General features: G+C 43.7%; 3 protein-coding genes across 7 annotated transcripts; 1 reads left to right on the forward strand and 2 right to left on the reverse strand.

Moving 5' to 3' along the window:
* Window positions 1-2,966: 2,966 nt before the first annotated feature.
* Window positions 2,967-21,021, reverse strand: PSMB1 (proteasome 20S subunit beta 1). 2 transcript variants are annotated; one of them, XM_079716107.1, is made up of 6 exons: window positions 20,875-21,021; window positions 17,096-17,203; window positions 13,845-13,926; window positions 11,319-11,448; window positions 4,297-4,403; window positions 2,967-3,254 (listed from the first exon to the last, which is right to left on the reverse strand). In XM_079716107.1, the coding sequence occupies exons 1-6, from the start codon at window positions 20,985-20,987 to the stop codon at window positions 3,069-3,071; spliced, it is 726 nt and encodes a 241-aa protein (XP_079572233.1). In that variant the 5' UTR covers window positions 20,988-21,021; the 3' UTR covers window positions 2,967-3,068. The 2 variants fall into 2 exon arrangements, with proteins under 2 accessions (XP_079572233.1, XP_079572234.1); XM_079716108.1 differs by lacking the exon at window positions 17,096-17,203.
* Window positions 21,022-26,284: 5,263 nt separating this feature from the next.
* TBP (TATA-box binding protein) lies at window positions 26,285-37,010 on the forward strand (the record flags this gene model as incomplete). Its single annotated transcript, XM_079716253.1, has 7 exons — window positions 26,285-26,338; window positions 28,530-28,924; window positions 31,814-31,901; window positions 33,653-33,744; window positions 34,785-34,952; window positions 36,153-36,247; window positions 36,931-37,010. The coding sequence occupies 7 exons, from the start codon at window positions 26,285-26,287 to the stop codon at window positions 37,008-37,010; spliced, it is 972 nt and encodes a 323-aa protein (XP_079572379.1).
* A 4,161-nt stretch (window positions 37,011-41,171) lies between these two features.
* On the reverse strand, window positions 41,172-47,993 carry PDCD2 (programmed cell death 2; the record flags this gene model as incomplete). Of its 4 annotated transcripts, XM_079716408.1 has the most annotated exons (7): window positions 41,172-41,707; window positions 42,972-43,085; window positions 44,306-44,409; window positions 46,368-46,499; window positions 46,868-47,110; window positions 47,681-47,774; window positions 47,874-47,963. In XM_079716408.1, 7 exons carry the CDS (start codon window positions 47,961-47,963, stop codon window positions 41,549-41,551), a joined length of 936 nt encoding a protein of 311 aa, XP_079572534.1. In that variant the 3' UTR covers window positions 41,172-41,548. The 4 variants fall into 4 exon arrangements, with proteins under 4 accessions (XP_079572534.1, XP_079572533.1, XP_079572532.1 ...); XM_079716407.1 differs by having other exon boundaries at window positions 41,172-41,695; window positions 47,681-47,993; XM_079716406.1 differs by having other exon boundaries at window positions 47,681-47,993.
* Window positions 47,994-71,292: the final 23,299 nt, after the last annotated feature.

The raw sequence follows: 71,292 nt of genomic DNA on the forward strand, positions 1-71,292 counted from the left end.
GACGTGCCCAGAGTCACTACAGACACACCGTGAGCCCCTCCCCAGACGTTAACAGACAACTCTCTCATACCCTCTGGCCTAACCAGCAGAACGGTAGGAGGAGGCTCTTGTACCCCAGCTCTCCATGCCCTCAGTCCAAATTGCCCATGGACATAGTTGCCGCCTCCGCTGTGGGGTGGGAACCTGAATGTACTTCCTGCGTTTAGGTGTGGCCTGCTGCTGCCGACCAAGGAGGAGGGCTGGCCGGCAAGGTGAGGCAGCATCCGTCTTCCTTTCGTGCCCATCTGGTGGGCGTGGTGGTGCCTTCAGCTCCTGCCAGCGTCCCTCTAGCTTCTCCCGACTGCTGTGCCGGGTGTTTAGTTCAGCCCCTTGTAGCCATCTCTGGGGGTAGTGGGGCTGCTGAGAATGTCCTCACGCCCCAGTTCATAGTTTCCAGACTGGCCGTGTGTTCCCTTCACACCCACTGTCCCTTCCCAACAGCCTAGACTGCACTGTGGACTAGGCTCCGGCACCAAGCACACACACATCTAACCGGCCCCTCTTAATGGCACAAGGTCAAACCTGTAATCAGTCCTTCATTATATGTCTCCTAAGGGTTGTTCCTCTGATGGGGCCTGCCTGAAGAGTTAAGGGAGTTTTCAGATTGGGTATTTGTTTCCTAATGCAAATTTTCATGGCCTAGTCCAGAAACCAGGAAAATACGTCCGGGGTGGGCCCAGGAATTCATTTTTAACAAGCGCTCTACATAATTCTGATAGAGGGGACCCACTAGTCACACCTTGAAAGTCACAAACAGAGGGAATGGTAGACCCTGGAGTCAGAAAACTGAAGGGCTCTCCTAGGTAACAGGTACAGAAAAGCAGTGGGAAAACCCATCAGGGTAATCATTGAGACATTTTAGTAATAAAGACGATTTTCCTACTAAGTGGTTCATGTTCCTCTCAAGTAGGCTTGCAAAATCACTGTCTCACAGCCTGATTTGTCTTTGCAATTAGAGCAGGCAATGTGGCTGCGTGTGAAACTCAGAGGCACAAGAGTAGCCCCTGCCCGTCACAGGCTCGGCTCTGAGCCAGCGCTACCCCATTGGGCAGCCCTGCCGAGCAGACTACAAAAAAGCATTTCTGCTCTGATAATTAAAGAAAAAACAAACATCTACACAGCATTCCAATTCAGTGTGTGTGTAAATCAAAGCCATGGCTAATACCTCCAAAGAGTAAGTGCTCCTTTCCAACAATTTCTAATATTATCAGATTCTTTCAATTCTGTGCTATAGGCGGGAATGTAACTCATCTATAAAGCAAAGTCACAACATAATGGCAGCTTTCTAATCAGGACCTTAAAGGCTGGCACGTCCAATCTAGCAAAGTGCTAAAAGGCTCCTTTTTAAGGTGAGCACTTGTGACTGAATGACCTATAAAAGCCACTCAAACAACTGGAGTCAGAGGGAGCTCCAGAAGGGTCCATATCTAGCACATTCTGGACTAGGCCTTCAAATGAGACCACGTTCACGGTCTAGAGGAATATTATGCTAAAATAATTTGCACCTGAGGGTGGGGGAAAAAATGGTCCTAGAAACCTTGGGAGGTGAGGACCCTATAGAAACATTTTAGGCACAATATATATAGTTTTAAGCAGTGAAAAACTGAATCCCAAATCAACAGAAAACCTTTGAAACAAAAAGTAAAATACACTTGTAGCTTATATAATGGTTAATTTAATGTCAACTTGACTGGATGACAGGGTACTGAGATATTTGGCTAAATATTATTTCTGGGCGTCTGTGAGGGTTTCTGGGTGAGATTAGCATTTGAACTTGACTGAGTAAGGAGGTTGTTGCCCTCCCCAGTTGGGGTGGGCGTCATCCAATTGTTCTCGCTCCCTGTTGAGCTGGGACTGCCGTCTTCCCTCGTCCTTGGGGACAGGATCTCACCCCGTCAGCTCTGCTGGTCTCAGGCCTTCAGACTCGAACTGGAACCCATGCCCCCCGCCCTGCTCCCGGGTCTCAAGGCTGCAGCCACAGGAAACGGGACTCCTCAGCCTCCATAACCGTGTGAGCCAGTTACCAATAATAAATCTCCGTCTGTATCCTACTGATTCTGTGTCTCTGGATAACTGGTATAATAAAGATGACAAATGTGTACTTGGAATGGGATAGTCTAGTTTCCAGTTGTGATGTTGTAAGAGAAACGAATGAGATGCCACCATTGCATCCTTGGTGCCTGTGACAGAGTATTCGACAAATACTTCCCGAGCAAATTTTAAAATATGTATCCTCTACGGGGTTTTGATCATTTAAATTCTTCATGGAAGGTCAACAGTAAAAGTGGCCGCGAGGCAAATCACACCGCTACGTTGCACAGAATTTGACTTGTTCGACATCAAGAAAATTACTCCAACATCCAATGTTGACTCCATCCCATTTTGATGAAGTCAAAATGCACTTAATAGTTCTAAAACAAAAACTCTATCAAAATTTAGATATCAATTTTAACATTTCCAAAGTGTTTATAAAAATTATTCCAGATTTCTGGTTAAAGTCTGTTTAAAGGGCTATTTGCTTTTACAATTTTCTTCTATTCTGGTTGATTTAAAGATTTTCCTCCAAAACAGCCATTCCAGACTGTTTAACAATCCCAGGGATGATAAATCTTAACATATTCTATTTATATCCATTAATGTCTTAATAAAATTGAGATGGTTTAAAGGTAATCTGCCCTTCAAAGCAAGCTGGGTGGACTAAATAAATTCCAAACACTCTCTTCATAAGATGGGCTGACTACCATAAGACGATAAGCTGATCAAAACAGTGCACTTTTCCAGACAGATGAAAGCTAAAAGATTTTGTATCCTTAAAATACAAAAATAGCTCTGGATGACAGAAAAATACAGGAAGAATGAAGAAAACGAAAGGAAAAAGAAATTCTACTTCCTAGTTCTGTCCTGGAAGAAAACAAGTCATAACAAAATAAGTGCTTGGGGTTTTATTCTTTAATAAAACAGATCAGTCCAACAGTTCCAAGGTACAAACCTAACCAGTTCTGAACTGATCAAGGACAGCGGCACAGAACTCAGTCCTTCCGCAGAGGCACAGTCTCCTCCCTGATGCCCTCCTTGGTCACGACACAGATCCTGAGCGCGTCCCCAGTGTACACGTCCCTCTCAGCAGCAGAAATGAAGACATCTTTCACGAGCCGCATGGCTCTGTCCAAGGACAGTGGGACGTGCTCCACATTCTGCATGTTCTTAAAACCAACCTGATGGGACAGAAAACTTGGATGAGGCATCACGTGACCATACAAAGGCAGTCCAGTCTCCCCCAAAGCTTTCACACGTCTCAGGGTTCAAAATGAATACATCACACAACCTTCAAATGTCCCTCAACTGAAATATTTCCAGCCCTGGCTGAATTACACATACCTAACACCTGGCAAATATCCACGGAGACAAAGCCCCTGCTCTTGAGAAGCACACAGTAGAGGGGTGAACATAGGTAAGCAAACTATCGTTACAGAATCTGCTGAAACTAAGAAGAAAATAGAGCCAGGAGAGCCCCAAGCTGTCATAACTAAATCTCCTGGGAGAAGGAAAGAAAGGCTTCAGCAGAAAAGACATCTGAGTAGAGGAGTGCTAAAGGATAAACGAGTTAAAGGATGGAGTAACATTCCAGACGGAGGCTGTGGTATCTCCAAAGGGATGGAGATGGGAAGGCACGTCATTTCAAGGATCTGAGTGGAATATGGAGTGACAGGAGATGAGGCAGATAAGCAATAAGCAGAAGTAACTACATAACACATTTTAGACAAGCAAGGATGAAACAGGGAAGTAAGCTTGGAGGCAAAAAGGATGTTGGGAAATAAATACAATGATCCAGGCAAGACGCCAGGCAAGCCTGAACGTAGCCGGCAGTAACAGAAAAGGGGGCAAATTAAAAATATACTTGGAAATTAGAATACAAAATGAGGTGACACAGGAACGGTGAGATTGGGGGAGAAATGCATTTTCATGATTTCAGGTAAAAATGGCAAGAGGAGAACCAAAAACATGGACCAACCATTGTAGACAGAAGCGCCTTCAAAGCCGTGAGAACAGGGAAGAAGCTGGAGCCATGGAAGTGAGCGGCAGCAGGAGAACCAGTAGAACAGAGACAAGAAGGCTGGGTGGGGCAAATCAGCCCAGCAAGCTCAGCAGCGAATTACAAAAAAGCGTTGATTTCTGCACTCCCCTAAGCTAATGAAGAGAATGCAGAGAAAGGCACTTCGTGTGAATGCCACCACCCCCTGGACGCAGTCTTATTACCTGGTTGTCAAGCAGGGGCTGCAGCATGGCACTGGCTGAGCCTCCAGCCTTGAAGGAGTCTCTCTGGTAGGACCCCACCGGATCAAAGCTGTACACAGCTCCCTTCCCTTAAAGAAGAAAACAGTCTCCATAAGGATGCATCTTGACCACATTCCCAAATTGTGGTAAAAAAAAATCTAATCAAAATGTGATACAAAATGGACTATCAACTTGGCTAAAATTTCAGAAGAAGTGCAGCCTGCCCTTCCCCTCCCCTCCCCTCAGAATACAATCGAGGCCCACCTGCCCACTCCTGTCCACTATGGCGTCTGCCACCAGGAGCTTCATGCTCTCTTCAAGCTACCATCACCGATTACCATGCCGTGGCTCCCACTATGTATGTGGTCTCACAGGTTCACTAGTTAACAATCACAGGTCCTGCTCTAAGTTCTGCACCAAACTCCTCACAACATTCCTAAAAAACTAACTGGTGTAGTTGCAGTATAGACACAAGTGTAAGATTTTCCTGGTGCTAAATGTGAGAAGCATGAAAAACTTACTGTGTATTTTTAAACTAATAGTAAGCACACTCTTTAGCATCAGCACCATAAAAAAATCAATTTAATTAAGAAGAAATTCCAGGGACTTCCCTGGAATTCTCTGGCGCAATGGTTAAGAATCCACCTGCCAATGCAGGGGACATGGGTTCAATCCCTGCTCCGGGAAGATCCTACATGCCGCGGAGCAACTAAGTCCGAGCACCATAACTACTGAGCCTGCACTCTAGAGCCCGCGAGCCACAATTACTGAAGCCCACGCGCCTAGAGCCCGTGCTCCGCAACAAGAGAAGCCACCGCAATGAGAAGCCCGCGCACCGCAACGAAGAGTAGCCCCTACTCGCCGCAACTAGAGAAAAAGTACATACCCTATGACCTAGTAATAATTTCACTTACAGAATTAAGATTTACCTACAAGTAATGCTTACATAAACACACAAAGCAATATGTACAAGATCATTTCTGTATCTCTTACAGAGCAAAAATTTACAAGCAACCAAATCCATTAGCAGAAAATGGTATGTCAACATAGCAATGTGCAGACTGGGAAGAGGAAGACAGGTCTGTGGGACACATCCATAGGACAATGTAAAATAAAGAGCTCTGTGCTATGTAGAGTACAGTCCTATTTTTGTTTAAAGGCATTAAGTAAACTGTACACACATTTATATATATACACAAAACGTATGGAAAGATTAATAAGCAAACTGTAGTTATTCATCTTTGTGGGATTACAGACAAGAAAAGAAGGGAATCACTTTATATGCTTTGGTATTGAGTTTATTACAAAGAACACATGTCACTAATTTTTAAAAAGGCCTTTTAAAGCAACTGTGTTCTGAGTGTGAGAAATTACAGATCATTTATCATTTATGACTGATTTTTTTTTTTTTTTTTTTTGCGGTACGCGGGCCTCTCACTGTTGTGGCCTCTCCCGTTGTGGAGCAAAGGCTCCGGACGCACAGGCTCAGCGGCCATGGCTCACGGGCCCAGCCGCTCCGCGGCATGTGGGATCTTCCCAGACCGGGGCACGAACCCGTGTCCCCTGCATCGGCAGGCAGACTCTCAACCACTGTGCCACCAGAGAAGCCCGACACAACTGATTTTTAAAACACATTATGCCATAACTGAAACACTCCAGTAGTTACCCTCGGAGATGCGAGATAAGGACAATCTTCTTACTACCATGGACAACCGCCAACGTTAGGTGTGTGTATTTTTCCCACCGCAGAATTACGGAGATATAACCGTAACCCTAACCCGGCTGAGGAGGCTGCACCTGAAAGAACCTGGAGAAGTGCTCTGCTGGGAGCGAGCTTAGAACAAGAAACAAGGTCACAGCGAGCAATGCCACTAACTTCAACACTTAAAGAAGCGCTATGAGGTATAAAGCCAAAAGAACAGCTGTATCGCTCATGAGGCCAATAGGCCACAGGTAAAATGAGGCTCAAAAGATTTACCCAAGGGTAAACCAATCTCAGAAAACCACACACAACAGCTTTGAGGAAAACAGAAGAGTGGAATATACCCAAGACCACAGCTTCAAAGACTCCCTTAGAAAAAGCAAGAGACATCTGTAACATGAGTGCAGAAGGCATGAAGCTTGACTGTAAGTATAAAGTGATTTTCCTCATCAAAATAATTCTTAAAAAGTGCGATGATTTCAAAGTAAAAAATAAAATAAAACCAGACAAGTCCTAGAAAAAAACACAGGTAAGTCTTTGATGGGGAAGGCGTTTCTAACAAAGTTAAGACACTCAATACCATAAAGAAAAGATTGACAGATTTGTATGAAACTCAGAAACTTCTGTGTAGCTAAAGACACATCCCAAAAGGTCAGAGGCCAAGAACACTCTTGCACGGTATCTACCACATACATTACACAGGGTTAACACAGCTGTTCTTATAAATCAGTAAGAAAAAGACTAACCTGCGAATAAGGGAATAAGCAAAGATTAACACATGGGTCAGTCTCCAAAGAAGAAATGAAAAGGGCAATAAACACGAAGACACCCAACCTCTATAAACAAAAAATACATATAAATTAAAACAACAAAGTATTTACTAGGAAAGACGTAGAATGTGTTAAAATTCTGATACTGGTTAGGATGCAAAAACAGAACCAAAAAAACCCAAAGCCAAAGAAGGTACTCACACCCCTGCTGGTGGAGTGCAGGAGGCCTCTTTCTGAAGGGCAAGCCCATGGTGTCAGCAGGATGCAAAACATAGAGATATCCTCTGACCCAGAAGCTTGACTTCTAGGAATTTTTTCCAGGGAGATAAGCTGGGTCGGAGAAATACACAAAATTGTATGTACAGGAGTTGTCATATTGTTTATATTAAGAAAACTGGAAACAACCTAAATAACCCTCAGAGGACTGGTGGGGAAACTATGGTGCCACTCTATCCCATATGTCAGCCTGAAATCATTATGCATGTCTTTATCCACCAGCATAAAACTACCTCAGTGATAATACATCCACTGTATAGTCCCAGAAAAACGTATAAACTACATCCTACTTATGTAACGTACAAGCACGTATGCACACCAAGATATCTAAAAGCACGTTCGCTAGAAGTTGAATAGTAATTCTCTCTCGGGACAGGCTTTGGGGGATTACTACTTTTACCTTTGTATCTTCCAGTACTATTTGACTTCTATAAGCATTATTGTTTTCATTACAGAAAAACTAAAGCCCTCATTAACTTAGGGAAAATTTTTTAAAAGAGGGCATGATTGCAACTGGAGAGGTAAGGGCATAGAGGTCAAAGTAGATAGCTGTTGACTGTGTGCTAAAGTCAGCTGTTGACCCAGTGTCCTGAGGGTCTCCATAGGAACAGAGCCTCACTTCCACCAACACAAAAGACAGGAAATAAAATCTCAAAACAGGGACTTCCCTGGTGGCTCAGTGGTTAAGAATCTGCCTGCCAATGAAGGGGACACGGGTTCAAGCCCTGGTCCAGGAAGATCCCACATGCCGTGGAGCAACTAAGCCCGTGCGCCACAACTACTGAACCTGCGCTCTAGAGCCCACAAGCCACAGCTACTGAAGCCCACGCACCTAGAGCCCATGCTCCGCCACAAGAGATGACAACGCGATGAGAAGCCCGCACACCGCAACAAAGAATAGCCCCTGCTCGCCGCAACTAGAGAAAGCCTGCGCACAACAACAAAGACCCAACACAGCCAAAAATAAAAAAAATTTAAAAAATTAAAAATCTCAAAACTTCAGCAGAGGCTCTGGACTTGGAGGCACCAGGCTTAAGCATGGACAGGGTAAAAGGCAGGTACAAAAACAGAAGTGTTAAATGGAGAGCTGATGTGCTCCTTCAGTGCAGACCTTTATGACCAGATTTTGATTATCAATCTTCAGTACAAATGGACAGCCAAAATTCAAAAGATATTTGAAGGAAACCTCCAATGTAGAAGGCAGCAGCCAAAAATAAACAAGATGAAGAAAGCCATCTGAGGGATTCTCTGGTGGCACAGTAGTTAAGAATCTGCCTGCCAATGAAGGGGACAGGGGTTCATCCCTGGCCCGGGAAGATCTCTTCCCACATGCCGTGGAGCAACTAAGCCTGTGCACCACAACTACTGAGCCTGCGCTCTAGAGCCCACGAGCCACAACTACTGAGCCCGAGTGCTACAGCTACTGAAGCCTGTGAGCCTGGAGCCCGTGCTCCACAACAAGAGAAGCCACAACGAGAAGCCCACGCACTGCAATGAAGAGTAGCCCCCATTCACCGCAACTAGAGGAAGCCCGCGCACAGCAAAGAAGACCCAACATGGCCAAAAATAAAAACAAATAAATAAATTTTTAAAAAAGGAATAAATTGTCTCAGTGGGTATACACATATTCCAAACTTATCAAATTATGCATTAAAAAAAAGCAATTGAGGCTTCCCTCGTGGCGCAGTGGTTGAGAGTCTGCCTGCCGATGCAGGGGACACGGGTTCATGCCCCGGTCCGGGAAGATCCCACATGCTGCGGAGTGGCTAGGCCCGTGAGCCATGGCCGCTGAGCCTGCGCGTCCAGAGCCTGTGCTCTGCAATGGAAGAGGCCTCAACAGTGAGAGGCCCACGTACTGCAAAAAAAAAAAAAAAAAAAAGCGATTGGATGAAATGCAGAGAACACAAGAAAACTTCAAATAAGTACAAAAAAAATCTAGCAGTAACAGGATACTTAAAAATAAAGGAGCTAACAAATAAGAAAAAGCTCTTGGAAATTAATGATGGCAAAAACAGAAAGCTCAGTAAAGAATGAGGCACTGAAGTTGAGGAAATCTTCAGAGCAGAACAAAAAAATAAACAGGTGGACAACATGCAGGGGAAAAAATGAGAAACTATGGGATCATAACCCAGGTGGCTGTGGAGAAGGCAGGGTTGGAAGAGGAGGAGGAGAGGCAAGAGGAAGGTAGAGGAGACAAAATAAACGAGAAAAGATTCTGGACGAGGAGCCTCGCTGTAACCTTTCAGAACACCAGGATAAAGAAAAGACTCAAAAAACGAAGACTCAGGGCTTCCCTGGTGGCGCAGAGGTTGAGAGTCCGCCTGCCGATGCAGGGGACGCGGGTTCGTGCCCCGGTCTGGGAGGATCCCACGTGCCGCGGAGCGGCTGGGCCCGTGAGCTATGGCCGCTGAGCCTGCGCGTCCGGAGCCTGTGCTCCGCAACGGGAAAGGCCACAACAGTGAGAGGCCCACATACCACAAAAAAAAAAAGAAGACTCAAAAAGGTCTCCTGATTCCTTTCTTCAGAAATTTCTCTAGAGATGCACACCACCAAACAAGGAAATAAACCAAGAAAGAGGAAAGCACGGGTGAAAGAGCTGAAGACTGTCCTGGGAAACACAAAAAGAAGGCAAAGGACTGCTTTACTACACACATAAATTCCTCTAAGGAATAAAAATCAAATCAAACCAGACAAGATTAGAGGGGGGAAAAAAAGGTTAGAAATGCCTGAGAATACCACCAAAACAAGCAAGAGTGTAATCACGTGGAAATCAAAGAATAGGGCTCTGAAGTCAAACAGATCCAAGCCTTAGCTCTGCCATTCAGTACACATGAGGTTTCTCCAATCAGTCTGATGCTCAGAAAAACTCAAAGGACATTGTCTGGCCTGCTGAAATTCAATGGTAGCTATTAATACTGCTAAAATCAGAATTTATTAACCTGACATTCAAGTCAGACATAACTGAAGTCAAAAAAGGCACCAGAAGTGTCTAGCATGCTGGGTAAGGCAAGCTAACCTGTAGCTAGAATTTAATTACCCAGGTTAAGTGTAATTAATTTCTATGTACCATTTCTGTGCTTTATATTTTCTCTTAGTTTTCAAGCAAGTTTGAAAGCCTGAAAAAAACTGTTGTCAACCTAATTTGTCTACATATAAACCATGGTAGGTAAAATGATCAGAATGCTCCCAGAGGTCACATAGAGGGGCAGAGGTGAGAGTGAGTGAGTGAGTGAGAGAGAGAGAGAGAGAGAGAACAAAGAAAAAACCCATGGAACAGAAACGGACAGGAGTAAAAACTAGAAAGGAGATGAGAAGAACCTGACTCCATCCTACCCAGAAACCTTCCCTCTCAGAAAGACAGACTTGTTTCAATGATACCCAAGACATTTCTGTAACTTCTTTGTACAATGGACTACTCTAAAAGGCAGCACAGATCTGTCCTGGGAGATTGTATTTGATTTCTGGAAGCAACTAAAAGTCAATTCAAATCAGACCTGGTGAAAAACACTGCTGTCCTTTGATCCATGCTTTGGATCAAAAACAGCATGGAAATGTCAAGTAACAATGCTGATTTTCCCTGGCCCTCATGGTACTACTCTGACAGAAAATCCAAGAGGGATTTTAAAAATGATCCAAAAACACTGGTGGAAATGCACTTCTTTAACACATTACTTTCAAAAAAACCTTTTGAAGTCACGTATGTTTGTCTTACTTAGAATCATACTTAGGTCAAGCTTCTCCAAGTCAGGTTTCTTTCTGTAAGATTAAAATGCTAAATATACTATCAAATTCATGCAAGATCTTGAGAAAATAGTGAACCAACTGACTGCCCAACATTCACTTAATACACCACTTGCTGTGTGTCTCTGGATAATCATTTATTTCCCTTTTAGCTTCAGTTTCTTTTTTTTTTTTTTTTTTGCGGTACGCGGGCCTCTCACTGTTGCGGCCTCTCCCGTTGTGGAGCACAGGCTCCGGACGCGCAGGCTCAGCGGCCATGGCTCATGGGTCCAACCGCTCCGCTGCATGTGGGATCTTCCCAGACCGGGGCACGAACCCGTGTCCCCTGCATCGGCAGGCAGACTCTCAACCACTGCGCCACCAGGGAAGCCCTAGCTTCAGTTTCTTCACTGCTTTAATTATGAGAAAATGAAGTTGCTGGGCAACAGGGTATCCGGTTCTTTTCAACTCTGGTTGGAAACACACACATCTAAGAAATGCCACCCTATTCATCATCCAGAAAGAAAACATCCTACCTTCTTCATCGAGTCCCCCGATGATGTTGTACACATAGTAGGGAAAAAAGCGCCTAGAATACAGGATTGTAGACAGCATTGCAGCAATCGCCCCTGTCGTCATGGTCTTATTATTGGAATGTTTATACATCTGCAATTATTAACAAAAATAACAGGCATGTAGAGGCAGAATATATGAAAGCCTAGAACAATGAACAGTAAATTGAAAAGAATGAAAGCCTATCTTGGTGAAATGGGAAAGGATGTCTGTTTCTTTCATGATCAAACAACACAATACTACTAAAATAAAATAATACTTTATTATGTCCTATCATTTTTGGGGGCTACAAACACTCCTATCAGAAAGATTGCTAAGTTTGCCCTCAGCTCTTTGGTTTGAAGACTACTTTCCATGCCATCCTTATCCCAGGCACTGCTAACTCAAGAGCAAATATACACAAACAGAGCATATGAGGCGACCTGGAGAGGATGTTCCAAATCCAGCTCTCCACTCTGCAAACAGACAGTGGTCAGGAAAGTCCATGGGCCAAATTCAGCACACCACTTGTTCCTATAAAGTTTTACTGGAACACAGTCTCGTTCATTCATTACATATTGTCTATGTCTGCTTTTGCACAAGGGCAGGGTTGAACAGTTGCCACAGAAACCAAATGGCTCATAAAGTTGAAGATATCTGCTATGCTAACTCCTGATCAGACTCAGATATAAGTCCCTCCCTTTGCAGAGTAGATACCTGTGAGATCTGAGGGCAGCACCCTTACTGTGTGTGAATACAGTACAGTGGTCTTGATCCTTAGAGCATCTACCATGGAGAACAGAAGTATCCAAAAGAGCATCTTATACAGTGATTTCCAATCTTAGATTTACTACATCCTTAGGAATCCCAAATTATCCAATAAAATAAATTTAAGTTCACCAATTTGTCAGCTACATCTCTAAAGAGAAACCTAAGAAGTACGATAAAATCAAACAATGACAAATACTGAAGAAAGATGAGAAATGAGCTACTTGGATAAATCAGTGTATAGAAACATTTTTCCCACAGTTATAAAGAAAATTCTTAATTTCATTTCAAAACCAAGCACCAACATTTATTCACCTCACCATTTACACAATAATATATGAAAGAAAAATTTCAAGGACTGTACATTGAGTTGAACTCACTGTTGCTTGTTTTATTTTATTAACAAAACACTACTCTCCATGTCATGTTTATTTTTGTCCTCTAAATGCCATTTATAAAATATGCATTAGGAGTCATACAAATACATCAATAAATATAAGTCACTAAAGCTTTCAATATAAATAGGTTTTAAGTAAATGTTAATAATTGATAAATAGTGAATGAAATCATTTCTACACATTCAAAAAGCAAGTATCAGTTAAACAAATTCATTACATACTCCAGTGACACCACTCATAATCTTAAGGGTTATTCACAAATAGGCAAAACAGAACGCGACCAACCCGGCTCATTTCTTCATGTACCAGCTGGACTTACCAACTACTAATTAAAAAATTATGACACGTAGCCCACAAAATTAAATAAGAAAATTAACAGCATATAATATTGACACTGTAAATATCAGCAGTTTAAAAAATGTCAGCAGGCTATAACTGATTAAGAAACAGAGCTACATTTCTGAATATTGACATATGGTGACTGAGAACCCTACTCCAACCCTATACTGTTACCAACTAAGAAAAGAGTAGTTACTGGTTATTATTACAGATAAAGTCCATTTTAGTACAGTCCAAATTACACCTATCCTATTCCCCCTGAAACTACCTGCAGCAAACACTGCTAATGCACACGGGCGATAATCAGAATCCAGACGGGCCTCTGCTTTCCTCAGATCAGCACTCCTTTGTTCTTTATGCCTCCCCAGCTCCCACAAAAGACATGCAGGCAATGTCAGCCTTTAAAAACTGTACAACAGCTTAGTCTGTCGCGTTCTTACTTCTTCCGAATACCACCCTTTTTGTCTCTTCCACCCTCATCCACCTTGCGTCAAATCTCCTTCCTCAGCTAGCTATCAACTAAAGCCTGTTGAGGGGCAGGTGACAATGGCGCAGGTTGTGCCTCTGGCCCAAACAGCTGGTTTGTTCCTTCTTCGCCTGCTCTTGCTAACAGTGCAGTGCTATTAAAGAGAGCATGTCAGCTGGCGGGGCTCCAGACCAAGCTTCGGCCTAAAAGCTTGCCTCCTCTGCAGAAATCGATTTGTTTCATTTCTGAGGGAAGAGTATCTTCAGAAGAAACCCCTCCCCGTCTGCCTCAAAAAAGGCAGATAATCTTTTACTTTATACTGTACATATATTTTAACAGGAGGAACTTGCTGTAGTTTCACATTATGCTACTTTGATGATGCTGCATTACCACTATCATTTCATTTCCAGGATAGGTTAGTTTCACCTGCTAAACTGGCTCTTCTCCAGCTATTCTGAGCAAGTCATGATGTATGCTTAAAAGAATCTAAAGAACTGTTATTAGCTTTCAATAGTGTAGACATATACAAAAGCATCTACCTTTAGTCTTGCTTCAATAATCTTTGTCAGGGTAAGACAGTCTCCATGAAAACCGCTACATCCAATGACTGTTTTGTCTGTTCTGTAAAAAAAAAACAAAAACACATTTCAGGAAACAGAGTTGGTTTGACAGTAAAGGAAAACATGTCTTGGTTAATTTTAAATTGAAAACTCCCGTTCCCATTATTCACCAAATGGTAACGGGACAACTACTATTTAGTTAGCTCTTTTTGGGGGGAGGCGGGGGGTGGGGAGGTCCTGTATCCCAACATGTCACTCAAAAGAATAAATGAAACTATGAATGGGCTAAGGAAAATATGACTGAATTTTTTTTACAACCTTAGGTTGAGGGCAGCCAATTTACATATGATACAACCCAATGTCCACACAGAAAAGCTTTATAAATTTTATTACATAAAAAATTAAAACTTCTATAAAAATACAATGAACAAAGTTTAAAAAAAAAAAAAAAAAAAAAAAAGAACCAAGAGCGCTGTTGCCCAGGTTCAATCCCTGGTCGGGGAACTGAGATCCCATAACCCACTCGGCATAGCCAAAAAGAAAAAGAAAAAGAACTAAGGAAATATATTTGTAGTACATACAACCAAAGTCTAATTTTAATTTCCTTATTCTACAAAGGGTTCCTAAAAATATGAAAAGCATTAACAGCACAATGGCTCACGGGGATGCAATACACAGCACGGTGACTACAGTTAATAAGCCTGTGTTGCGTATTTAAAAGTTGCTAAGAGAGTAGATCTTAGAAGTTCTCATCACAAGGAAACAAATGCCATACCTATGTGTGGTAAAAGACATTAACCAGACTAATTGTGATCATTTTGTAATATATACAAATACAGAATCATTATGTTGTATACCTGAAACTATTATATGTCAATTATACCTCAATTTAAAAAAAAACACAATGGAACGATGGGTAACTTATATGAAAGTCACATAAAAAGAGACACAAGTCACCGTAAACATATAAAAGAACCTTCGTGCCAATCAGAAATTCATATCTAAATAAGAGACGATTTCAACCTATTAGACTAATAATGCCTAATGCTGGTGACGTTGTGGGAAATGTGTACCCTCAGATACTGGTAAAGAGTATACACTGATGCAAGTTTTTAGAAGGCTCGTTTGACAGTATCTAGTAGAAATTTAACTGCACACCATTTTCACTCAATAATTCCACTGCTAGAAATTCATCCAGTCAACATACTTATGCAAGTTTGCAAAGATATACTCTAGGTTCACTTGTAAGTATACATATTATTTTAATGGCTCTCCAAAACAAAACAAACAAAAACAACCCAAATGCCCACCAGAGGGAAACTGATAAAATTTTGGTACATCTATGTCTCAAAAATTAATTCCCGGGCTTCCCTGGTGGCGCAGTGGTTGAGAATCTGCCTGCCAATGCAGGGGACACGGGTTCGAGCCCTGGTCTGGGAAGATCCCACATGCCGCGGAGCAGCTGGCCCCGTGAGCCACAAATACTGAGCCTGCGCGTCTGGAGCCTGTGCTCCGCAAAGAGAGGCCGCGATAGTGAGAGGCCTGCGCACCGCGATGAGGAGTGGCCCCCACTTGCCGCAACTAGAGAAAGCCCTTACACAGAAAAACGAAGAGCCAACACAGCCATAAATAAATGAATAAATAAATAAATAAATAAAATTAAAAAAAAAAAAAAAAAATTAATTCCCAAGTCTTGACATGTATAAGGAAACACAAACCAATCTCATCAAGAGATAATCAGCAGAGGCCACATGATACCCTTCCTCTCAGAAATTTAAGAATGACTCATACAAAACATACTTGTCCAGCTGGGGAGACCACTGGCACGTCCAGGGGCATCACCAGCATTTCCTGATCTACCCCCATAACCAACTGCACTGCACTGAGCCTAAGACCCCCGATACACACAAGGCTTCATTGCCTATACTACTAAGAAGAGTTGACAGTACCAAGAGGGTAGGACAAAATCTGAGCTTAAAAATGCTTTCGCCAAATAGCCAGGTACATAGAGGCGTTTTTATGCAAAGAATAAAGAGGAAATGTAAGTCTCAAACAGGTGGGCAAGAGGCAGACTTGGCTCTAGGTCAGCCCCAAAGGGCATGGGATCAGAGGCACGCAGGCAATTCAACTGCATGTATGGTCTAGTACAAAAGATGCGTGACAGGAACACAGGAAGTCATTAATGTTCTGTCTCTATATACCTGAAGAATTTCATTAAAAAAAAAAAAAGGGCATTCACTTAGGCAGCACACAAACTAAAACAGAACATTACAAAGATGAGCAGAATCTTGCACAAGGATAATATATATCAAATTACGTATTTAAATTTTATTTATGACGTTACTACTTTCAAATCATAAAAGTTACAACTTAGAAGAAAAAATTATAGCATGGGTACACTACCAATCGGAGAAGAGAAAGGGGTATCAAAAGACAGAAGTGGACAGAAAGGGAACTGGGAAGATGAAGACAAGTTTACTGTTCTTGAGGTTAAGATGTGGGCTAGCTCATGCCCTGCAGCACCGCAAGGCCCACCCAAAGGACCCGAACCTCATCAGTCCACTCCTGCTACAATTCAAGGTTAAGACGATCTTGTGGACTAACGTAGGCATAACCACCACATTTAACTGTGTCTAAAAATGTTAAATACAAACCACTGCTAACATGCAAGATGCATTTAGGTAATTTATGCAGGCTTTCTTCCCCTGTACACATGACTTTATATTCTTATGTTTTAGAAAAAATATAAGCACCCCATTAAAACTGTGAACCATGGATATAACTGCTTACGATATGGTTAAATTGAATGTTTCAGGTTATTTTCTTTTTTAACGTGATTAAAAAAAAATTCAACATATTACTGGATGCATAGAAAGATGAAAGTATGTATAATAAAGTAATAATAATAAAATACTGATAAGATCTAGGTGATAGTATATGAGTGTTCACTACAAAATTATCCTACCTTTGTCGTATATTTGAAATTTTTCATAAGATGCTGAGGTAAAAAATATTTAAGTTACCAAAAGCACTGTTGGTACCTAGATATGGCAAATATCATGAAGACAACATACTGAATTATTAGAAAACAATTTCCTAACAAAAATGCAAGCTAAGCTCCAAACAGGCAATTTAAAAATTCATGAAACAAGTCATTTAGAAGCGAAATCTCCTGCAGTATTAAATCATCACAAGATGCTGAGAATGTGTCCTTAGAAATATTTACTTACAATCTGTAGCATTTGGGGCTGTCCCGTGTGTGAATTGAAAACCCCTCACTCAATCGGGTGTCAGAAGCAACAATTGAAAAATCTTCTCCAGCAATTGCCAATACAGTACTGAGGGGAAAAGAAAGACAAAAAAGAAAATTCATGAATTCTTCTGAATGGTAATAACACCTTTCCCAAAATGAGAATGCTCCACAGCATATATTGGGATAAAATATACTAGATGTAAGCAAGTGCAGGATTCAGATGGAAGAGGAAAGATCGGGGAGAGGATCCCTGGCTACAGGTCATCTGGGAAAAAATATGAAGTACTCCGTAAAAGACACAAGCCTAAATCAGAGCAAAGGTTCCTTAGCAGAAGGTAACAGAAAGAAATCACTAAGTTATCACTATCATCAAAAAGTTAATATCTACCGATACTATAAAACAGCCAAAGGCCATGGCCCTGCCCGCCGTGGGGTGGGAGGGCAGTTAGGTGTAGATAGTGGTGCTACAACACAAACTATCTGAGCTCAGGGAAGAGAGGCTTAGTGTTTTTCTTTTCTTTTTAAAAATTTATTTATTTTTCTGTTTTTAAAAAATTTATATTCTCTTGCACATAAAAGTCATAAGCACGTATGTATAAATATATATATATTTTTGCTCATTTTAAGAAACTATCCCACTTTTTATTTTTTAATTTATTTTTTTATACAGCAGGTTCTTATTAGTCAACCATTTTATACACATCAGTATATACATGTCAATCCCAATCTCCCAATTCATCACACACACCCCCACCCCCGTAAGATTATTTTTGTATTTTTTATTTTTTGGCCACGCCAAGCGGCATGTGGTATCTTAGTTCCCTCACCAGGGATGGAAGCCCTGCCTCCTGCATTGGAAGTGCAGTCTTAACCACTGGACCTCCAGGGAAGTCCAAAAGGCTTAATGTTTTTCATTTCTTTATATCCAAGTCTTTATATTATGTCTTGCACTCAGGAAGACAGCCAAATATCTGTTGGAAAATGGACCAACAAAGAACAAACTTTTCCCTTTGTGGCTGTGTGGTTCATGATAGCAGTTTAGTGGAGGCCTAGAGCATGAGCTCTAAAAGCAGACTGTCTGGGTTCTAAGTCTGGCTCTCCTGCTTAGCAGGTAATGAGATGGTGGGTAAGTTGCTTAACTTCTCAAGGCCTCAATGTCCTCATATGCGTATCAGAGATCATAACAGTAGCTATCTTATTTGGGCGTTAGAGGATAAAATGAGTTAATAATTGTTAAGCCCTCATACCAGTGCCTGACACATAACTGGTCCTCCAGTAAGTGTTAGCTATGATCCTTGTGGCATAAGCATGAGGCAGCAGAGTATGATCACTGAGAACCTGGGCTCTGGAGTTGCCCGAAACCCGTCCCTGCCACTTAACAGCTCTGTGACCTTGGACAAATCATCCAAGTTCAAGCTGATGATATCAGCAGCTGCTGTGTTAAAGGGTGGCTGTGAGAATTAGACGGCATGACCCACATAAAACACCTGTGCTGTGCCTCACAGAACATAAGCGCTCAGAAAACTTAGGCCATTATTCTTACCGAGGTGGGATGGCACTAAAACTCTCAAGTAGAAAAGGATGGTATTGCACATAACATGAACACTGAATAAAGGAAAACCGGTATAATTCAAATAAAACATTCAAACAACTTATTCAGGTGTCCCTTTTTGTGTATACAAGTGGAGTGGCATAAGGCTTATGTGATGGACAGATCCAACAGCAGAAAATCTCACATGGAAAAGCACAGATCTAGGAATTTTTGTGAGGAACCAAAGGTTATACAAGCAGAATGAGAAAAGTTCCTTCTGCAAAGTGGAGTTTTAAGAAGACTACTGTGACGATAACACTATATGTGAAATAGGATGGAAACTCTTTCAATAAGACTAATGCAGGAAGGTAGCAACGTGAACAGGAAGAAACAGGTAATATAAACACACGAACTGTACAGGTTTTTGTAACTACCAAAATGTGTTAGAAGCTGGAAGAGCCAATTTTGACATCCAAGATTTTAAACTCTGACAAGCAGCATGATGGCCTAATTATAAGCAGTGTAAATAAGAAGTGATTGAGAGGAATAATTTGTTTGCTTTTTGTTTTAATATCTTAAGTTATGGTGAGGGCAGAAAATCCAGGTGGAAAGTTGTATTTAAGAAGCCAGAATCGAGGGGCTCATAAAAGGTAAAACTGAAGAAACAGATCTGGGAATATCTTCCCATAAATGAAACACGTGAGAGTACTCAGTGACAAATGTGAAGGCTCATCAGTTGGAGTTTAACCACATTTAGTCAGAATAGAAAAAGACATAGGACTAAGTCTTATTTTGTAGAAGCAAAGGCTGCCCAAGAGCCAGCAGGAGTAAGTATTAAAGAAAAAGAAGGAAGACTGAGAAAAGGTAATTCAATAATGAGAAAGCCATAGCAACTAACTTTAGGGCAGTAATTGGATTACAAAGGTTAAAAAGTGAGTAATGAACACTGAATACCTTATAAGTCTTATATAGAATCTGCAACTGCCTCATGAAATGGGTCTATTAACGCATTTTGTGGTATAACTACTTCATTAGTTGTCATAGGAAATATTTAGAAGTGCAATAATAAAAGCATACATAAACTCCATGGCAACACAGCTATGGATTCAAATCCTGGGGCTCAACTTCACACCAGCTCTGTGACTTAAAAAATTTAACTTCTAAGAGCCCAGGCTCATTTGTAAAATTGAGGCATATACCATCTAACACTCAGTCATCATGAGGATTAAAAAAGATAACTGCTTTCAATTTACAAAATGCTTCTCTTTTGATTCTCCCCTCGCCAAAATATGAGTAGCTAAGAAAGACAAGGAAATCTGGGTTCAAGAAGTTCAGGGGTACCCAAAGACCACAATGCTCTTCAGTGGCAGAAACAAGGCTAAATTCATAGCCTTCCACCCTGTTTGCAACATACCGCAAAAATCTGCATTAAAATTTCAAATCCATAAGGACCTGATTAATTAACCTGGTTGCCTTAAAGGACCCTCTGTTTGTTCCAGTTGGGTGGGGATATTTTAAAGTACAAAGTTTGGTCGGTAAACTATAATCAGTGCTTAAATATACAGCTTTTCATTGTTAGGAGTCCTAAACAGAGTGTTTTTCCACAACCCCGATTCTTTTAGTGTACTATCAAGGAAAAGTATTATTTAAGATAAAGATGGTAACTATAAAAAAAAAGACAACTTGAATGCAACACGCAAGAATACAATATTCAAAGGTCCCCCTTCTGAGTATTTTTTTTCCTTAACTTACGCTAACCCTTAAAAATAAACACTTATCTATGAAACTAAGTCTGGCCGACTAATCCTACCCGCTATTTAAAATAACAGAAAATGATGAAGTAGTTTGATTTAGCTACAGACACAACTACACCTAACGACACGGCCAATCAATCCTAACTCTTTCATCTCAGATGCTCAACCTGCCCCTTGCCTGCTGGCGCGAGAAACACGTTCAGATAGTAAGGAAAGGTTAGGTCCATTTTTAAAGCTCTTCCAGAGCAGAGCCCAGATATCAATTTCTACCTCCTGTCCATGCAAACCTGCCCGTCCACATCGAGACCCAGTGACCAGACTGTAAGGTGAAGCCCTGAGGAACAAGATCGAACCGAGAAACCACGGAGAGGGAGGCCTGCGGCTGGCGGGGCAAAGCCGGGTAGCCATACCGACAGCCTTAGGCAGGGACATGGGGGGAGAAAGAGGAAGCGGCGGCTCTGCGGGCTTTACCCTCCGTTGAAAGCGTAGGGCGAAAAGCGCAGCTGCAAAGGGCCCGCGGCGCTGTGAGGCTCCATGGCCGGGTCTCTGCCCGGACCCGAGTACGCGGCTACCGAGGACAACATCCCGCTGCTCCGCTCCTGCTGTCTCACGGCAAGATGGCGGCCCCTACCGGAAATGGCGCCACTTCCGGCTTCGCGGCGCTGCCTCCGGCCGCTCGGTATCACGCCGGTCGGTCATTGGTCCCAGAGGCAAGCGCCGTAGCCTTTCAGAGAGTAGTCGGCGCCCGCTCTTCCAAGAGAGCTGACAGCGAGGTAAAGGCTTTCTCTCCCAAGGAAACATTCGAAATCACTCTTTTTTTTTTTAAACTAATGTGCAATTAAATGTTAGTAGAGTTTTAATTTTATTTATTTATTTATGGCTGTGTTGGGTCTTCGTTTCTGTGCGAGGGCTTTCTCTAGTTGCGGCAAGTGGGGGCCACTCCTCATCCCGATGCGCAGGCCTCTCACCATCGCGGCCTCTCTTGTTGCGGAGCACAGGCTCCAGACGCGCAGGCTCAGTAATTGTGGCTCACGGGGCCAGCTGCTCCGCGGCATGTGGGATCTTCCCAGACCAGGGCTTGAACCCATGTCCCCTGCATTGGCAGGCAGACTCTCAACCACTGCACCACCAGGGAAGCCCCGAAATCACTCTTGATGGATAAAAATTTTAAAGTCTGACCTTACAAAGAAATTGGCAAAACTATGGAGCAACGGAAGCTCGAAGACTCTATTGGAGCGTAAATTGGTACAGCAATATTTCGAACAGGGATTGGCATTACTCGGCATAGTTGAAAATACACACGCATCATGACCCAGCAGTTTCACGCCGAGGTATGTACCCTAGCCAGAAAGACGTGTAACAATGTTCATAAAACATTGTTCTTAATGGCCCCAAAGTGGAAATGAGCTAAATGTCCATAAACTGCAGAATAGATAAAGCAACTGAGGGATGTGTCACAGCAAAAAAATTAACCTACTTCAGCTAGAGCGAAGGCACATCAATCAACATGGATGAGTCTTCTAACGTTGAGCAAAAGAATACATACTATATACTTTAGGAGTACACAGTGAGTAGGAAGGGCCTGTGTGGCTGGGGACGGGTTGTGGTGCTGGCAGTACTGGTTGTCTTTACTTGATTTAATACCGTCTGTTAATCTGTACATGGGTTTATGTACTTCTTTATATGAATATTATATTTTACAATTTAAAAATGTTATGTAAAAAAGCAAGCAAGCAGCTGGGTAATATAGAATGGACTGTCTGATATATACATGCAATTCTGGAAGCAGAGAGGATTTTTGAAAAGTACTTTTTTAATTAAAACTTTCCCCATACTTTACTGTAAACAAAGGATTTTCTTTGATGGTTATGGACAGAGAAGTATTGTACTTATTCAAGTACTGGCCTGGATACAAAAATTCTGTAAAACATTTCCTATCCTTAAGGAGCTCACAACCTCATTGATTATATGAAGTACAAAGGAAGCAAATTAACAAGCACTACAACATGTAATTATGCCTAAATGAGCCATAGGAGAGGTACTCTGGGGTCCAACTACCTATAGTCTTTTTGTGACCAATGTGAAAATACTGCATAAGATGGTAGCAGCAGAATTAAAATATAATCGAATTTGTAAACCAGGTGTTTTTTTGTTTGTTTGTTTTTTATCATTCTACATGTTTGAGAATAGCTAACATGCTTACCATGTACCAGGCACTGTTCATGCATTTCCTTAATCCATCTCACAATCCTTAGAGTACACGTGCTATTATTACTTCATCCTACAGACGAAGAAACTGAGGCGGAGAGGTCTGGTAACTTGCTAAATGTAACACCGCTAGTCGGTTTAAACAGTCAATATTTAAAAATCAATGTCTTGTCTACTACATCCAGCAACAACCAATCGTAGAATACTCTGGCAGGGTGGCCTCGCCCGGCAGGCAGAAGAGCTCCGCCCCGCCCCTTGTTTCCCTTAAGCCGAATACCCAGCAAATCACAGGAAGTGACGCAACGCCCACACTTCCCATGGCCCGCGCTCCACGGGGGGCAGACGGCCGAAGCCGAGGGCGGAACTGGCGGAAGTGACGTTAACAAAGCGAGCCAGGAGTTCTGTAGGGTCGGGAAGGGTCGCGAAGGGTCGCCGTAGCGGGCGCCTCGGCCGTTTGCGACTTAACTTCGTTTTTGCCGGCCGGTAGTTGTCTCTGCAGTGACTCCAGGTAACAGCCCTTTTAGCTTTTCTCTGAGGTTTCGTGTAGAGGTGACCACTGCAGCGGGGCCCTGGGGTGATGGTGGGAGGAGGCGCGGAATGGACGGGGAGACCGCGCGGGGGCTGTTCCTCCCGCTCGTGCTGCCGCAGCTTCGGCCTGTACCGGCTGCCGACCCCAACGGGTGCCTTCCTCTGCCGTGGTTCGAAAGCGGCTTCCCATTGTACGAGCGTGGGGTGCAGGGTGCTGGGAGGGGCCTGGGACAGGACAGTCCCGCGCATCCAAGACGCGGAGTCTTTATGTCCTGCCATCCGTTAATTCTCCTCGATATTGAAAGGCAGATTCGCCCTGGCCTGTGCCCACCTGTTTTGCTACCAGCAGTGGTGGTTTTGTAATAAAGTTGCGCTTGAGACTTTCTAACGTTTTGTCAGAGGTCGGAGAGTTCAGGCACGCTAGAGCGTTAAGATACAAATACACACCACTTTCCTTACGAGGTCTCCCTCCCTAGGGCCTGGACTGTGTGGTTTTCTCGTTTAAAACTCCAGGTAGGCGTCTCTGAAAAGATTATGCTTGATTGACATATGCAGTCACTAGAAGGCTATGCAGAATTAATTGAGTCTTTTCCCTTATCAGTGATTATCTCCAAAAAATACCGAATTTGACCAAAAAATGAGGAGATTCTGCAAACAACTCTCTTTTGTGAGGATAAAGTAGTGCGGTAATAGTTGTGCGGTTTTAATGACACAGGGGAGGAAAGATGGTCAGTTCCACCACTGGGAGTGAGAGATGAGCTCTGAAAATGGTAACATGAGGCCTCAACCTAGTTCCACAGATTTCTTCTCTAGACTTAGTTTGTAAAAAGGGGTCTGGGAGCCACCAGTTTCTGGATAATCTGTGGTCATATTAATGAGTGGTTTAAATCCTGCCCTCATTAGCTCTTGCCTGAACCACAGCAGTGAGTCTTAAACCGAACTTCCAGCCTCCAGTTTTATCTCTTGGAATTCATCCACACTCTTTCCAAAGTAGATCTACTCATGGTGCACTTCAGAACCTTGTCACTGCCCATATTGCTTATGTAATAATGACTTAAAATTCTGATAATGTGACCCCACTTATATTTGCTGTCTCATCCCCTGCAGGAACGTTCCATGCAGTCATGCTAAATTTGTTGCTTGCATACTGCATGCTCTTTCAGCGTTTGTCTCTTTCTGCTTGATCTTTCTTCTGCCTGAAATGCTGAATGTAAATTCCTTCTCACCTTGCTAGACCCAAGTCATATGGTCCCTGCTTTATGAAACATACTCTTCAGAACACTTAGCAGTTATATTGTCTTCTTTTGTGTAGCATGTATGCATTCATTCGTGATCACATACTATATGCCAGGCCCTGTACTAAGTACAGAGATTACAAAGACATATATTGCTGATTTCTTCACTCAAGGGGCTTAGCATAGTGCATATCTGCTATTATAGCACTTAAGTTTTGCAGTGATTATTTACAAACCCTTCAAATTGAACTCTTTGATGCCAGGGATCGAATGCCTCTTCATTTTTATATTTGCAGCACTTCTGTTGTTGTAAGAGGGTAACAGTGTCTGAAAGAGCATAATTTTCTTATATGTCTGATGTTTTCTGAAGCAGAGTTTTCTCTTTTTTTTGGTCTGTTTTCCATTGATGAATATGTAGGATATATAGTCTTTGGAGTCCTTTGTCCTTTCAAAGTCATTATCAGATTCTTTCTAAGTGCTTATTTTGTACCAGTACATGCTTGAGTTACATGTGTGTCTTTGACGTATAACTTGTAACTTTAAGATCTGTAAGTTCTGTGTGAGACTATCTTATTAGATGGTAATGTTTAAACTGAAATCTAATAATAGCTAACATTTATCCTGTACTTACTGTGTGATAATTAGATGCTGTTCTTGAGGTGTTAATCAGTCCTGTTTGAATCGGTCAGTTCTCACAGCAACCCTGAGCACGGTAGGAGTCCATCTGAACTAAACAATAAAAGGTAGTTCATCAGTCACTCGGTTCTTTTGACTAGAAGAAATTTCAAACGTGTAGCCAGTAAAGACATGATTTAAGGAAAGCCAGATACAGGCATAGTTTGTATTTATGTGTTCTGAAGAAGTAAAATTATTACATATATAAAAACATGATGTTTATTTTTATGTCTGTACGGTTTCTATCACAGTGTTTTATTTAAAGTAGTTGCTCAATAAATGAGCACACTAAAGTGTATTGGATCCAATTCAAAATTTATTAAACTTAATGCCCAAGACATTGTAGAGGATAGAATGCTGAATGGAATATTTTAAAACTTGAATTTAGCCTAATAGCACTGTGTATACAATGCATAATAAATATTTCTACTCAGATATGACAGGTTCCTTAGGAATTTGTTTGCCCTGGGTGTTTTTCCCCAAAAGTTTTTAATGCTGATTATGTACCTTAATTTTTAACATTATAAGACTATAAATTAAAGAGGGAGGGGATATGGGAACATATATATATGTATAACTGATTCATTTTGTTATAAAGCAGAAACTAACACACCATTGTTAAGCAATTATACTCCAATAAAGATGTAAAAAAATAATATATATGCTATTTATTATATATTGTATTATGTTTACTAATTACATTTATTATATTATAATTACATTATAATTAAGGTAGCATTTTGTTTTAGATAGACAAAACAACCAGTGGAATAGGAAGCATCTTAAAATTAGATTCAAGAGCTTAAGGGAATTGAGATTAAAATAAAATTCAAGAAAAAAAAAGACTATAAATTAAACACATAAAAAAACAATTTTTGTCCTGTTGGCAGTTTTGCATGCAGTCACAGAAAATGTGGAAGGAATAAGATTTCAGCTTTGTAAGGTAAAAAGAAATATATTCCAAAATAGTTTCGTTGGTTTTTTTCATTCTTTGTTTGTTTGTTTTTTGTTTAACCATGAAACTGGTTTATAAGACTGTATAGCTTACCTGTATTCTTACATTAAACTTCAAACTTTTTTCAAAGCAGCATCACTGTTTCTTGGTGTGCATGAAGATAACCCAGAGAGCTGAGGAAGTCGCTAAGAGTGTGCTGGGGATGCTCTAGGAAAAGACTGAATGCTGAGGTGATTCCCAGTCCAAAGGTTTTTGATTTGCCAAGAAGAAAGTGAACCTCATGGATCAGAACAACAGCCTCCCACCTTATGCCCAGGGCCTGGCCTCCCCTCAGGTAATACAACTGGATGGAGGGTACACGTAGGACAGAATCTGCATTGTTAGAGACAGTGTAAAAGGGAAGCAAGGGAATTTAACCATCTGTTGTTGAAAATGGATTTATATTTTTTAAGCCTCCTTTATTTCATTGAGAAGTTCTGTTAGGCTTTGAATAAGCATGATAGTGTTTGATTTGGGGAGTTTGTTTGGAAGCTAAAATGTGTATTTGTAAAACTTAATCTTTTGATAAGCACTTATGAAAGTGGTCTGAGTGATTATAGGGTGTTTGACTTTGGAGATAACTCTAACCAAATTATTTTCTAGTTTTATCTTTTCATTTTTATGTTTAAGGTTCCAAATAATGTAGCTACTTTTAAATTTTTTAAATAACTTCTGTTGAAGTGTAGTTTACATACTTAAATAAAAACGCTCTTTTTTCTTTAAGATTTAATTTTATTTATTTTTGGCTGCGTTGGGTCTTCGTTGCTGCGCGCGGGCTTTGTCTAGTTGCGGCGAGCGGGGGCTACTCTTCTTGTGGTGGCTTCTCTTGTTGCAGAGCACGGGCTCTAGGTGTGTGGGCTTCAGTAGTTGTGGCACGCGGGCCCTAGAGCGCAGGCTCAGTAGTTGTGGCGCACGGGCTTCGCTACTCCGCGGCGTGTAGGATCTTCCCAGACCAGGGATCGAACCCGTTTCCCCTGCATTGGCAGGTGGATTCTTATCCACTGTGCCACCAGGACGTCCAAAAACACCCATTTTAAGTATGTGTTTTGATAAGTGTATGCACCTGTGAAAGTTATAGAACATTTCAATCACCCTAAAAATTCCTTCCTGCCCCTTTGCAGTCACTCCCCTAGCTCCAGGCAGCTACTGATCTGCTTTGCAGAGTTAGAGATAGTTTTGCCTACTCTGGAATATCATGCAAATGGCATCATACCAGTATATGCTTTTTTTGTGTCTGTCTTCTTTGTACATCAGCAAGTTCCTTTTTATCACCAAGTAGCACTCTGTTGTATGGGTGTACGACAGTTTGTCCATTTCCCAGTTGCTGACATTAGGGTTGTTTCCAGGTTGGGGCCATTGTGAATAAAGGTGCTGTACGTTTGTGTACATTTCTCCGTGTCTGCTATGTTTTTGTTTCTCTTGGGTGAGTACTCAGGAGTGGGATTGCTGGGTCATTGTGTAAGTGCATGTTTAACTTTATAAGAAAGCATGTTCTGAAGTTCTGCCAGCGACATGTGGGAGTTCTAGTTGCTCCACATCCTCACCAGCCCTTGGGTTTTTACTTCAGCCATTCTAGCAGTACAAGCATTTTCCTGTCGACTTATGATCTTGAACATCTTGTCAAGTGCTTATTAGCTATTTATAGATCTTCATTTGTAAAATGTCCATCTTTTGCCCATTCTTTATTGGTCTATTTTTTCATCTTTTATTGAGTTTTGATTGTTCTTTATGTAGTCTGGATATGAGTTCTTTCTCAGATATATGTATGGTAGATGTTTTCTCGTAGTCTGTGGCTTAATTTTTAATTTCCTTTTTAAAAAATATTTATTTATTTATTTTTTTGGCTGCGTAGGGTCTTAGTTGTGCCACATGGGATCTTTCATTGCGGCACATGGGCTTCTCTCTACTTGTGGCGCACGGACTTCTCTCTAATTGTGGTGCACAGTATCCAGAGCGCATGGGCTCTGTAGTTGGGGCACTCGGGCTCTCCAGTTGTGGCACATGGGCTTAGTTGCCCTGCAGCCTGTGGGATCTTAGTTCCCTGACCAGGGATTGAACCGGCGTCCCCTGTATTGCAAGACAGGTTCTTAACCACTGGACCACCAGGGAAGTCCCAAATTTTAATTTTCTTAATGGTATCTTTCAAAGAGTAGAAGTTCTCGATTTTTTCTAAGTCTTAGAGCATTGTTATCCTCTAGAGCCTGAAGGGTTAAGGAGCTTCCTTAAATTCTCACGTGTTGTAAGTAGCAGAGTTGGATTTCACACCCAGGTCTGCTTCCATACCCTAAGCTCTTACCTACTGTGTTATGCTGAAGAAGAAGGTGATGTGTGTAAGAAGAGCAAGTTCCTCCCCGTTACTGCTAAATTACCCCATTTGTGCTCGGAAGGTGCCTGTCTTTGCAAATCTCACCTGCTGTTCTAACAGCCAAGTCCTACAGACACTCACACCAGCCAGCCTAACCCATTGTTCTCCTAACTTCCCGCAGGGTGCCATGACTCCTGGAATCCCTATCTTTAGTCCGATGATGCCGTATGGCACAGGACTGACTCCACAGCCTATTCAGAGCACCAACAGTCTGTCTATTTTGGAAGAACAGCAAAGGCAGCAGCAGCAACAGCAGCAGCAGCAGCAGCAGCAGCAGCAGCAGCAGCAGCAGCAGCAGCAGCAGCAGGCTGCAGTGGCAGCCGTTCAGCAGTCGACCTCCCAGCAGGCAACCCAGGGGGCCTCCGGCCAGACACCACAGCTTTTCCACTCACAGACTCTTACGACCGCACCCTTGCCGGGCACCACTCCCCTGTATCCCTCCCCCATGACTCCCATGACCCCCATTACCCCTGCCACGCCAGCCTCGGAGAGCTCTGGGATTGTGCCGCAGCTGCAGTGAGTACTTGTTGTATGTCCTTTCCCTGCCCTGGAGGCGTCTCCTGGAACTGTGCTGCTGTTCTTTGTTCTCAGATGGATTGATTTCTTTGTGTGGCACTAATGGTGATCATGCATCAAAACTCGCTTTAAAAAGAAAAGGAAAGCTGTCTTAGTGAGTCAGTGCCCCCAATAAAAGGCTCTCATAACATCTTCAGAAATTTAGTAGCTGTGCTTATATGTTTGGGCCAATGAAGTCCAATTTAGATTGCATTATTGTTATTATAGACATTTTGCTGTAGCTGATTTACCAAATGAAGCTTTATGTAGTCTTCTTCCCTTGTGATATTTTTAGTCTTTGGGAAGATTAATTACTTAGTCACGGAATCATTATAGTTCATAGTGGTCCTTGTTTTCCTTCATTGGTTATTGTAAGGGCTGCATGTAAATTTTTGAAGAACTGTGCCCTTCCCACAAGCTGAGGATGGCTGTTCTTGTCCTAAATGTATTTTTCTATCTAATTGAATTAGGTCCTGTATGTAACAGAACTGGGGGGTAGGGGACGGGTAGGGAAAATTTCTCCTGCCTGAAAAACAAACAAATATTCTTAAATATCTGTCACCGAGAAGTATATAGCTTTTGCCTTTAGGAAGTTTATGGCCATATCGGGTTATCTGTAACAACTACGTTACCCAGTTTTCTTGTAAGTCATTCCTGATCATTTTTAGAACTAAGTAATGTTTAACCATGGATCCTGACTGTTATCCAGTGACCTAAATCTTGCCTTGGGTGTTTGTTTGATATGAAACAATTTAAAAAACAAAATAATTTAAAACTTAATGATTTTAGAAGGATAAGCACTTGTTAGTTCACCTCTATAAACACCATACCCTATTGTCTTGCACACTTACCTGGCTCTTATGTGCATTTAAGTTTGCACCTTTGGTTTAAATCGTAAATTCTACCCAGTTCAGATGGGGTGTTTGTTTCTTGCCAACACCATAATATTTCTGATATTCCACAAAGCGTCCCAGAAAATTCACAAGATTGTAGAAATTAAACAACATACTTTTATTTTCTTAATTTCTTTTTGTTATGAACTTATTTATTTATTTATTTATTTATATTTTTGGCTGCATTGGGTCTTCGTTGCTGCGTGCGGCAAGCGGGGGCTACTCTTCTTTGCAGTGCATGGGCTCAGTAGTTGTGGCTCCTGGGCTCTAGAGCGCAGGCTCAGTAGTTGTGGTGCATGGGCTTAGTTGCTCCATGGCATGTGGGATCTTCCTGAACCAGGGCTCGAACCCGTGTCCCTTGCCTTGGCAGGCGGATTCTTAACCTCTGCGCCACCAGGGAAGTCCAAATAACACACTTTTAAACAGCCAATGGATTGAAGATCACAGGGGCAGTTAGAAAATACTTAGAGACAAATAAAAACAAAAATACAGCATACTAAAACGTGGGATGCAGCAAATGTGGTGCTATAGGTGAAATTTATACCTATAAATGATCACATTATAAAACAAGAGGGCTTCCCTGGTGGCGCAGTGGTTGAGAATCTGCCTGCCAATGCAGGGGGCACGGGTTCGAGCCCTGGTCTGGGAAGATCCTACATGCCACGGAGCAACTAGGCCCGTGAGCCACAACTACTGAGCCTGCGCGTCTGGAGCTTGTACTTCACAACGAGAGGCCGCGACAGTGTGAGGCCCACGCACCGCAATGAAGAGTGGCCCCCGCTCACCGCAACAAGAGAAAGCCCACGCACAGAAATGAAGACCCAACACAGCCAAAAATAAATAAAACAAACAAACAAAAATATTTCAGATCAATGACTTAACATTACAACTGAAAAAAGAACAAACTAATCCCAAAGCTAGCAGAAGGAAGGAAATAGTAAAGATTAGGGCAGAGATAAATGAAATAGAGAAAAGAAAAACAGTAGAGAAAATCAATGAAACAAAAGGTTGGTTCTTTGAAAAAAATCAACACATGTTTAGTTAGACTAACAAAAAAAGGGAAGACTCAAATTAACTAAAATCAGAAAAGGAAGTAGGGATGTTACTACCGATTCTACAGAAATAAAATAGATTATAAGAAAGTTCTGTGAACTTGTGTATGTAAAATTGATTGGAAGGAAATAGGTGATGTAGAAATGCGAACGTTGAGCTGATCATCCTAACTGGCGTTACAACTGTATTAAAGAAGACACCCACCCTCTTTTCAACCTAATTATGAGCCATCAAGTTTTCAAAGGTATTGCATTTTGACAGTGCAAAAAAAAGACCCAGAAGCAGCCATGAGCTGGAACAGTTGGAGATGTATTTGCAATCTGGGATCAGTATTCACAAGAGAGTGATGTTACAACTCATTTATAAGTTATTTATACAATTATATAAGGATATTAAAAAATGAAATGTGTTCATTGGACCCAGGTAATAAATGGTGATGTTTGTTTTTCTTGACTTACTGAGGGTTAATCAGAGGAAAAAGCTGGTTTTCTTCCTTTGTCAAAGATAATTGAACTCTTGTTCTTCCAAAAGATACTTATTTTGAGAGAAGTGAGAAAGTCATACCTCACTTAGGAGCCATGTGTATACAGAGCAAGTTACCCCCATTTAAGCCTCAGCTTCTTCATCTGAAAATGGCAGTATTAATAGTTATTACTTCATAGTGCATTGTAAGTATTAAGTGAGATTATCTTTGTAAAATGTTGGCATGGTGTTTGGTACTTGTTTAAACACTTAATAAATGTCAGCAATTTTTTAAAATTTTAATTTAAAAAATTAAGATAGTTTAAGTTAATTTAATCTCATTAAATTTCATTAAATTAGTTCTAATGAAAGAATACGACTTCTAAGTAATCATCTAACACTAACAGTAAATAATCATGTTTTCTTTTCTAATTTCTTACAGAAATATTGTATCCACAGTGAATCTTGGCTGTAAACTTGACCTAAAGACCATTGCACTTCGTGCCCGGAATGCTGAATATAATCCCAAGGTCAGAACAATTTTAATATATTTCAGACTATAATAATACAGAATTTTCTTCCAAAGGTCTCTAGATCAAAAACAATATGTTGTGTTTAAGTTTGGTGACACCAGCAAAACAAGGATTTAAAGCAAAATATGCAGCATTTTTATTGAAGAGCTGCCAAGTAAGAGACTCTAGGAATACAGCAGTCCACAAGATAAAGTTTGACATATCCATTGTGAGGGGATCATGTGAAGTTACAGAAGAAAATATATAGTATGATCCCATTTATGTTTTGAAAACTATATAGAACAGAATGCCATGCTACCTGGAATTTACTTCAGAATAGTCCAGTTGGAGAATTGGGAAAGGGGCATATGGATGAAACAAGATTAGCCAAAAGTTAATAATTGTTAAAGTTGGATAATAAGTACAAGAAGTTTATTATATTTTCTACCTTTGTATAACTGCCGATTTTTTTTATAATAAAAAGATTAAGGGAAAAATACCTACAAGTTTTCTGATTTTAAGATATCAGCCTAGGGCTTCCTTGGTGGCGCAGTGGTTAAGCATCCCCCTGCCAGTGCAGGGGACATGGGTTCGATCCCTGCTCTGGGAAGATCCCACATGCCGCGGAGCAACTAAGCCCGTGCACCACAGCTACTGAGCCTGCGCTCTAGAGCCCATGAGCCACAACTACTGAGGCCTGCACGCCTAGAGCCCGTGCTGTGCAACAAGAGAAGCCACCGCAATGAGAAGCCCGTGCACCGCAACGAAGAGTAGCCCCCGCTCGCCGCAACTAGAGAAAGCCCATGCACAGCAATGAAGACCCAATGCAGCCAAAAATAAATAAATAAAATAAATAAATTTATTTAAAAAAAAAACAGCCTAATGCATATGGCAAGTCCATATGAATATAGCATTATAAGAATTAATCTTTTGTCATAATTTTATTAAGTTGAATACATGATTTTACATAATTTTTTCTAATGAAATTATATTAGTTATCCAAGCAATAAAACCAGTAGAGGGAATTCAGGAAATGCAAAATAATTAGGGATTTCCTGGGACTTGTATAAACTAGAATATAATGCTAGCATTTTTACATGGTGGTAAGATCAGAAGACATATAGTAGTTTTTAAACTAAAATTGTGAAAGCAATCTAATCTGTCAAAGAGTGATCTTGATTAGAAATAATACGAATTTTTTCATGTGTAATTAGATAGTAGATATTAAAATTGCAGTTATTTTGAAACTAATTTTTTGCTTTATATCATGTAACCTAGTCACTGAGGCCATTACATTTATATAAATGCCGATCCACCAATTCAGTTTCTAAAAGTCTATTGGAAACAGGAGGTAACATCACTATGCGTTGATATGCTTGTAATCTGATTTATTAATTCCTTCTGGAGGTGGAAAAGGTTTATCAGTAGATTTGCCTAAAAAAAATTTAATAAAACAAAATTTATAGTTAAAGATATTTTTGCAAATATTCCTTGTCTTCACTTGTTGGGATGTGTATGACAGAACACAGAGATCTTGGTCCAACCGCCTTAGCAGTCACAACTTGTGTGTTTGCTCCGTTTGCAAAAGACGTGTGGCACGTGGTGATGTAAGGGAGCCCTGTACGGAAACACATGACAGATATCTTGATAACTTTCTAAGTACCAGGTCCTTCTTACTATTTGGGGTGTTTTTTCTCATTGTCTAGTTCTCCTGGCAGAAGTCAGCAGTCTGGTATGACATCATTAACTATTGTCTCTGGCTGTTTTAGCGGTTTGCTGCTGTAATCATGAGAATAAGAGAGCCCCGGACCACTGCACTGATATTCAGTTCTGGGAAGATGGTGTGCACAGGAGCCAAGAGGTGGGTTTAAAGGAGTTCATTGTCCTGGTCTGTATGTTATGAAAGAAATGGCTGTGTCATGGTTTCTAGGTGTTAGGCTAATACTTTAATAAAATGTTATTGTTGCTTTCTTATTAAAATAGTTGATTCTCATCACTTTTAGACAGCAGTAACTTCATTTTCTTAAAATCAGGCATTAGTTTAGGGTGTATGCTATCACCTTATTTCCATACAGTTCAGCATGTATGCATGCCTCATTTTTGTCATTCATGACCCTGCACTTGAGAGCCTCTTGTCGACGATGATACTGCTTTCATTATGCTTTTGTTACATGAGCCCTGCCCTGCTAAGTCATAGTTTTGTCCAAGAGATGACTTCTAGGAATGGATAAAGAAAGACTTGACATAAAAGAGGAATTAGTGTATGCATTCTTTGAGTATAAGTCTCATCATTGTTTTCCTATCCAAATGAAGCTTGTTAGTTTTCATCTCAGTAGAAATTTGTGAGCTAAAATACAATAATATTAATGATAATGGTGATGATGATATTATGTTTCACATGTATAAAATCTAGGGCTGTCGGGACTTCTCTGGTAGTCCAGTGGCTTAAGACTCTGTGCTCCCAATGCAGGCGGCCCGGGTTCGATCCCTGGTCAGGGAATTAAGTCCCACACGCGGCAACTAAGAGTTTGCATGCCACAAAGATTCCACATGCTGCAACTAAAGATCCCGCGTGCTGCAATGAGGATCCCGTGTGCTGCAACTAAGACCCGGCAAAGCCAAATAAATAAATAACTTTTTTTTTTTTTTTTAAATCTAGGGCTATCAGTAATTTGGTGAATTGAAGAGGGATTCATTTTGGTAGGCCTAAGCTTTCTGTCAAGGACACAGGAATACTTTGTACATAAAACTCTTAATGTCTGTTGAGCTTTTCTTTATTGGAAGGGGTGACCACTTTATACTTTATAAAATATCTTTCCTAATTTGGACTTCTTATAAGTTTTTCATCTAAATAATTTTAGCTGTCTTTGAGTATGAATATTTCACTTTTTCTTTCCCTAGTGAAGAACAGTCCAGACTAGCAGCAAGAAAATATGCCAGGGTTGTACAGAAGTTGGGTTTTCCAGCTAAGTTCTTGGACTTCAAGATTCAGAACATGGTGGGGAGCTGTGACGTGAAGTTCCCTATAAGGTTAGAAGGCCTTGTGCTTACCCACCAACAGTTCAGTAGGTGAGTCTGAAATGGATTGTGATTGCTTTTGGCAACAGTTAATTTATAATCTATTTAAACATTGTTCATGATAAAACGTGCAATCTAATTAGTATGTAAGAACAAATGATATAGGTATATTTATCGTTGAAGTTTCTTCCTGATGTCTTTCGTAACACCTATTCTCACCAGCCTCCTACTTCCCTGTCATTTCGCTTAACGACACCCAAAACTCCCCTTTACTGGGATGAAATTGATTCCCTTCTGTATGTTTTATCATTTTATTGCTCACTAAATACATTTTAAATACATGAACAAAGTCCACAACCTCTTGTATCAATTTTTTCCCCAGTTGTTTGAATCTTTTGTGCTAGTCAACACTTATTTTCCCTGCTACTTCCTGATGAAGACTTACAAGGCAGGTGGTCCCTGCCCACCTCTCCAGCCTCTCTGCTCATAGCACCCCCAAGGCTTATCATGCCCTTACTGCATGAGGGCCCTTGCATATCCCACTTTTATACCTGGCACACTCTTATTTCACTTTTCACCTAGAAAAGTCCCACTGGCATTTCACATATCCACCCCAGCATCTCTTCCTCAGAGAAGCCTATCTTGAATTTTCCACTAGGTTAAACACAGTCACACATGCTAACTGTTTTCAATCTCTCTAACTAAGAAAATGAGATTACTAGGATTAGAATAAAACATACCAACAGTGCATTTAGTCAGACGACATAGTCAGGGAAAGATTCAGTCTCCAACTAGTATCTTTTCAGTCACTTTGGTTAAATTGCCTGAACAAAGTTAACAGCTAGAGATATTTCAGTTTAAGGAGATGAGATGTGAATGATTAGAAGGTAAACTGTGTGACTGTCAGATCTTATAAATAAATGATTATTGGGCTCTTGTAAGTCGGTGTAAACTTGTCCAGAATGAAACTTGATAAAGGTCAGAGACTATAGAACATATTTATAAAGCTCTTGTTCTTATGTTAGGAAATCCAGATTCATTAGAAATAGAGTTAGTTGGTCTTCATGTGCCAGTTACAAGTTGGCCTCCCTGGCCTTGAGCACTGTCCCCTGTGATGCTCCTTAAGAACTGGGCTTCACCTCCTCATCAGTTTGCTGCTTACCCAGTACTTTCCCTTGTTCAGGTCCCCGTTTTCTCTAAAGGCATGAGTAGCTGTTAATTTCTAAACTGTTTTTGCCATTTTCCTTCTAGTTATGAGCCAGAGTTATTTCCTGGCTTAATCTACAGAATGATCAAACCAAGAATTGTTCTCCTTATTTTTGTTTCTGGAAAAGTTGTATTAACAGGTAAGTTGCAACAGGAAGTAGTGTTCTAAGTTTTGAAAGTGTGAAGAATGGCATTTTCTCAGTGCTGAGAAGTAATATCGCAGTGTCGGGACAGTTGACTGGTGACTTGTAAAGCAGCTTTGCCCCTTTTTTCTCTTCCCCTGACCCTGACACTCTGATGGGGAACACACCCACCAGAGGGAGTGAGCCGAGGGAAGTCAGAGCGCAGCCCGGCTGCTTCTCCAGCTGAAGCATGACCTTGGTGGGGGAGGGGGAGGGGGGCATTACATTGCATAACAGGTGGCGTTTTAAGTTGGGTACCATTGTCTAAAACTTTGGGGTTCATCACCATTATCATTTTGCGACAACAAAGGAAGATTCAAAAGAACTTGTTTGAAGGCAGCAATTGGGAGAATAAGATTCAGCCACTCTCACTGCTGCCCTGCTGGGTTCTGACCCAGTCCAGAGACCAGCACCAGTCACGTGGGCAGACTGCGGAAGGAGGCTGGAGTCACCTGGGGCGCTACTTTTGTAATTTTTTTAAAAAATACCACCTTAAAAACAAAAATAGGATTATGACAAGGGTCCATCGTTAATGTTTTAATGCATCTGTCTTACTAGGTGTGGAGAGAATTGTGCTTGTGGTTTTATGTTAAGAAATGCCGTTTTTTCAGACTCTTCTCTACTCCAACTTGTCTTCATAGGTGCTAAAGTCAGAGCAGAAATTTATGAAGCCTTTGAGAACATCTACCCTATTCTAAAGGGTTTCAGGAAGACAACGTAATGGCTGTCATGTACTCCTGCCTCCCCCACCCACTTGTTTTATTAAAACAAATCAGTTCTGGTACATTTAGTGGTGTTGTGGATGGCCCCATGTAATGAGAGGATGGATGTCTGGTTGTAGGTTGCAGCACGAGGTGAAGCTCTCCTGCATGTGTACCCCGTAGGGATACCAGGGAGGGGGTATTATTTCTGCACAGAGAACACCGAAGTGTTACTGTAAGTTGCTCAAACTGTGCTGCTATTTGGGCAGTGCTGCCCATTTATTTATATTTAGATTTTAAACACTTACTGCTGTTGACAAGTTGGTTTAAGGGACAAAACTTTTAAGTGTTAAAGCCACCTCAACAATCCATTGGACTTTATTTTGTTTAATTTCTTCCCCATAAACCACAGTTTTTATATTTCTACCAGAAAAGTAAAAATCTTTTTTAAAAGTGTTGTTTTCTAATTTGTAACTCCTATGGGTTATTTTTGTGCCACATTCCACCTTTTCAGTATTGCAGGACAGAATAGAAATGTATTAATGAAAACAAATGGCTGTACATATTTTTCTTCCTTCAGAGTACTCTGTACATTAAATGCTGTTTATAAAAGTGTTAGATTGATGTTATAAATGAAACTTTGTAAGATTCATGTGATCATACTGTTTAAAAAGTTGTATTTTAGATATAATGCCTGAAACCATTTCAGTGTGTTTGCTTGCTTGTTGTTTGTTTCAATCAACATTTCATTGTATGTTACAGTGAAAATGGAAGAATTGTCTGAAAATTTTAAGTTGCTCACAAAACGTGTTTATTATGTCCCATACATTGAGCACCTCCCGTTTCCCAGATACGTTGCCTTCTCACAAAAGCTGCAGTTAGGTTTTGTTCCTCTTTCACAAGTAGGGCAAGGTAGGCCCCAGCTGAGGGTCTGCCCAAGGTTACAGAGCCCGTAAGTGGCAAACACGGGCTCTAAGCCAAAGGCCTTCAGTGTTAGAGCTGGGGTCGTCCACCGACTGGTGAGGTGTGTTTTTCTCATGAACATCAGGTGAGCATGTGTAAGTTTTTGGGGTTCATTGTTCGGGTGTGTGTGTTTCTTTTTAATTGTAAAAATATTTTTTCAGATGGCTCAGAGGTATATAACCAGAAAGTTTCTTCCTTCCTCTCCCATCTGTCTGTTTCCCCAGGTTAACTACCAGATTGGTGGGTACCTCCCCAGCCCTCTTCTGTTCAGATTTTTTCTTTTTGGGGTGCTTTTGTTATCCTATTGAAAAAATTGTAAAGCATATGTTTGATTTTATAGCTTCCTTTCTTTTTCTTTTTTTTTTTTTTTTTTTTTTTTGCAGTATGCGGGCCTCTCACTGTTGTGGCCTCTCCCGTTGCGGAGCACAGGCTCCGGACATGCAGGCTCAGCGGCCATGGCTTACGGGCCCAGCTGCTCCGTGGCATGTGGGATCCTCCCGGACCGGGGCACGAACCCGTGTCCCCTGCATTGGCAGGCGGACCCCCAACCACTGCGCCACCAGGGAAGCCTCTATAGCTTCCTTTTTTTAGTCACTATATCATACACATTTTTCCATGACAAACATACTGCCATGAAATGGAATCTGATGGTGCCACATGATGTAGTCTGATGGTGTAATCTGATGGTTACACAAGTTTATGTATTTAACCATTTCCATAATTATGGTCATTTACGTTATCTGTAGTGTTTTACTATTATAAACAGGTGCTGCAGGGAACATCCTTTTATGTGTATTTGTGGATAACTACAGGTATTTCTATAGTAACATGCCTAGAAGAGGAGTCACTGTATTAAGAGCATTTATACATTCTAGGTTTTGATAGATCCATACCAGATTACAGTCCAGAGAGAACATGGTGTATTAAGTGCCCTTTTCTTGCATTTTCCAATCATCAGTGATGTCAGTAATGTATGGATGAATTGGAAAGACATCAGTCCAATATGATCTCCTTCTATTCAAGAAAGAATTGTTTCCCCACGTGTGAGTCTTAGGTTCTTCAGTAAAGTTTCATAATTTTTTTCTATAGGGCTTTACATTACATAAAAGTTAATTCCTAAGTATTTTAGTTTGTTATTAATGGCATTTTTAATAAGACTTTAAAATTCTTGCTGATAGATTTATTTCCAGTCACTCTACTGAATTATTCTTACTCCTTATGCACCAGTCCAGCCACACCACCCACCCAAATAACCATTATCCTTTTACAGTAATTACCTAAACACCAATATAGGTTAGTCTTCCATTTTAATAAATTGATATGTTTTTATGTCTGTTTTATTCCTTAAGTTCCCCTGCCATCTCATTTAAGGAAATTTATAGGCTGTTTGGGTAGTAGTTTCTTACAGTCTGTCGTGCTATTTGCAAACTCAGGATGGTGCAGCCAGCATATCCCTCTGTTCTCTGCATTTCCTGCCGGTGGGTGACTGCATCTAAAGGCTTGATCCCTTTGTAAAGACTGTAAGTAGTGTTTGTTAGGAATTTAATGTCTTATTGTCGTCTTCTGATTGATCCACTAATTCATTAGTGGGTTGCAAAAGATAAAATTCTAATTATTCTTTTCATGATTTGTTAGAATACTTATTTTTATAGTGATATACTTCTTTCACACAGCAGGATAAGTGCTTGCTTCTTTCCCTTTAAAAGTTTTCAAGATAAAATACCTCATGAGTTCATACTAGTATATCCAATCCAGATTCAGACTACAGAGTTTTTATTTGATCAGTTCTATAGTAAGTATTTTACGCTGAGAACCCTTAATTTTTAAAAACACGTGGGATGATGAGTTAGTTAGAATAACAGAACACTACCACTAATATGAATATCAAAAGCACTGAAACATTTTTTCTTTGCTGTGATCTCTGAATTGTCAAACGATGATGTGACCAGCATTCAGTATATCAAATAAAAAAGGACAGGTGAATGCATTGCTCTCTCCAGTAGGGTGAGCTGCCTGGTCAGGCAGTATCTGGGCCAAGCAGAGGTTTGAGGGACAGCATGCATGGGTTGGCAGTAGTGATTGATGTCCTCCGCAGGAGCAGTTGCTGGGTGAGATGTGTCGATCATTTCATGGTTGGTAGGAAGGTTTTTAAATGTCTTGACATATCTAGAGGCAACTGAGTTGTTTTTATTTATCTAAATTTTCTTATTTTTTAGTTATTTTCAACTAGTTGCTTTTTTTGGACATGGTTGCCAAGTCAGTGCTGGAAGTCTGTCTCCAAATGGAAATGCCCGGTGAACTTGCTGTCATCTCCAGACCTTGGCAGGGATACACACCTAAAGGATAGCTTGGCGGGTTACCAACATGCCTGCAAGAATGTCTACATAATCTGGGGATCTCTCCAAATAGACAGACCCTAATCAATTTGCTTAAAAAGTCCTTAGCAGTCAGGATGCTGTCCTACTGGGGCAAACTTCTGATTTATAGTTTGGGCTATGAAGGCCCCACTAGTCCAGTATTTTCTGTATCTTTATATAAATTACATACATATTCACACACATGTGATATGGACTAAAAGGCCAGGATTTCCTGATATAAAACTGGTGAAATAGCCAAGTCAGTGATATTAGCAAGTGATATTACCTCCAAAAAGATGTGTTTATGGTAGCAGTGCATTTCAGGGTTAGCAGGGATGTTACCAGAACTAGCTGCTGGTCTTCAAGCAGTGATCAACAGCAATGTCTCTAGGTTTGCCTTCGCAGCAGTGAAGCCTGCCCAGCTCTAAGAGAACTGGGAATTATTACAAGGTAAGTATAAATCACTTGGGGCTGAAAGGAGCCTTAGCATGGTTGATGGCACTGATTTAGGAACCGCTTGTGTAAAGAGAGGCATCGGAAACAATATCCCTCACTTGAAAGCTACCTCAGAGCCTTCCCTCAGGCTGACCCAGGGAAATTCCAGTGGCTGATTCCCTGTCGCTATTTGGGTTTACTTGCCATGTGGACAGTGCTATGAGATGGGGAGATGGAGAGAGAAGACCTTTCAGTCTCTGGTCTATAAGCAGTCCCACTGGCTGACCAAAGTCAGTCTTGAAGTAGAGCTTCTCTTTGAACTCAGGAAGACTCTTGGGGTTTTACCCAAATATTTTTCTCCTTGTTTTAACTTTGCAAATTTTAGGGGAGAAATGCTCTGAGTGATGGTTTGACTTAATCGGGCACATAACCCATTTTTATTATAGAAATAAATTACATATAAGTAAAAAGATCATGTCACTTAGTCCCACTGTTAACCGGTTCACATCTAGTGCATATCATTCCAGGTATTTTTGGTGTACATACACATGTATAAATATTTTTACAAAAACAGCATACTATGAGTACCATCTACAGTGGTACCTTGGCATCTTTATCTTACTTGATGTGCATATAAGTCTGTATCATTAAGACTGTGTAGCCTCCTGCTGGACAGATACACAACACCTAAAACAACATCTTTGTGTATCTCTGGTATAATTATTTCCTTAGGATGAAGTCCTAGAAATGGAATTGGAAAGTCTAAGAGATGATGAATATTTTAAGGCTTTACACCATTGTCTTTAGGGGGCATCTGTCAGATCTTGCTTCCAAACAAATTCCTCTGTGTAGCCAGTGCCCAGGCCACAGCTTTCAGCACAGGTGAAGATGGCCAGGACGCCCCAGTCGACACTCCTGCCCAGACTGTCAGCCTTCAGGTAGTTGAGCAGATGAGGCATGACCTGGGGAAAGGATGGCACAGTCAGAGCGCTCCTTGGCAGTGAGGAGCACAGTCCGCTTTCAACAGACCAGACCTTCCTGGGGATCCTGTTCTCTCCACCTCCATCTCCACAGCGAGATTACAGACATTACGGCGTTAATATTAACATATTTAACAATCTAAAAATACTCTGCAACTCTACGTTTCTTTCAAGTCCCTCTCTATTTGGTGTCTTTCTTCTTCATTTAAGAAAGAAGTTCCTAAGTATAATAAGATCAGCTGACCTATTTGACCTGGCTGTTAACCTAATTATATTTTATTAATAATGTGCCACAAAATAGGGATGAGGCTTCTATTTGGGCAACTTTTATTTTGGGTTATTTACAACCTGAATAGCAGATGCTGTTACTATGACTCTGAAGAAACACTAACCTAGTAGAACACAAAAAGGAAATCTATTGATGTATTTGTATAGACTAGAAATGGGTCTTAGGAGTCAGTGGTCTCCTGGGAAGAGTAAGAGGCGGCACTGCCACTACTGTTATCAAATTGCTTCATACAACCACCGTCAGCTCATCTTGGGCGTCAGTCAGAGCTCTGGCAGTAAGAACCAATTAGTTTTGGATCAGTCCACAAAAGTCCTTTTTATCCTAAGAAATAAATATCACTTTATAAGGTTAGTGAATCCACAATTCAAGAGCATTTCCGCCCAACCCAAATGGATTTTGATGCTAACAACTTCTTTGGGGGGGGTAAAAAATTTTACTTTAATGATTACGTTAATTTGTTCTCCTAACAAATCTACAAACCAAGACTAGACAGAGTAAGCGTTCTGAAACACTCTCACAAAGGAGAGAGTCAAAGATTGTAAAAAAGGTATATTATTTTCAATTATAAAGGTAACAATAGAGGCACTAAAATAATATTGACCCTAACCACACTGGGAGGTGGGCGATGGTCTAGATGGTGTGAGTGACTACATGTAAATCCTCACGACTGCAGAAGTCAGTCAGCAGGTAATGTCTAAAAAACTAGTAAACTGATAAATCTCAGAAAAAGCATGTTATTTAAAGACAGAAATAACTACCAGATGACCAGTAAGAGATACCTCCCTCCTCGCAACAAGCCCTAAGGTGGGGCAGGAAACTACTGGTTTTCATCACAGGGAACCTTCCGTGATACCACAGGGATCCATACACGTATGTTACTTTGGCGAAGTGTTTTAATGCTTAAAATTATAAATCGGGGTAATTACATACTAAAATAGTACTTATTTAAGGTCATACCTGGAATTCAAATATTCTCTTGGCACCACAGGGGCAATCTGGAATATCCTTTTCTTGAGGGCTATTTTCACCAGAGATCCAGATGGGGGCAAGCCCTCTGCCATATCTGAGAATCTAAAATCAATCAGGATCAGTTTAAATCACCAACATCTCATGTGATCTGAGGATCATCTAGAGAAGCTTTGTACATACTCTTAAAATTGATGATACGCTCATCTGAAAACCACTTTACTGTCTGTCCCCCTGCGCCCCTCCACTGGGCACAATTAATACCGTTCTCAGTGTCATCAAAGGCAGCGGTGCCCAACCTTTCTGGCACCAGGGACCGGTTTCGTTTCGTGGAAGACAATTCTTCCACGGACAGGGAGGGGGAAGGGGGGTGGTTCTGGCGTTAATGCGAGCGACGGGGAGCGGCAGGTGAAGCTTCACGGCACCAGTCCTCGGCCCAGGACATGGGGACCCCTGATCAAAGGGACTGTTTCAGCTTATCTGATTCAGGATATCCAGATGATTTTTCTTAGATGTCAGTATGGTTAGAATCTGAATCCTATGACTATTTTGTGAAAAGACTAACAATAAACCTATTTCCCCATTATCAGGTTGTCAATCTAACATGCAGCCCAGGGTTTGTGCTTACCTTCACACAGATATAAGGAACCTAAGTTAACAATTTTTAAAGGAACAAATACCAAGTGAGCCACAGTGTTTAGATAAATAAAACAAGTAAATTTTGTTATAATAACATCTTATATAACAAATGAGTGACTTTCCTCAATATTTCTTGTTAAAAGCATATGCGTTGCTAAAAACTACCTTCTCAGTATTTAGGACCTAGACCTACTCTTCCTATAAGCCCCTGGATATTTATTTGCTCTAGCGACTGGCTTATGGGAATTTAGCTGTCTTCTTTAGTGATTTATGTTTACGGTGAGGGAAGTTAAGGGGAATAAAGTTAATGGAAGAAAAGAGGCAAAGGGAAACATTTCCTGAATACTTACTGTGAGTCTACAATCTACCTTAATCCTCAAAACCACTCTTTTTTTTCCCCCACACTGTAGATACAATTACATCAGAAGGTCAATACGTACTTCAAGAAGCCAGAATTCTTCATAACAGCAAAACCCATTATTCTTTTCACAAAACCCCAGTGGTCTTTGTGCTAATGTGGCAGGCTGGTTTCTTAGTTCCCCAACCAGGGATCGAACCTGGGCCCCTAGCAATGGAAGTGCAGAATCCTAACCACTGGACTGCCAGGGAATTCCCTACTCAGGGTTTATACCCCTAAAACACCACCTGAAAAGAACAGAAGGAGCTGTATATGAACTCTATTTTACCTGTTCTGGTTCAAGGGATATTTTGGTTTTAAACTTCCGGAAAATTCTATCTTCCCTAGATTCATGTTTTGCCATGGAATCCAATTCTTCCTCAGGTGCTTCACCTAAAAAATTATCAACATAACTATTATGCAACAGGAATAATCTCCATGTCTTGACAATAAACACATGCTGAGGGAGGCCAGTTTTAAACAACCAACTTAGTGTTAAATCAGACAGTGAAGGCCAGATGTTTCCACAGCCTTTCCTATTTTAATTCATTAATGTTTGTGCTTTAAGACCATCTGACTTTGCAGGTACTCCGTGAAGCATTATTACTATGCCGGCTCCTAGTAAGAGCTTCTCTTTAAAACTCCAAATTAAAAGAACAGACCCCAAGTCCCAGTCTGAGGACTGCTGTGCCCAGCACACAAAAGGGCACCCCAAAAATATGAGCCCTGCTTATCACTAGTGTCCTTCACCCATCTGGACTCTTATTTCCAATCTCTTCATGTTTCATCTCTCCTTTCCCTTACACTCATTCAGTTATCACACGCCCTAACCCTACCAGCTCACTCCTTCACAGTCACCTCTGGAATCTCAGCCACCTGAAACACCGCCATCCCCAACAGGATCGAGTCTTTGTAACTCAGAAGATACTTCTGATACCCTGAATGTGAAATGTAAGCCAGTAAGCTGACATTCTAATCTAAAATTTAATGTAGATTCTGAAATCTACATTTTGTGGTGGTTAAGAGCTCAAGTTTTGGAGTCAATAAGACGGGAGCTCAAACTTCAGTTCTAGAACTTAACAACTTTAGTCAGTTATACGACCAAACAAGTTATACCCAGAACCTCAAATTCCTCACTGCAAAATGGGGCAGAGTTTCTAACATATTGTTCTGATGTCAAGATTTTAGTAAGATCATGCCCAAAAGGCCCGTGGTACAGAGTAAGTGTTGGATAAATTTTGGCTACTGCTCAGTCTCAGCACAGGCACTGCTCCAGAGCATGATAACCTTGAGGTAACTGACAAAATCAAGTATCTGAAACTTGCCAGATAAAAGGGCCCCTGCTGCCCACCAAACACTTCTAGGCACTCTCATGTCCACCATCTCAATCAGAGAAACAAATCCTGGAGCCAGATAAACTTTCCAAGTTTCCAGCATCCTGTGCAGCCCCACCCAACTGACCACCTGGATACTTCCTCTGACATCTTTACGGGAACCAGAACGTACCTTATGTATGCCAAGGAGGGAAGTACAGAAAGGATATCTTCAAATGAGGCAATATTTGAAAAGTATAGGTTGCAGCCTCCCAAGTGAGTTGCCTTTTCCTATCAGTGCTTCTCTTCTTGGCATTTTGAGCCCCTCCTTTCAAGCATTATATTTAATCACTTAATGAAAGAGGTTTTTTTTCTTTTTTTTTTACATTTCTATTGCTTATTACTTTATCGGCCCCATGTCTGAGGAGTAGAGACAGTGTGGATCAATGGCATGCACTGTCCAGATTAGATACAGCATGGTTTCATTTCACTGGACACTCAATACAGGGAGTTCTCTCTCACCTGTTATTGGAAATTTTCTATCAGACTCCTTCATCAGTGAATTCTTCCCCAAAGCACACTCTCTAACACTACTACCCACCAACAAACATAGCATCCCTCTCCCTAGGTGCTTTTGGACATCTGGCACTGAATCTTCTCATATGTTAGTTAAAAAGAAAAACGTTTTTTGTCTTAGCAATGATCTAAGACAGGTGTCTCCAAATTGGTTCTCTAATCCCTAGGTTTCCATGGCAGGTCCTCAGTGTCCCCTGAAATGGGTGAGAACATGTCCCTTGAGGCTGGAATGTTGGGACACTTGACCCTCTACTTTCTCTCTGCTTCAACTAGATTCACTATTCTTCCCCCCACCTTTTTCCTTTTTTTCTTATACATATATCCCCTTTTATAGATTTCTTTCCTATTTAGTTCACCACAGAGCACTGAGTTCCCTATGCTATACAGTAGGTTCTCATTAGTTATCTATTTTATACATAGTAGTGTATATTTAATGAATGAGTTTTGAAACTGATTCCTTACCCATGCTACCTATAATCTCTGATTCATCATCTTTTTCCACAAATTCAGGCATAATCTCATCTTCTGTTTCTATTACAATTTCAAATTCTGGAAAAAGGAAGCTGTGGTCTGGAACTGTACTGTCCAAATCACCTGAAACAAAGTAAGGTAACTAGCATCATTAGTAATCATTTAGTTTGGAAGGTCAAATAATTTCCTATATCTGAAGTGTATTTATTCCATGTCATAACAGTTTTCCTTAGTAAGTAACATATGTAGCTCCAGCATTTTAGATTATAGCTCATAAATTAAATGACTACACTAAAGCTAGGCTGGGACGCGAGTGGGCAAGACCTCACAGTTCCTTCTTCATAAAGGTGTTTAAGTCACTAGTTAACCAAAGCTTTGAAAAGTATTACACCTTTCCTTTTCTAATGTTAACGTTTATCCTCAAAATGAAAGATTTGGCCTGACAGACACTATGAAACTGAGGTTTAAAAATAAAAACAGAATTGACTGACCTGCTTGTGGACAAGCCTGCTTATGTCCCAATCTCCAGTCCAGAGTCTGATGCTCCTTGCTGCAGTAATGTGCCTTGTGACATCTGGAGCATGTTTTGGGGCCTAAACAGCCACAAACTCTGCAGAGATGAGCACCAGACTCGAGCTGGAGGCACACGGATTCTCCTGTCTCTGGCGGAGGATCCTCAGAAGGTGGCTCATAGGCGTAGAAGTCATTTCTCCTGGGCAACTGATTTCTAAAAACTAAGGAGAGAGGAGAAACGTTATACATGTTTTAAATAAAACAACATAGCAATTCAAATATTTGAGCCTTCACTCCACACAGGACTGAAAAGACAGTCATTTTTTAAAAAGAAAAATAGAAGAAAGTTTTTGCTTACAAAAAGCTTATTTTCTGGAAAGGAAGAAAAAAATAAGAGTGAAAACGATAAACTTTTTAAAGTCCATACAACTAAGTAGGCTCTTTGAGCTTGTTCAAATTAGTAACAAAAGTAACATTAAGTCAGACTACATACATATGAGCAACGTGTTGGAACCGAGGTTTCCGAAAAATTACAGGTTCTATTATCTGAACACCTACTACCGACTGATTAACAACAACAAAAAACTGGGGGCGAAGAAGGCGCGAGCCCTTGGAACGCCCCCCCCCCCACCCCCGGAAACGCTCGCGGGGTACAGGGGAGAGGCCCGCGGTGGGGTCGCAGAGGAGGCTGCACGGTTCCTGGACCCTGACCGCGAGCAAGGCCGCGCACGCGCGACCGGGGCTGCAGGCCGCTCACCGCGCACGCGCTACCCGGGCCCCGGGCCGCTCACCGCGTAGGCCGGCGCAGCACGGTGGCGTTCGGCAGCAGAAAAGGAAGAGACCGCGGTGGAAGGCGTCGGCGCGGCCCGGAAGCGGTGCGTACAGCTGCAGCAGGAAGGCCAGTGGGCGACCGCACAGCGCGCAGGCCAGCCTCGCGGGCCCCGGCAGCCCGGCTGCGCCGAGCCACGCCGGCCGGCCGCCCACCTTGCTGGGGAACTGCTCGCTGCGCAGCCGCCACGCCGGCGCCGCCTCTACAAAACCCAGTTCAGCCAGCCCGACGCTCGCGGCTGCCATGGGCGCAGACATCAGGCCCCTCGAACTGCCGCCCCGCCGCCGACAGCGGAAGTCGGCGCGGAAGCGCGGAGGACGGCGGGCCAGAAGCGATTGGACGGCAGTGGAGAGGGGGCGGGGCCATGGGGGAGGCCTGGCGTGGGCCCGCTTCGTTGTCCCTGACTTCCGATTGGTTCCTGGGGCAGGGGCACGAAGCCGCTTGAGCCCCCGGGGGTCACGTGGAGGTCTTGGAGGGCGTTTAGGTGAGCTAAGTGCAGCGGAGCGCGGGTTCTCTGACTTCCTGACGGCCTGGGCACGTCCTGCAGACACTGTTGAGCGCTCTAGGTCTGGGAGTACATATCCGCTCACCTAGGGGCGGATGACCCCAGTCGCCTCCTGAGCCCTGGAGGCGGGGCTGTAGGGTGGCGGGGAGAGGCAGGGTGGAGATGCTGAAGGATTCAGAAATGTCATTGGCCCAGTTGGTCCAGGAAAGTGGCATGAAGGGTGCAGTTAGGGAGAGGGTTTAGGACGGTGGGGAAGGGATAAGCTTAGGGGTTAGGGCCTAGAGTTAAGGGTTAGGAGTTAGGTTTGGGTTTAGGGATTGGGCCGAGGGCTAAGAGTTAGGGGTTAGTGTTGTAAAAATTAATAAGCAGAAACCTCAGTTAAATAGGACTGGGAGACCAGAACGGAGAGCTCTCATGCGTTACCACAATTGCGGAGCCCCACAGTGAAAAGAAAGACTCTCATTTCCTGGCCTCAGGAAAGGACTGAGCCAGGACTCAAGGACTCAGCCAATAAAAAGTTGTGTACTCTGTTTGCTATAGCCTTTCCAGGGTCCTCTTCCTTTCTACAGAGGTGTTTTCCTTCCCTTGACTCATGGGGATGCTCATGTGCCTTGCTGTGGTTGAGACCTCCAAGTTGTGATTTTCTCCCGATCCTGAGAATAAACCCATATTTGCTGGAGAAATATCTGGCCGTCTGTTTGTTTCAGGTCAACACCAGGAAAACTAACTCAGGAAATGACCTGATCTCCCTTATATACCATCTTCAGTTAAAACACAAAAGGTGTTGGGGGAGGGGGGAGGCCAGTTAAAGGAGGTCATCAGGCAGTGCATAGTAAACAAGGGTATGTTTGTTACGCAGATTTAAGTCCAGGCCTTCTCCATAGGTAAAAGTTTCTTGAGCTTCAGGTACCCTATTCCCGGTACAGAGAGGGAGACACCCTTTCAAATGGAGATTTACCTCATAAATTCCCCTCACAGAGGGAAACACTACTTGGTTTTCTGAGATCTTGTGTGCTTTTTTTAACCCTAACCCTAACCGTAACCCTAACCCTAACCCTACCCTAACCCTAACCCTAACCCTAACCCTAACCCTAACCCTAACCCCACGGTGATCAGGGTCTAGGACAGGTAGAGGGAGAATTTAAAAGGTAGAAGGCAGAGCGTTATGTTGGGGTGGGTTCAACATCCACCCCAGTAAATCAGAAGCAGGAGGTTAACATATCCTGGGGGGAGAGAGACCCTGTGGAGAGAGGTCCTGGGGGTGCACTGGTCATAACCCCCTGAGGTCATATGTGCCTGTCTGACAGGAGGTCCTATATGTGGGCCACCTGTGCGTGAGGGGGGTCGAAGTTGGGTTTGGACACAGGGTTGATGAAATGTGCTGGTACCTCCCTTTGTGGAAATGTTTTCAAATCACAGGGAAGCTGAGAGTCTTCTGGATGTTCTCTTTGTCAAGAAAAATAAATAAGATATAGGAACTTGACAGACAGATCCCTAGTGACTGATGATTTCCCATCTGCAAATAGACAATGTAACTTTCTTATTTGTTGGCTGCACTGAGAATACGAGAATTCAGAGACAGAAAAAACATGAAATGTCCCTTGGGGCAGCTGAATGTTGTGGAGAGGTAATTCTCGATCCCAACCGAAAGCACCTTCCCTGCCACCTGCTGCACTGGCTCCTGGGCCTAGTCTCTGAGCTCCCCCTACAGCCCAGCCCCTCCTGTCTCCCTGCAGAGAGGTTTGTGTCTGGGCTCACACTGACTTCCTCTCACTTTCTCTTGCACAGTAATACATGGCTGTGTCCTCGGTGGTCACAGAACTCAGCTGCAGGGAGAACTGGTTCTTGGACGTGTCAGCAGTGATGGAGATTCGGCCTTGGAAAGCAGGTTGTAGCTTGTACTCCCTGTCCAGTACCCCATCCACTCCAACCCTTTCCCAGGGCGTGGGCAGATCCAATTCCAGTAGTAACTGCTGGTTACAGAGCCCCTGGAGACGGCACAGGTGAGGGACAGGGTCTGTGAGGATTTCACCAGTCCTGGGCCAGACTCTGCAGTGTCAGATCAGACAGGACACCTGAGAACAAGGAGAATAAGTCCCTCTTAGTCACCTGCAGCCACAGTCATCCCCATAGACCCGCCCTGAACCTGAGACAGTTACCTTGGGGACCTGTCACCAGACAGAGGAAAAGACCCCACAGCTGCATCTTCTAGACCACAGCTCTGCCTTCCCCAGAGACCTCAGCCCTGCCTGAGGAGAGAGCTTTGAGCTCGCACTACCCAAGGGTTAGGGTACAGGTTAGCGTATGGGTTAGGGTATGGGTTAGGGTACAGGTTAGTGTTAGGGTACGGGTTAGGGTTGGGGTACGGGTTAGAGTACAGGTTAGGGTACAGGTTAGGGTTAGTGTACGGTTTAGGGTTCAGGTTAGGGTACGGCTACGGGTTAGGGTTAGGGTTAGGGTTAGGGTTAGAGTTAGAGTTAGGGAACGGGTATGGTTAGGGTTAGGGAATGGGTACGGTTTAGGGTACAGGTTAGGGTACGACAATGGGTTAGGGTTAGGGTACGGGTTAGTGTTAGTGTACATGTTAGGGTTAGGGTTAGGGTCACCCTGCGTCGCCAACCACTGGGCAGGAGCCAGGACCCCCGAGACAGGTACGTGGGCCTGAGGACCCTGCCTCACCTGCACTCCCTGGGATCTGGGAGGGAGCCCCTTGCCGTCCTGGTTCCTAGGCCCAAGCCTGTGCTCCTCACTTCCCCGGGCCCGTCCGTCCCGCCGGGCGGAGCCCTGGCCCTCCCGCTGTCCGGTCCCTTCTTTGCTTTCCTTCTGACAGAGGTGGGCTGGGCTGTGGTCTCCTGGTCCCTGGCCCTGTGCCTATCCCTTGCTGTCACCACCATCCCCAGACTGCCATCCCACCCTCCTGGGGCCGCCCCGGGTCCATCGCAGCTGCCCGCCCCCGCCCCCCGCCATGGCTCTCCCCTGTGCCGTGCTCTGTTCGCCCTGTCCTTTGACTGGCGTTTGCTGTGTTCCCGTTTCCTGCAGGGCAGTGCTTCAGCGAACGGGAGCCCCCTGCTGCCAACATCTGGTGCTAGCACCCCTGGCCGCGGCGGGCGGAGGCAGCTGCCCCAGACCCCGCTGACCCCCCGTCCCAGCATCACCTATAAGACGGCCAACTCCTCGCCCGTCCACTTTGCTGGGGCTCAGACCAGCCTCCCTGCCTTCTCCCCCGGCCGGCTTAGCCGTGGCCTTTCAGAACACAACGCCCTGCTCCAGAGAGACCCCCTCAGCCAGCCCCTGGCCCCCAGCTCTCGGATCGGCTCCGACCCGTACCTGGGGCAGCGTCTGGACAGCGAGGCTGCTGCCCGCACGCAGCCTGAGGACACCCTCACCTTCGAGGAGGCCGTGGCCACCAACTCGGGCCGCTCGTCTCGGACTTCCTACGTGTCCTCCCTGACCTCCCAGTCGCACCCCCTCCGCCGGGTGCCCAACGGCTACCACTGCACTCTGGGGCTCAGCTCAGGCGGGGGCGGCCGCGGGAGGCACAGCTACCACCACCCCGACCAAGACCACTGGTGCTAGCCGCACCGCGACCGGCGGGCGCGTCCCAGGTGATGAGTTTTATCATCCGCGCTGGGCTCCGGGGCGCTCGGGCGCTGAGGCGGGGGCAGCAGCCCTGGGAGGAGAGCCTCGCCCCTGTGTCTCCTCCCTCGCGCTGGGCGGAGCGGTCTGTAGAGGGCTGTGGCTCCCTCTCTACCCCTCCCGCGCTGCCTCCCTGGGTCTCACAGCTCAGAGCCTACCCAGGACGCGGCTGTGTGTGCTGAGCCGCACTGGGTGAAGGGCCCAGCATCCGAGGTGTGTGCTGGGGACGTTTTGCAGGAGGGCTGGATCTTGTGCGGATCATCCTTCATCCAAACGTGCGGTGCAGAGGAGCGGGCGAGACCTCAGGCCAGAGTCGGTGGTAAACCGAGGAGGTCTCGTCAGCCCCCGCGCACCGGCAGTCCGGTGGCGCCCTTCGCACCTAAAATGGCAAATAGGCGCTAGAAACACACGCAGATGCTCTGTCCTCCCAGACACGGTCAGCCCTGACGGGGACCAAATCTGGACCACGTTCTTGCTGTTGGTTTTGATTTTTAGTCACGACACCCTTCACTCGTTTGTTGACTCTATATACTTGATCAGAAAATAAAAATAACCAGAATAACGGGGAAGGGAATGGTAACATGACTGTGAAACATCAAACCTATAGGAGGATCTCAGCCTCTCAGGATGTGTGTTCTCGGCTTGCTCGAGGAGATGCTCTGTGTCCAGTCCAGGCGGCCAACCAGACCACCCCGGCTCCCGCGGCTCTCAACCAAGTGCCTGACCTCCTAGCCCCTCGCGCAGGCTCCCGGGGGCGGGACGGGAGGCCTGTGTGAACTGCGAGCGGGCTTTGTGGAAACTACTCCAAACAGCAACTGAGTAGAAAGCGGATGTAATGGAGAACGTGCAGAAAACATCCAGTAGGTCCGTCGTAGTTGGAATGAAGCAGCCGTTTGCCCTTTTTCCTCGAAGCAGTAGAGGCTGCAGGGCACGTGTAGCATGGCCTGCATGGGCGGGTCTTTCTACACGCGATTCTCAGGGACAGGGTGCCTGACAGGCAGGGCGAAATCTCTGTAGTTGTGCAAATTTCTTTTCATAGAAGGCTCATCGGAGAGAGGCTGGTGGGAAGTGGGGGAGATTGGATGGGGTGGGGACAGGCAGAGCGCCCGCGTCTGAGCAGATGAGGGCAGCTGGGAACCAAACAGAAATGAGGCCGGAGCTCGGAGGAAGGAGCAGCTCAGCTGCAGCTGCTGAGCTGGGCATCTGAGCCCACACTCTTTCTGGCACAAGAGGTGGGAAAGCAGGCAGCCAAACGAAGTCCCGCTTCAGGGCCACATTCAAAGGAGAAAGACCACTGTTAGGATGTGGTGCATAAAACACTGGGAGACCCTTTGTTTTGTGAACAAAAGGAGCATTTAGATGAGTAGATTCTGGTGTGTCCTCCATATTTTGAAATGTGAGATGATCTCTTTGCTGGATCATTTGAGTGTTCCCATTGGCTTTTACCCCATGATTCTCCTAAAGAAACTTGGAGTGTGATGTGTGTGTGTGCGTGTCTGTGTGTCCCCGTGAGTGGATGCCATTAACCCATAGGGCTATGCAACAAAAGACACACATTTATTATTAGAAATAAAACACACAAGACCGCCACCTGTTCTAGCGTTTGAGCATGATTGTGACCAAACCATTTTACAGAATTTCCTTACTTGAAGGCACAACACTCTGAAACTTTAAAATAACAGAGTATTTTACTCAAATAGGATATAATTAAAATCGGAATCTCGGACTGTGCATGTCATCACTGGCTCCTGTTGCAAAGCAGAAGGATGAGTATTTGGGGACTGATGTTTTGTCTCTGGTCCCCCAGCCCATATTATTTTGAGTGTATTCGTCTGTGCAGAACCACAGCTGCTTCCCCAGGCCATGTTGGGCAGAGAATCCACTTTTCCAGACGCACACAGCCATGCTGGCTTGTCTGGATTCTTCTAGACACTGGAATTGGTGAAAATTACAGACAGCGGGGGATATACTGTCTTGTTTTCCTGACTCTGCATTTTGTTTCTGTACTGTCTCTTCTCAGCTGTCACGTTTCCCCCCAAATCTCATAGTGAGTTGCCAAATTTGAAGTGCATCAACCAGTTGTCTGCATCTGGAACCAGTCAAGCAGTGGCTGTAGTTTGAATAAGTTATGTGTGCATGTAAAATATATACATATATACATATATTCAAGTATGTGCATGACATGTATATCTTCATACTTTTTGATAAAATGTATTCATTTGTTAATTTTTAATTATATTTGATATAAATCAAGGGTTTGTTGCAAAACTTTATATTTAAGAACAGTGTTTAAAAAAACAAAAACAAAAAGAGAAGTGCCAACCATGCAACACAACTGGGACTTGCTTTAAAAAAAAATTCTGTGATTTGACTAGTTTGCTGCCTGAGTAATATTTATCAGCCAAACTTTGGATGCTGCTATTGTTTCTACAATGACATTTTGTATGAAGCAAAGTCCTGGATTAAAATAAAACTTAGCAAAAAATCAAAAACAAAACCCCACCATGCTGCTGGGTGATATATGCAAGGGGTGCGGAGCCAGGCAGATGAGCCATCTCCGTGGGTACGGGGCTCAGGGGCGGAGTGCACAGGGCTCAGAAGAAGGTGAGAACCTCTTCAACTTGCTCTGGGCCTGATAGGATGCAAGGGTGGATTAGGCCCAGCTTCACGGTGAGGATCAGGGTAGGCTTGTGGCTGGAGGAGCCAGGATGACTCACGGGGGATGTGGTTGTGTTTTAGGGTTAGGAATACAGTTTGGGAGTTGAGCAGGCATTGGCTGAGGTTTGGGGTGGCTGTGTTGGGTGGGTTAGTGGTTAGAGGTTAGAGTTAGGTATGGGGTTGAGGTTGGGGTGTAAGTTAGAGTTGGGGTTAGGAATTAGAGGTTAGGGTTAGGTTACAGGCAAAGGGTTTGTCTATATAACCACTAACAGTGTAGGGTTATGTGGGTATAAGAATTAAGGTTTTGTTCAGTCTACTGTACATTAGAGCTCATTTAGAAAAGGCATAATTGAACAGGCTTAGGTTTCAGACAAAAATGAAAATTGTGGTTCTGCTTACACTGGGAAAAGGGATTGGAGTAGGGTTCAAGTTTTTCGTCTGTTCTGATCTGGGCCTCTATTTGGATTAGGGTTAAGGGTGGTGTAGGATCATGGTCAGGCTCAGAGGTTAGGGTCAGGGAGCAGAGGAAGGTTCAGAGTTAGAGGGTCAGGAGTGAGGATGGAAATTCAGGCTCAGCGCTCAGGGTTAGAATGTAGGGTCAGGGTCAGGGTCAGGGTTAGAGGCTCAGGGACAGAATTAGAGGGTACATTAAGAGGATGAGGGGCTTCCCTGGTGGCGCAGTGGATAGGACTCTGTGCTTCCAGTGCAGGGGGCCTGGGTCCGACCCCTGGTCAGGGCCCTGGATCCCACATTCATGCCTCAACTAAGAGTTCGCATGCCACAACTAGGGAGCCCGCATGCCACAACTGAGGAGTTGGCAAGCTGCAACTAAGGAGCCCACGAGCCACGACTTAGGAGCCCTGGAGCCACAACTTAGGAGCCTGCCTGCTGCAACGAAGAACAGGTGCAACCAAATAATAATAAAAAAAAAAAGAGGATGAGGTTTTGAGGGATAAGAGTTAAAGGATGCAGGCTAGAGGGTCAGGGTTAGAGGGTCAGGTTAGATGGTCTGAGTCAGGGTCAGGGTAAGGGTTAGGAGTTTACAGGTCAAGGTCGAGTATCTAGGGGCTAGGGGTTAGGAGCATTAGGGTTTAGGATTCGAGATTAGGAGGTTAGGGTTAGGGAGTGAACAGTAGAGGTTTGGGCGTTAGGGTTAGTGGGTTAGTGTTAAGCACAACTGGCCCACGGCCCCCCTAACCACACACCTCTGAGTCCTGTAGGGTGGACAGGACTTGCCCGGGGTCACTCAAGAGTGTGGGGTTCACCTGGACCACTGGTTATCTACCCCCGTCCTGTAACCTGAGAGCAGAAGAATGAAATGTCTGCTCTGGTCACTGACTGTTTCAAATCCACCTCAACCTCAGTCAACGGCTGTTAGGGCCTCAGAAGCCCACAGGGTTTCCTCCTACCATCGGAACTGGAAAGAGTAGTGCTGGCCCCACTTGGCCTGGACAGCCCGGGTCCAGCACAGGCCTGACTGAGCTCACTCCATGGTCATGCCATGAATTTATACAGAACTTGGTACAGTGACCTACCAGCCCCCAGGTGCTGCCTCCTGAGGGCTGGTGGGGCCCTCCTGGGACTGCAGGCATCTTTTGTCCCATCTGAGTGGGCATCAATAGACATCAAGTCTCAGGACGGCCCTTGACCTCTGACCATCCAGGCAGTCATCTGTGGTCCTCCAGCTCAGGCCAGTCTGGTCCCTGTCAAACCTCTGTGGCCAATTACTAAGCTGACCTTGCTGCTGGGAAATTGAACAGCTACCCGGGCAGCACAGACAGCCCTTTGGGATGTTTCAGTTACTAACATCCATGTGGTTGAGAAAAGGGCCTCGCCGTCACAGGCCCATAGCCTGCCAAGCGAGGTAATAACCGTCTAAACATTTGAGTGTGTCCCTGACACAACAACCATACAGCAGATCATGGCCTTGGAATCTTTTGGGCTTCCAGCTGTAACAAATTTTTGATATATATATTTTTTGAATCTTAAGTAATTAATTTATGAAATTCTTTTCTTAAAAGACTTGATATTAAAGAAAAAATATGGGTTAAACATATCTGGGGGAAATTGATATCTTTGCACAAGTCCTATTTATTGTTCTACACCTGTGTTATTACTTGGGGTTCATATAGTTTATCTTTTTTTATATCTTTATTGGAGTCTAATTGCTTTACAATGGTGTGTTAGTTTCTGCTTTATAACAAAGTGAATCAGTTATACATATACATATGTCCCCATATCTCTTCCCTCTTGCGTCTCCCTCCGTCCCACCCTCCCTATCCCACCCCTCTAGGTGGTCACAAAGCACCAAGCTGATCTCCCTGTGCTACGCGGCTGCTTCCCACTAGCTATCTATTTTACGTTTGGTACGGTATATATGTCCAAGCCACTCTCTCACTTTGTCACAGCTTACCCTTCCCCCTCCCCATATCCTCAAGTCCATTCTCTAGTAGGTCTGTGTCTTTATTCCTGTCTTAACCCTAGGTTCTTCATGACATTTTTTTTTCTTAAATTCCATATATATGTGTCAGCATACGGTATTTGTCTTTCTCCTTCTGACTTACTTCACTCTGTATGACAGACTCTAGGTCCATCCACCTCCTTACAAATAGCTCAATTTCGTTTCTTTTTGTGGCTGAGTAATATTCCATTGTATATATGTGCCACGTCTTCTTTACCCACTCATCCGATGATGGACACTTAGGTTGTTTCCATGTCCAGGCTATTGTAAATAGAGCTGCAGTGAACATTTTGGTACAGGACTCTTTTTGAATTATGGTTTTCTCAGGGTATATGCCCAGTAGTTGGATTGCTGGGTCATATGGTAGTTCTATTTGTAGTTTTTTAAGGAACCTCCATACCGTTCGCCATAGTGGCTGTGCCAATTCACATTCCCACCAGCAGTGCAAGAGTGTTCCCTTTTCTCCACGTCCTCTGCAGCATTTACTGTTTGTAGACTTTTTGATGATGGCCATTCTGACTGGTGTGAGGTGATATCTCATTGTAGTTTTGATTTGCATTTCTCTAATGATTAATGATGTTGAGCATTCTTTCATGTGTTTGTTGGCAGTCTGTATATCTTCTTGGGAGAAATGTCTGTTTAGGTCTTCTGCCCATTTTTGGATTGGGTTGTTTGTTTTTTTGTTATTGAGCTGCATGAGCTGCTTGTAAATTTTGGAGATTAATCCTTTGTCAGTTGCTTCATTTGCAAATATTTTCTCCCATTCTGAGGGTTGTCTTGTCATCTTGTTTATGGTTTCCTTTGCTGTGCGTGCAAAAGCTTTGAAGTTTCATTAGGTCCCATTTGTTTGTTTTTGTTTTTATTTCCATTTCTCTAGGCGGTGGGTCAGAAAGGATCTTGATGTGATTTATGTCATAGAGTGTTCTGCCTATGTTTTCCCCTAAGAGTTTGATAGTTTCTGGCCTTACATTTAGGTCTTTAGTCCATTTTGAGGTTATTTTTGTGTATGGTGTTAGGGAGTGATCTAATCTCCTACTTTTACATGTACCTGTCCAGTTTTCCCAGCACCACTTATTGAAGAGGCTGTCCTTTCTCCACTGTACATTCCTGCCACTTTATCAAAGATAAGGTAACCATATGTGCGTGGGTTTGTTCTTATAGGTCTTTCCCTTCTCTCGTGTTTCTTGCCTAGAGAAGATCCTTTAGCATTTGTTGTAAAGCTGGTTTGGTGGTGCTGAACTCTCTCAGCTTTTGCTTGTCTGTGAAGGTTTTAATTTCTCCATCCAATCTGAATGAGATCCTTGCTGGGTAGAGTAATCTTGGTTGTAGGTTGTTCTCCTTCATCACTTTAAATATGTCCTGCCAGTCCCTTCTGGCTTGCAGAGTGTCTGCTGAAAGATCAGCTGTTAACCTTATGGGGATTCCCTTGTGTGTTATGTGTTGTTTTTCCCTTGCTGCTTTTAATATGTTTTCTTTGCATTTAATTTTTGACAGTTTGATTAATATGTGTCTTGGCATGTTTCTCCTTGCATTTATCCTGTATGGTACTCTCTGTGCTTCCTGGACTTGATTAACTATTTCCTTTCCCATACTAGGGAAGTTTTCAACTATAATCTCTTCAAATATTTTCTCAGTCCCTTTCTTTTTCTCTTCTTCTTCTGGAACCCCTATAATTCGAATGTTGGTGCGTTTAATGTTGTCTCAGAGGTCTCTGAGACTGTCCTCAGTTCTTTTCATTCTTTTTTCTCTTATTCTGCTCTGCAGTAGTTATTTCCACTATTTTATCTTCCAGGTCACCTATCCGTTCTTCTGCCTCAGTTATTCTGCTATTGATCCCTTCTAGAGTATTTTTAATTTCATTTATTGTGTTTTTCATCGTTGCTTGTTTCATCTTTAGTTCTTCTGGTCCTTGTTAAAGGTTTCTTGCATTTTCTCTATTCTATTTCCAAGATTTTGGATCATCTTTACTATCATTATTCTGAATTCTTTTTCAGGGAGACTGCCTATTTCCTCTTCATTTGTTAGGTCTGGTGGGTTTTCATCTTGCTCCTTCATCTGCTGTGTGTTTTTCTGTCTTCTCATTTTGCTTATCTTACTGTGTTTGGGGGTCTCCTTTTTGCAGGCTGCAGGTTCGTAGTTCCCGTCGTTTTTGGTATCTGTCCCCAGTGGCTAAAGTTGGTTCAGTGGGTTGTGTAGGCTTCCTGGTGGAGGGTGCCTGTGTTCTGGTGGATGAGGCTGGATCTTGTCTTTCTGATGGGCAGGTCCACGTCTGGTGGTGTGTTTTGGGGGTGTCTGTGGACTTATTATGATTTTAGGCAGCCTCTCTGCTAATGGGTGGGGTTGTGTTCCTGTCTTGCTAGTTGTTTGGCATAGGGAGTCCAGCACTGTAGCTTGCTGGTCATTGAGATAAGCTGGGTGCTGGTGTTGAGATGGAGATCTCTGGGAGATTTTCGCCGTTGGATATTACGTGGAGCTCGGAGGTCTCTTTTGGACCGGTGTCCTGAAGTTGGCTCTCCCACCTCAGAGGCACAGCACTGAGTCCTGGCTGCAGCACCAAGAGCCTTTCATCCACACGGCTCAGAATAAAAGGGAGAAAAAGTAGAAAGAAAGAAAGAGGATAAAAGAAAATAAAGTAAGGTCAAATAAAATAAAGTTATTAAAATAAAGAATTATTAAGAAAAAAAATTTTAAGTAAAAAAAAACAAAAACCAAAAAAAAAAAAAAAACGGACGGATAGAACCCTAGGACAAATGGTGAAAGCAAAGGTATACAGACAAAATCTCACACAGAAGCATACACGTACACACTCACAAAAAGAGGAAAAGGGGAAAAAATCATAAGTCTTGCTCTCAAAGTCCACCTCCTCAATTTGGGATGATTCGTTGTATATTCAGGTATTCCACAGACGCAGGGTCCATCAAGTTGATTGCGGAGCTTTAATCCGCTGCTTCTGAGGCTGCTGGGAGAGATTCCCCTTTCTCTTCTTTGTTCGCACAGCTCCCGGGGCTCAGCTTTGGATTGGGCCCCGCCTCTGCGTGTGGGTCGCCGGAGGACGTCTGTTCTTCGCTCAGACAGGACGGGGTTAAAGGAGCCGCTGATTCGGGGGCTCTGGCTCCCTCAGGCCGCGGGGGAGGGAGGGGCACGGAGGCGGGGCGAGCGTGCGTCGGCGGAGGCCGGCGTGACGTTGCGCCAGCACGAGGCGCGCCCGTGCGTTCTCCCGGGGATGTTGTCTGTGGAGCCCGGGACCGTGGCAGTGGCGGGCAGCACAGGCTCCCGGGAGGGGAGGTGTGGAGAGTGACCTGCGCTCGCACACAGGCTTCTTGGTGGCGGCAGCAGCAGCCCCAGCGTCCCACGCCCGTCTCTGGGGTCCGCGCTTTCAGCCGCGCCTCGCGCCCGTCTCTGGAGCCTCCTTGAAGCAGCGCCCTGAATCCCCTCTCCTCACGCACCGGGAAACAAAGAGGGAAGGAAAAGTCTCTTGCCTCTTCGGCAGCTCCACACTTTTCCCCGGACTCCCTCCCGGCCAGCCGTGGCGCACTAACTCCCTTCAGGCTGTGTTCACGCCGCCAGCGCGCTCTGACTGAAGCCCGAGCCTCAGCTCCCAGCCCCGCCCGCCCCGGCGGGTGAGGAGACAAGTCTCTCGGGCTGGTGAGTGGCGGTCGGCACCGCTCCTCTGTGCGGGAATCTCTCTGCTTTGCCCTCCGTACCCCTGTGGCTGCGGTCTCCTCCGCGGCTCCGAAGCTTTCCCCCTCCGCCACCCACAGTCTCCGCCCGCGAAGGGGCTCCTAGTGTGTGGAAACCATTTCTCCTTCACGGCTCCCTCCCACTGGTGCAGGTCCCGGCCCTATCCTTTTGTCTCTGTTTATTCTGTTTTCTTTTGCCCTACCCAGGTACGTGTGGAGTTTCTTTCTTTCTTTCTTTCTTTCTTTCTTTTTTTTGGTTCGGTACACGGGCCTGTCACTGTTGTGGCCTCTCCCGTTGCGGAGCACAGGCTCCGGACGCGCAGGCTCAGCGGCCATAGCTCACGGGCCTAGCCGCTCCGCGGCATGCGGGATCTTCCCGGACGGGGGCACGAACCCGTGTCCCCTGCATCGGCAGGCGGACTCTCAACCACTGCGCCACCAGGGAAGCCCCGTGGGGAGTTTCTTGCCTTTTGGGAGGTCTGAGGTCTTGTGCCAGCGTTCAGTAGGTGTTCTGTAGGGGTGGTTCCCCGTGTAGCTGTATTTGTGATGTGTCTGTGGAGAGGAAGGTGATGTGCATGTCTTCCGCCATCTTCCCGCTCTCCCAAACATTTTAATAATAGTAATTTTTCTGACGCATGAGCATGGAATATTGTTTTCTATTGTGTCTTCAGTTTCTTTACCAGTGCTTTATAGTTTTCTGAGTATAGGTCTTTCGTGTCCTTGGTTAAAGTTATTGCTAAAAAGTTCGTTTTTTTGATGGAATTGTAAATGGGATTGTTTTCTGAATGTTTCTTGCTGGTGGTTCATTATTAGTGTATAGAAACGAAACTGATTTGTGTATATTGATTGCATATTTTGCAACTTTACTGAATTTATTTTTTAACATATTTTTTGAAGTAATGTGAAAAATTGCAATACTAAAATCTCTCCGTTTCTACTGCCCCCCAGGTGATGCACAGGACCCACGACATGGTAGCTACTACTATACTCTTCCCACGGTGCCTCTTATTACCATGCGGACTCCTACAAGGGAAATAAGTATCACAACTTTGGTTGAACGTGGTCTGGGTAAGTCTTGGCCTCTATAAGAAAAATTTGATGTCTGTCTTACCTGATTTTCTGGCATGATCCTGACATGGTTGTCTAGAAAAGTAATTTACTTTCCAGTAATTTAAAATGTACAGAAAAGTTGCAATAATGGCAAAAAGTACTCACATTTGCCACTTGACACAAAATGCTCAGTGTGTTTTGCCCAAGGCACCAGCACATAACCCCTAAATGAAGAAATCCTGATGTCCACATTATAATTTAATACTCAGCCCCACTTCAACCTTCACCTACTGTCCGAACGGTCTGCAAATGTCTTTTTCCATCCTGATCCAGTTTTCTTTTTCTGGACCCATGACTGAGTTTCTCCCTCATTTGGACAACCTTGATGGATTTGAAGCAGACAAGATGAGTATGGGATCTAGGGGGCCTTTTCTGTATGGCTTTTTTCACTAAGAATGTTTTTAACGTTCATTTTTTGTAACAAATACCAGTGCTACACTGTTTTTTTCATTGTCATTAAAAATACAAACCACGACTTTAGCATTTACTTCATTTTATGTATACAGTTTTGTGGTATTAACTACCTTCATTTAGTTGCACAAACAAGTTAACTAACATGTGTACCTCCTGTGTGCATGGCAGATACCCAGGAAATTGAGTAACACCCTGAAACGGCCCAAGACATCACCTTAAATACTCTCTTCATCTAAAAGGGAAAAAAAGGAAGGCTATAGTTGTTTCTGTCTACATTCATTTGATTGTATATGGTTTCCAATTGGTGTTGTATAACTAGTTGTGGAGAAGTCATGGGATAGGTGGCTTCATTTCAGTTTGAATTTCCAAATTTAGTGGATTCTGCAGGCTTGTTTCAAGGTTTACAAACTTCATATTGGATCAGGACATCCCATGGTGTAACTGGTATTCACGGTTTGTTCAACAATTAAAGTTCTGTGTGATATGAGTTCATCCGGGAGTAATCCAGGTTAGTTTCTGTTATACATTTGTCCCAGAATGAAAGGACAAGAGAACTAAGACCTAATTTATAAAAGTGCCTTCAAACTAATTGATACTGAAGTATAGTTAACCTACAATGTTGTGTTAATTTCTGCTGCACAGCAAAGTGATTCATATATAGGTACATACGTATATACATATTTTTCATATTCTTTTCCATTATGGTTCATTACAGGGTATTGAATACAGTTCCCTGTGCTGTACAGGAAGACCTTATGTATCCATCCTATATCTAATAATTTGCATCTACTAGTACCAAACTCCCAATCCATCCCTCTCCCCTGTCTTCCCCTTGACACCCACAAGTCTGTTTTCTATATTTGTGAGTCGTGTTTTTGTTCTGTAGATAGGTTCATTTGGGTCTCATTTTATAATCCACATATAAGTGATATCATATGGTATTTGTTGTTCTCTGTCTGACTGACTTCACTTTGTATGATAATCTCTAGGTCCATCCATGTAGCTGCAAATGGCATTATTTCATTCTGTTTTATGGCTGAGTAATATTCCGTTGTATATGTGTACCACATCTTCTATATCCATTCATCTGCTGAGGGACATTCAGGTTGCTTCCGTGTCTTGGCTATTGTGAATAGTGCTGCTGTGAATGCTGGGGTGCATGTATCTTTTCGAATTATACTTCTGCCTGGATGTGTGCCCAGGAGTGGGATTGCTGGGTCATATGGTAATCCTAGTTTTAGTTTTTGAGGAACCTCCATACTGTTTTCCATAGTGGCTGTATCAGTTTACATTCCCACCAGTAGTGTAGTAGGGTTCCCTTTTCTCCACACCCCTTCCAGCATTTCTTTCTAGACATTTTAATGATGGCCATTCTGACCACTGTGAGGTGATAACTCACTGTAGTTTTGATTTGCGTTCTCTAATAATTAGCGATGTGGAGCATCTTTTCATGTGCCTATTGGCTATCTGTATGTCTTTGGAGAAATGTCTGTTTAGACCTTCTGCTTATTTTTTGATTTTTTTTTCTTTTTTGAGCTGTATGAGCCGTTTGTATATTTTAGAATTAAGACCTTGTTGGTCGCATCATTTGCAGGTATTTTCTCCCAAACAGTTAGCACAGGTAGTGGAACAACTGGATACCCACATGCAGAAGAGTAAAAGTTGGACCCTTACCTCCCCCCACCCCACATACAAAATCAACACAGAATGGACCAAAGGCCTAGGTGCAAGAGCCAAAATTATAAAACTCGTAGAAGAAAACATGAGAGTAAATCCTCATGACCTTGGATTTGGTCATGATACCTTAGGTCTACCAAAAGCACAAGCAACAAAAGACAAAATAGATGAATTAGACTTCCTCAAAATGAGAAAGAGTTGTGTACAAAAGGAGCAAGGAATAAGATAATCCACCATCCAAAATGGCACAGGATGTTTGCAAACCATGTATCTGATAAAGGACTGTATGTAGCCCCCCCGGCCAAGCCCCCGGTGGTCCAGTGGAGTGTCTGTGCGGCCCCTCCCGTCCTCGGTGATCAGGGAATTTCAGGCCCCACGGCACCCGAGGGGTGGTCACTGGCCATCCTCGGCACCCTCAAGGAGTGAGTGAGTGCTGGATGGTTTTGAGCCCCGATGCACTCCCATTACTGCCCTCAAAGGCTGAAGCCTTCAGCATGCCTCCAGAAGGACACAGAGTATTTGCAAGTCTTTGAGAGCCAAGAGAACAGTCTTCACTTTTCTGAAAAGGGCATCTTACTATCTCACAGCATGACCATTTTCAATCTGGCTCTCGGGGTGCCCTCCCACCTTCTTTATTTCTCTGAGAGTGGCCATGGTGGTTTGGCTGTCCCCAGTCCCCACACCAGGTGACAAGGCCAGTGGGGCCAGATCCTGGTGGTCCTTAGCTTCGTTGGAGATTAACCCAGACCCTCGGCCTGCGATTGAACGGGGATGCCCCTGCTTCTCCCCATCACCGATTCTCATCTCCTCCTCTATCTCTTTTCCTCTTGCTTTTCAGTCTCAGATTTACCTGATGGTCACCACTCACAGCTCCCGCAGAGCCCAGAGATTTCTCCTTGAAGGAAAGGTTCTGGAAAATCAGAGGGGTAAATAAAGGATGCAGCTGATTCCCGCCTTGTGCTGACGCCCAAGAGGGTGAGGAGAGTGAGTGTTTTCTCATTAGAATTTTAAATCCTGCAAGTAATAGATCATTGGGGGTGGGGGGCATCCAGTGTTTTCCTGCTCATTCTAATAATGTCATTCCTGAATTTTTATGTGGTAAGTAATTTATATTATTTATCAGTAATTTGATTATTGATATAATCAAATTATGATCAAATTATCCTGAGGGGGAGATCCATTTAAAAAATGTTAGAGGTAACTCCAAGGGATTTACAACAAACAAGGACACAGAACCCGTTCTCCAGACACTGGCTGAGAGATTCCTACCCTGAGCCGCAGTCCCCTGGAGGGCGGAGTGGCCATGACTCTCCTCCCACAGGTGAGCGTACACAGGCACATCCCACGTGGGACCACTGCATCGCAGAATCTTAGAGTGGCCAATGGCAGGCAGCTGGCCAGAGATGCGGACAAGAGAAAACTGCCCAGCAGCCTGGGACAACGCCGGGGTGAGGCCTTAGGAAGGGCCAGTGTCAGAGCCTCAGAGATAACTTGAAGAGAGTTCAGGCTGTTAAGGACATCGTCAGAGATGCACTTAGGGACATATTCAGGGCCTTAGTTATGGACAGGATCAGGGCATTATTTAGTGACAGCTTAGACTATAGGGGACAGCATCAGGGCCTAAGTTAGGGACAGTGTCAGTGCTTCAGTTAGAGATAACGTGAGAGCCTTAGCTAGACACAGTTCGGGCTGTTACTTAGGGATATCTTCAGGGCCTTAGAGCGAGCATCATGGCCATAATTAGAACCAGTGTGAGGGCGTTAGGTAGGGCCAAAACTGCGGTGTTAGTTAGGGAAAGAGGTCATTAGTTACAGACAGTGTCAGGGTTTTAGGTAGGGACAGCGGCAAGTCCTTAGTTAAGAAGAGTGTCAGGGCCTCACTTAGGGGCAGCGTCAGGAAGTTAGGGAGAGTCGGGACATTAGAATTTCAGATTCTGAGGTAGAGACAGCATCCGGGCCTTAGTTAGGAAGAGGGTCAGGGCCTTGGTGAGGGACAGGGTCAGGACAACGGTGAGGGACATCTAAGACTATTAGGGACATCGTCAAGGCCTTAGATTGGGCCAGCATCAGGGCTGTGGTGTCGACCAGTGTCAGGGCATTAATGAGGGACAAAATGAGGGTGTTAGTTAGGAAAAGAGTCAGGTCATTAGTTACGGACAGTTTCAGGGCCTCAGGTAGAATGGGCATCAAGGCCTTAGTTAGGAAGAGCATCGGGGCCTCAGTTAGCTTCAGCATCAGGACGTTAGTTAGGGCCAGCAACGGGGCCTTAGTTAGGGACAGTGTTGTCAGGCCCTCAGAGATCACTTGAGGGCCTTCGTAAGAGACAGTTCAGGCCGTTAGTTAGGGACACTTCAGAGACTTTCTTGGGGATATATTCAGGGCCTTAGTAATAGAATCAGGGTGTTATTTTGTCACCGCTTAGGCACTAAGGGACAGCATCAAAGCCTCAGGGAGGGTGTCAGCGTCCTGGGGATAGTGTTAGGGACTTTGTAAGTTATAGCTTAGGCCATTAGCTAGGGACAGTGTCAGGGGCTTATTAAGGGCAGTGTCAGAGACTTCATGAGGGACATCTTCAGGGCCTTAGTTATGGACAGGATCAGGTCCATACTTGGGACCAGTGTCAGTCCGTTATTTAGGGGCAGTGTCAGGGCCTTCTGTAGAAACAGCGTCATACAGGTGTGAATGTCCATGTTGCCTTGCAAAGATGCTTTCTAGGAATTGAAAGCAATGAGGAATGCACAAGTAGCAACAAGGTGCAGGATTTTGCCAAAGAATCATTTTTTTTAACATCTTTATTGGAGTCTAATTGCTTTACAATGGTGTGTTAGTTTCTGCTTTATAACAAAGTGAATCAGTTATACATATACATATGTCCCCATGTCTCTTCCCTCTTGCATCTCCCTCCCTCCCACCCTCCCTATCCCACCCCTCTAGGTGGTCACAAAGCACCAAGCTGATCTCCCTGTGCTACGCGGCTGCTTCCCACTAGCTATCTATTTTACGTTTGGTAGTGTATATATGTCCAAGCCACTCTCTCACTTTGTCACAGCTTACCCTTCCCCCTCCCCATATCCTCAAGTCCATTCTCTAGTAGGTCTGTGTCTTTATTCCTGTCTTAACCCTAGGTTCTTCATGACATTTTTTTTCTTAAATTCCATATATATGTGTCAGCATACGGTATTTGTCTTTCTCCTTCTGACTTACTTCACTATGTATGACAGACTCTAGGTCCATCCACCTCCTTACAAATAGCTCAATTTCGTTTCTTTTTGTGGCTGAGTAATATTCCATTGTATATATGTGCCACGTCTTCTTTATCCATTCATCCGATGATGGACACTTAAGTTGTTTCCATGTCCAGGCTATTGTAAATAGAGCTGCAGTGAACATTTTGGTACAGGACTCTTTTTTTTTTTTTTTTTTTTTTTTTTTGCGGTACACGGGCCTCTCACTGTTGTGGCCTCTCCCGTTGCGGAGCACAGGCTCCGGACGCGCAGGCCCAGCAGCCATGGCTCACGGGCCCAGCCACTCCGCGGCATGTGGGATCCTCCCATACCTGGGCACGAACCCAAGTCCCCTGCATTGGCAGGCGGACTCTCAACCACTGCGCCACCAGGGAAGCCCAGGACTCTTTTTGAATTATGGTTTTCTCAGGGTCTATGCCCAGTAGTTGGATTGCTGGGTCATATGGTAGTTCTATTTGTAGTTTTTTAAGGAACCTCCATACCGTTCGCCATAGTGGCTGTGCCAATTCACCTTCCCACCAGCAGTGCAAGAGTGTTCCCTTTTCTCCACGTCCTCTGCAGCATTTACTGTTTCTAGATTTTTTGATGATGGCCATTCTGACTGGTGTGAGGTGATATCTCATTGTAGTTTTGATTTGCATTTCTCTAATCATTAATGATGTTGAGCATTGTTTCATGTGTTTGTTGGCAATCTGTATATCTTCTTGGGAGAAATGTCTATTTAGGTCTTCTGCCCATTTTTGGATTGGGTTGTTTGTTTTTTTGTTATTGAGCTGCATGAGCTGCTTGTAAATTTTGGAGATTAATCCGTTGTCAGTTGCTTCATTTGCAAATATTTTCTCCCATTCTGAGGGTTGTCTTGTCATCTTGTTTATGGTTTCCTTTGCTGTGCGTGCAAAAGCTTTGAAGTTTCATTAGGTCCCATTTGTTTGTTTCTGTTTTTATTTCCATTTCTCTAGGTGGTGGGTCAGAAAGGATCTTGATGTGACTTATGTCATAGCGTGTTCTGCCTATGTTTTTCCCCTAAGAGTTTGATAGTTTCTGGCCTTACATTTAGGTCTTTAGTCCATTTTGAGGTTATTTTTGTGTATGGTGTTAGGGAGTGATCTAATCTCCTACTTTTACATGTACCTGTCCAGTTTTCCCAGCACCACTTATTAAAGAGGCTGTCCTTTCTCCACTGTACATTCCTGCCACTTTATCAAAGATAAGGTGACCATATGTGCGTGGGTTTGTTCTTATAGGTCTTTCCCTTCTCTCGTGTTTCTTGCCTAGAGAAGATCCTTTAGCATTTGTTGTAAAGCTGGTTTGGTGGTGCTGAACTCTCTCAGCTTTTGCTTGTCTGTGAAGGTTTTAATTTCTCCATCCAATCTGAATGAGATCCTTGCTGGGTAGAGTAATCTTGGTTGTAGGTTGTTCTCCTTCATCACTTTAAATATGTCCTGCCAGTCCCTTCTGGCTTGCAGAGTGTCTGCTGAAAGATCAGCTGTTAACCTTATGGGGATTCCCTTGTGTGTTATGTGTTGTTTTTCCCTTGCTGCTTTTAATATGTTTTCTTTGCATTTAATTTTTGACAGTTTGATTATATGTGTCTTGGCATGTTTCTCCTTGGATTTATCCTGTATGGTACTCTCTGTGCTTCCTGGACTTGATTAACTATTTCCTTTCCCATATTAGGGAAGTTTTCAACTATAATCTCTTCAAATATTTTCTCAGTCCCTTTCTTTTTCTCTTCTTCTTCTGGAACCCCTATAATTCGAATGTTGGTGCGTTTAATGTTGTCTCAGAGGTCTCTGAGACTGTCCTCAGTTCTTTTCATTCTTTTCTCTCTCTTCTGCTCTGCAGTAGTTATTTCCACTATTTTGTCTGCCAGGTCACTTATCCGTTCTTCTGCCTCAGTTATTCTGCTGTTGATCCCTTCTAGAGTATTTTTAATTTCATTTATTGTGTTTTTCATCGTTGCTTGTTTCATCTTTACTTCTTCTAGGTCCTTGTTAAAGGTTCCTTGCATTTTCTCTATTCTATTTCCAAGATTTTGGATCATCTTTGCTATCATTATTCTGAATTCTTTTTCAGGGAGACTGCCTATTTCCTCTTCATTTGTTAGGTCTGGTGGGTTTTCATCTTGCTCCTTCATCTGCTGTGTGTTTTTCTGTCTTCTCATTTTGCTTATCTTACTGTGTTTGGGGGTCTCCTTTTTGCAGGCTGCAGGTTCGTAGTTCCCGTCGTTTTTGGTGTCTGTCCCCAGTGGCTAAAGTTGGTTCAGTGGGTTGTGTAGGCTTCCTGGTGGAGGGTGCCTGTGTTCTGGTGGATGAGGCTGGATCTTGTCTTTCTGATGGGCAGGTCCACGTCTGGTGGTGTGTTTTGGGGGTGTCTGTGGACTTATTATGATTTTAGGCAGCCTCTCTGCTAATGGGTGGGGTTGTGTTCCTGTCTTGCTGGTTGTTTGGCATAGGGAGTCCAGCACTGTAGCTTGCTGGTCATTGAGATAAGCTGGGTGTTGGTGTTGAGATGGAGATCTCTGGGAGATTTTCGCCGTTGGATATTACGTGGAGCTCGGAGGTCTCTTTTGGACCGGTGTCCTGAAGTTGGCTCTCCCACCTCAGAGGCACAGCACTGAGTCCTGGCTGCAGCACCAAGAGCCTTTCATCCACACGGCTCAGAATAAAAGGGAGAAAAAGTAGAAAGAAAGAAAGAAAGAGGATAAAAGAAAATAAAGTAAGGTCAAATAAAATAAAGTTATTAAAATAAAGAATTATTAAGAAAAAAAAATTTTTAAGTAAAGAAAACAAAAACAAAAACAAAAAACGGACGGATAGAACCCTAGGACAAATGGTGAAAGCAAAGGTATACAGACAAAATCTCACACAGAAGCATACACGTACACACTCACAAAAAGAGGAAAAGGGGAAAAAAAATCATAAGTCTTGCTCTCAAAGTCCACCTCCTCAATTTGGGATGATTCGTTGTCTATTCAGGTATTCCACAGACGCAGGGTACATCAAGTTGATTGCGGAGCTTTAATCCGCTGCTTCTGAGGCTGCTGGGAGAGATTCCCCTTTCTCTTCTTTGTTCGCACAGCTCCCGGGGCTCAGCTTTGGATTCGGCGCCGCCTCTGCGTGTGGGTCGCTGGAGGACGTCTATTCTTCGCTCAGACAGGACGGTGTTAAAGGAGCCGCTGATTCGGGGGCTCTGGCTCCCTCAGGCCGCGGGGGAGGGAGGGGCACGGAGGCGGGGCGAGCGTGCGTCGGCGGAGGCCAGCGTGACGTTGCGCCAGCACGAGGCGCGCCCGTGCGTTCTCCCGGGTGATGTTGTCTGTGGAGCCCGGGACCGTGGCAGTGGCGGGCAGCACAGGCTCCCGGGAGGGGAGGTGTGGAGAGTGACCTGCGCTCGCACACAGGCTTCTTGGTGGCGGCAGCAGCAGCCCCAGCGTCCCACGCCCGTCTCTGGGGTCCGCGCTTTCAGCCGCGCCTCGCGCCCGTCTCTGGCGCTCCTTTCAGCAGCGCTCCGAATCCCCTCTCCTCACGCACCAGGAAACAAAGAGGGAAGGAAAAGTCTCTTGCCTCTTCGGCAGCTCCACACTTTTCCCCGGACTCCCTCCCGGCCAGCCGTGGCGCACTAACTCCCTTCAGGCTGTGTTCATGCCGCCAGCGCGCTCTGACTGAAGCCCGAGCCTCAGCTCCCAGCCCCGCCCGCCCCGGCGGGTGAGGAGACAAGCCTCTCGGGCTGGTGAGTGGCGGTCGGCACCGCTCCTCTGTGCGGGAATCTCTCTGCTTTGCCCTCCGTACCCCTGTGGCTGCGGTCTCCTCCGCGGCTCCGAAGCTTTCCCCCTCTGCCACCCACAGTCTCCGCCCGCGAAGGGGCTCCTAGTGTGTGGAAACCGTTTCTCCTTCACGGCTCCCTCCCTTTGGTGCAGGTCCCGGCCCTATCCTTTTGTCTCTGTTTATTCTGTTTTCTTTTGCCCTACCCAGGTACGTGGGGAGTTTCTTTTTTTTTTTTTTTTTCGGTACACGGGCCTGTCACTGTTATGGCCTCTCCCGTTGCGGAGCACAGGCTCCGGACGCGCAGGCTCAGCGGCCATGGCTCACGGGCCTAGCCGCTCCGCGGCATGCGGGATCTTCCCGGACGGGGGCACGAACCCGTGTCCCCTGCATCGGCAGGCGGACTCTCAACCACTGCGCCACCAGGG

The sequence above is a fragment of the Hyperoodon ampullatus genome, assembly GCF_949752795.1.
Source record: "Hyperoodon ampullatus genome assembly, chromosome: 12".
Classification (NCBI taxonomy): Eukaryota; Metazoa; Chordata; class Mammalia; order Artiodactyla; family Ziphiidae; genus Hyperoodon; species Hyperoodon ampullatus.

What these genes read in the sequence shown, in the direction of transcription:
- PSMB1 (XM_079716107.1), bottom strand. Translation starts at nt 20,987, where the DNA reads ATGTTGTCCTCGGTAGCCGCGTACTCGGGTCCGGGCAGAGACCCGGCC. An exon ending in TTATTGAAGCAAGACTAAAG is followed by an intron (nt 11,449 to 13,844) that starts GTAGATGCTTTT and finishes TAATAATTGCAG; the next exon opens with ATGTATAAACATTCCAATAA. An exon ending in CGGGGGACTCGATGAAGAAG is followed by an intron (nt 4,404 to 11,318) that starts GTAGGATGTTTT and finishes TTCTTCTTTAAG; the next exon opens with GGAAGGGAGCTGTGTACAGC.